General features: G+C 40.4%; 3 protein-coding genes across 3 annotated transcripts; 1 reads left to right on the top strand and 2 right to left on the bottom strand.

The window, feature by feature from the left end:
- Nucleotides 1-2,446: 2,446 nt before the first annotated feature.
- On the bottom strand, nt 2,447-25,234 carry POP1 (POP1 homolog, ribonuclease P/MRP subunit). The gene is made up of 15 exons (XM_071421534.1): nt 24,982-25,234; nt 22,318-22,494; nt 21,307-21,482; nt 18,848-19,096; nt 18,210-18,297; nt 17,733-17,908; nt 16,859-17,109; nt 16,633-16,726; nt 15,748-15,859; nt 14,667-14,786; nt 9,523-9,638; nt 8,019-8,210; nt 6,956-7,110; nt 5,901-6,242; nt 2,447-5,098 (listed from the first exon to the last, which is right to left on the bottom strand). Exons 1-15 carry the CDS (start codon nt 25,100-25,102, stop codon nt 4,441-4,443), a joined length of 3,027 nt encoding a protein of 1,008 aa, XP_071277635.1. The 5' UTR covers nt 25,103-25,234; the 3' UTR covers nt 2,447-4,440.
- Nucleotides 25,235-25,313: 79 nt separating this feature from the next.
- Nucleotides 25,314-34,703, top strand: RIDA (reactive intermediate imine deaminase A homolog). The gene is made up of 6 exons (XM_071421535.1): nt 25,314-25,473; nt 29,645-29,750; nt 30,299-30,353; nt 31,195-31,263; nt 32,805-32,860; nt 33,287-34,703. The coding sequence occupies exons 1-6, from the start codon at nt 25,412-25,414 to the stop codon at nt 33,347-33,349; spliced, it is 411 nt and encodes a 136-aa protein (XP_071277636.1). The 5' UTR covers nt 25,314-25,411; the 3' UTR covers nt 33,350-34,703.
- A 921-nt stretch (nt 34,704-35,624) lies between these two features.
- ERICH5 (glutamate rich 5) lies at nt 35,625-51,679 on the bottom strand. The gene is made up of 5 exons (XM_071421979.1): nt 51,613-51,679; nt 48,723-49,010; nt 44,471-44,890; nt 42,385-42,501; nt 35,625-39,408 (listed from the first exon to the last, which is right to left on the bottom strand). The coding sequence occupies exons 1-5, from the start codon at nt 51,677-51,679 to the stop codon at nt 39,386-39,388; spliced, it is 915 nt and encodes a 304-aa protein (XP_071278080.1). The 3' UTR covers nt 35,625-39,385.
- Between the last annotated feature and the right edge of the window lie 2,929 nt (nt 51,680-54,608).

Here is a 54,608-nt window from a genome sequence, read left to right on the forward strand (position 1 = left end):
TTTTTATTTCATTCTTTTGTTAGAGACAAAAAAAAAAAAAAAAGCCTTTAATATTATCTAATATGAAAAAAGAGAGCAAACCCAGAAGAGAAGTGATATGAGCGAGCTTTGATGGACACGGATTTTGAGGTGCTTGAGCTCTCCCATCCATCACAATCATTTTGGTCTTCTATAAAAAAACACAGTTTCTGGGCTAAGAACAGGATGCTGAGAGAAGGACTGAGCTGAAACAGCTTTCTCATCCTGGCTACTTATTTGATCTTGAGATGAAATGAAATACTGAATTGCACCATCCTTTCTGGAAAGTTGCAGAAAATCCTCACATATTTGGATAATGAAATTTGAGTTACTCTCTTCTTTCAGACTGCTTTTTCATTCTCTGCTTTACTCTTGTTGTGTCCTGAATGTCTTTTTGATTTTATTTCTTAAGAACTGGACTTAGCTAGTCAGAATAGCAGCACTGCTGTAAGCCCATGATGAAAAGACAACTAGAATGGATCAAGCAAGCTGATGCTGGTAGACGTTACACTCATCTTAGAGTGTCTAAAAATGCTTTTAAAAAATCATCCTGTGCAGGCATATTGCTACTGTAGAAAAAACTGAATTTCTTTAAGAGACCCAATGCAATAAATAAAAACTGTGCTTTGTCTTTTGTCATTCCACCTACTTTGCAAACTACCTTGAACTCATTATTTTGACCAATGTCAAACTGGCTCTGACTTTCAAAGCTAGCACAAAATGGTTTCAGGCCATATCCCCTATCCTTTCTAAGTTCTCATTACTCCAGAAAATTTTACTTGCTCTTGAAGGAATTTGATGAGACCAGTGGTGCAAAGAACTGTAGTACAGCTGAGTTGAATTTGCACAAGGTAATTTGTGGGTGCTGTTTACATTGCTGACCTCTGAGAATATCATTTAGAAGCATGGGATTTTGGGTTGGGATTTTCTGTATGTTGATTTCTTGGAAAACTTAACAATGCAATTGCTTTTCTGCTTTTCTCAGTCTTAGTGCTTCAGAAATTGGCCTTTGGTGGTTTACTCCCCCGGGCTCTGTTCCTACTACCTACCTCACATGGACATGAGAATCCATCAGGTTTGACATATCTGGCTCTTCCAGATTTAGAGCACTGAAAGAAAAATGTCATGCTGAATTTGACAGCTCTTTGTCTGTGTATGCCATGATCCCCCCAAGGCTTCTATCTCCATCAAGCAGTCTAATACCCTGTCAATTATTTTCCCAGATTTGTTTCAGCAACCCCAGCTGCCTTTCTGCCAGGTAACTTCTCCCATTACCTACAGGCTGCTAAACAGATTGCCCTGAACATCTTTAACAAACACACAACAATCTGGCCCCAGTCCCACCTCACTTCATCCCACAGAGTAATCACCATCCTCCTCTGCAACCTCATTTTCTGGATTTGAGATGGTAAAGAATGTGTGTCTTGGAGGCCCTCAGCTTGGTAGGTCCATTAGTCACTGCACCTGTCAGCAGAGCAGGCAACTGCCATGGAAGTTGTGGTTCAGCCTGGGAAAAGACCCTTCACCAGGTGAGTCAAATGCAGCATTTCCACAGCTGCTCTGAGGGAGCCACAAAAAGAGCTACAGGAGCCGTGTGTTACCATTCAACCTCCTCACTGTGCTACAAAGAATGCCAAAATTGCCTTCTGTGCTTCATTTCAGCTTCCAAAAGCTCTTGCCAAGCACAGAACAAGAGCTAAGGGTCTGTCCTGGCAACCATTTTGAGAAAGTTATCTGGAGGATAGCATGGGAACCTGAGAGCTTTGAGAGCTGCTTTCACCAGGCCAGAGCTTCCTAGGTTCCCAAAAATGCTCATGCATTACAGCCCACAGGAGCTGATCCAGATGCTCTGGGGTAGTTAACCAACGTGCAGCAACTGCAGGAAGAGCAGATGTGTGCTGTAACCTACACCTGATTCAACATGATGAGCACAGGCATACTATGCAGCTGATGCACAGATAACACAGGTTTAATTACCCACAGTCTGATTATCCGGTGTTGACATGGTTTTTATGACTAAATCACCCTTGAGACACACGGAATCTGGAAATTGCAACCACAGATAAAAATTTCCTTGCAGCTACATAAAGTCACAGTACTTTTCTGACAAATTTTGGCTGAGAGTTTTGAGCATTTTTAACTTATCTGGTTTGCAGTGTATTTTACAAGGAGTGAAGTCTTAAGGCATAAATCACTGACTTACAGGAAAACAACTGTGTAACAATATTACAAGATCTACAGAACAGGATGCACTTGGGTTCCAGTTTCTGTTCACTGGCTCACCAGAGACAAGGATCATAAATCAAAAATAGAGAACGGAAATCAAAGAAAAGTAACAGGAAGTGTCAAAATGAAAACCTGGCAGAAATTACCAATAGAAAGAAAAAAAAAGGAAAGACTCCAGATGTTGTTTTTTTTATTTTAAATAAAAACCTGGGAAAGACTCAGTGAACAAAAGATCTACCAGCAGAAAAGAAAAAATGATAGCTTGGGTAGGGGCTTCTCTTTATTTCTCACATACAAGCCAGGTCTACTGAGGCAAGTAAATATCTATCTATTAAGAAGATGAGGGAGGTGATGAGGGGAAAAAATCATACAAACATCACCTGCCCTCCTTTCTTCCCATGAAGCACAGCTCTGGAAACTGTGATCCTAGAAATATTTCAGTCGGGCTTACAATTCAAAAGGTTCATTAAATCCAGGATTATTACCATGAGAGAACTTGATCAGAGCAGCCAGGCTGTAAAGTTTAAGGGGCTCCTTATTCACACATACCTACAGGCTGCAGCACTCACAGTCGCACGCCAGGAGCGTGTGAATCCCAGCCCTGCCAGAACCAAACTCTTTCCTCTGGGGCCATCTGCTGGCTTTCCTGCAGATGCTTCCCAGGACCTTTCTGGGACCATGATTGCTTTATCAGGTGCATCAAAGGTGAGCAGTGAAGAGCCATTCAGCATGATTTCTCAGGGAGCTGCAATCCAAGCTGTGCTGGAAACTGCATCTTTCTTTCCCACAAGCCACCACAACTCCCATTGCTGGTGCACATTCTACAATCCATCTTCTGAAGACTTCAAAAACAAAATCCAGCCCTACTTCCAATATTTCCCTTGCAATCAGATGTTCCTCCTCCTTCCCCATGTGTGTGCCATATTTAAATGGTCCTATATTTTAATAATTTTGGGGGTAAGGCACACTAAATCTTACCTCCAACAACTCTAGCCAACATTAATAAATTTGCCTAAGACTTTCAAACAAAACTGTGAAAGAGGAAATTAAGTTGAACACTGACATTTAGAAAGAAAAAGTCATTAACTAATCCATACTTAATTTCTCTAAGAATCAAACTTAGTCAATATACTATTAACTCCAGAATACATTACATTTTTATTCGTACATGATCATTTCAGGATAATTTTACCAACTGACATATATTTGTATCATGCTGCTACTAAACTACAGCATATTACTGTAAATTCCTTTTCAAGTTCCTTAACTCAGGAATAGCTAGATGCTTAAGGCTATCATTAAAAAAACCCAAACAAACAACAAAATACCAAACACAAACAACCTACCCACACTACCCCAGGCAAATCAAACACCTTTCTCCCTTTACCCCATAGCATATTTTACAAGTTTTATGATTATTTGAACAACATTCATGAACCGTACTGTAACATGAAGAAACCTTCAATTCTAGCACATTCCATACAAAACTAAATTCATGTTTTGAGGAACAAAAATATCCCCTATTATTAACAGAAAATATGTGCTGACCCACTGTGGCATTCAGTAGCAATTTGCATCTGTAAGGCTTATTACCTTTCAGACAAGAAAGACAGACAGATATGCTTTCCAGTTTAAAAGCTCCAGTTGCTATAATTCAAAATGACATAGCTGGTCTATGTTTTATTTGTATTTCATTTAAGCACTCAGCTTTCTCTACATAGCTCTGTTGCACTGCAGCCACCCCTATTCAGACATGAGGAATCAGGAATTCAGATATGAGGAATCAGGAAAGCCACTTGCTATATACACTGGATCAGACTGCATGCAGTAACATGTGAAAGTGCACTGTAAATTTAAAGTCTATCTGAGCAAAGATTTCTAAAATTAACATGATGATTTCCTGTATATTGTTATAGCATCCACTGCTTTGAGGAGAAAAAATGGAAGAATATGCTTCTTTAGAGATAAAGAAGATCACGATAATGATCTGTTAGAAATCCTTAGCAATGCAGACATCAAAAGTTACTCTCTTTAGGCATTAGTTATTTTCTTGAATAAGGCTGAAAAGCTTTTTAATTATTTCATAGAGCTGTTTGGACTCAGAATAACCTCAAATTTGAGACAAATCAGAAAGGCCACAGAATACAAAACAAAATTCTTTGGTATTTTTGGCATTCTACAGCACTGCAATGATGCTTAAACCTCAATAGTAAGTCTTGCAAACCTGTACTGTAAAGATGCTGGAGTCCTTAACAAAACAAGCCCTTTCTTATCTGCTGGCTGTTTGTGTAACATATAAATTAACCCAGTCAAGCTAACAAAACCCAGTGCTTCTCCACAGCCTACAGCCAATGAAAAATCCCCTCGAGTGACATACCCCAAGACAGTCCTGGAGCAGTGGGAAGTAACATCTGGGAGAGCATCTGACCAAAGACCGAGAACGAGGTCTTCATGGTCCTCAGTTGCTTCTTCATCTGGAATGCCTGCAGGGTCACTCTCTAGGGACTTCACATCCTTTTTCTTCTTCTTCTTCTCCTCTTTTTGCTTCTGTACCTTGTCTTTGAATATGTCACGATGCTTGGGTTCTTGTGGACCACAAAAGAGTTTGTCTTTGCTGAGGTGCAACAAGTCATCTTCTGTTGGGATGCAAATCATGGCATGCAATTCAGGGTTCCCCTTTCTCAAGAGTGACAAACTGACCCAGACAAGAGCTCTTGGGTAACTCATCAAAATTGGCAAAAACACATCTTCAGTCATTTCCTTCTGTCCCAGCCGAGAAATAAGGCGGATCCGCCGATCCTTCCCAGCAGTGGGGTAACACCAGGCTGATAGCTGCATTAATAGCTTCTCACTCCTATTAAAAATTTTTGAAAACAAACATCACAGATAGTTACTAATGAGCAGTTTAACAGAAATCCAGGACCCCACATATCTTCAAGAGCACACTTAAAAAAAGCCCTGGGGCTTTCTGTAACTTTCCAAGCTGGTAATTATATCACTCTTAGCCTAGAAAGAACTTTGGTGAGTGGAACTCATGAGCTGTCTTCAGAAGGAAGGAGACATTACTTGTTAAAACCCCCAAAGCTTGTTAAAACCACAAACACTCTAAAATCTCCAGTGACACTAATGCAGTCCAGAACTTTCAGTGTTTTCTTCCCCTGGTAACCACACAAAAATGAAAGACCTGTGCTCAGGCACTTTCCAATACTGTTGCTGCCCTCATGTGTTGCACTGGAATGTGGGGGATTCTCTATTTTCTGGAGACCTTGTTAAGGAGTGCAAGAATCACCTGTGGTGATGTATTAGGGAAGAGAATGCAAGATGATTTTCACAGCCAACAGTCCTGAAGTCACAAATATGAGCCTCTAAAAGCTCCATTGACCTGGAAGCAGACAGAATATCTAAACTCTAAAACACAGTAAACTCCAAAGTGTTAAACTTAAGATACTTTAAGGAGTTTTCTTTATGTAGCCATCAAGTTTGCTGGAGAAAAGCAGGATTTCCACTCAACAGCAGATTCTGATTTGTGACAAAACTATTTAATCTCACTGTATTTGGATGAAATATTTCTCTCATGTTAATAATCAAGGCTGAGCTCTTCCTTTCCCCAATTCAATACCAATAAAGAAATAAACGTGTGTATAATTTTGTCATACCTGAGAACAATAAAGTCACTTGTCTTAGTTTCGTATCTCTCACCAAAATCTTGGGTGCTTGTAAGATCCTCTGTCTTTAGGGCACCTTCAGAACTTGTTATTTCCATGGTCTCCTCTGCCTCACCATTCTCAGGAGAAGCTTCTCTGACCCCTTCTGCCTTGGAGTCACAAAGGGTCTGCCCTTCAGTTGTGCAGCAGTCAGGGTGTGGGGAAGAAGGACATAAAAATCCTCCTGAAGCTTTCATTCTTCCTTCCCAGTTCTTGGTCAGCTGCCCCCAAGGACAGATGAAAGGAGACAGAGTGCCCAGCTTGACATAATTTGCCCTTTTTGCAGGTGGACGTCTAAATGATAAATCAAATAAGTAGGTAAGAATATTTTCAAAATCAAGTATTTAAATCAGAAAGGGAATGCACTTAACTTTCTAACCTCATTGAACAACAATTTTAAAATTACAGTCTAGAAAATGCTGCTGTACTGTGTCTTTTCGGCCATGCTAGAAACATCTATCTGCTGTGACTGACACCACCACCTTTTCCTCTGAATTTCTCCTATTTTCCCCTCCTATCTGGAAGGGAAACCAACACCAGCTGGTGCAGAGGACACTTCCAGCTACTCCAAACTCATGGTTAAGAGTTCTCTTTGTTGCAGTAAAAATGAATGCAATCTTCAGAATGCCTGATATTTAAAATTAGATACCAAAATGTACCTCTTAATTTACTTTATTCTTTAACACTTGGTACATACTTGGACATACTCCTTTGCATTCTCTTACCTCCTCCCCCATTTGCTGCTTAGGTATCTGAAAATAGTTTTGTTTATTTTATTGCTATGCAGCCTTGTTACAGCTCTATAACTGAGCATGTCTCTGGGAATAGAAGGGTTTAATTTATACGCTCTGTTTAGCAGAGTTAAATATATCTAGGATTCCTAAAACTCTGGTGAAAGATCTCAAAAAGTCCAAGTCTAAATGAATACAACAACAGATAATTAAGGGAATATTTTAAGCAGTATTCATTTTTGTCATTCTTACCACCAATTTTTAAATTAATGTTACCGTTTGAATTTTTCAAGAAGACTTGTTTCCAGTTCTTTGGCAAACTGCATTCCTGCCTGGCAGTCTGGGAAATCATTTGGAGTGTGAGGTGTTCTTTGGTATTCAGAATGCTTCAATGCCTCTTGCAAGCCACCGACTCGTACACCTCGATATATCTGTTATAAAAATCAAACACAAAAACCAAACACAAAAATTAAAAACAAACATCAAAAAAGCAACGTTTGAACTGATTCCAGGTTCCTAGCTGAAACAAAACATTAATGCTCAGAGGGTACTTCCTTAGAAAACTGAAAGTAACACTTAAGCTTTAAAAAATAAACTTAAGCATGGTTTCTACAGTTCTAAATGCTAATTTCAACAAAATAGTTATTCATGCTTTAAATTTAATTCTGCAAAACTATCAACAAAATTGAAGAGAATTTCACAGGTTCTGATGTTGGACATTGCCCTGGAATGTTGAATTACTTCAACAACCACTGCCCAATGTATTTTAACCATACAATAGGTATCACTGTAACTAAATCCCCTTAACATTCAAAAGCATAATTTTAACTGCAGAAAGGTATAAAAACTGCCACCTAAACACTCAAAGCAGGATGCTTCAAACAGCACCAAAGGAGTATTCAAGCTGAACTCAAACTTTGTTTTAAGCTCTCTCCCAAATCAGAAGCTAATTTGGTGACAGAGGTGTAGATAGCCAAGCTGGAAATTGATTAGCAGCAGGCACCAAATGATTTCTCTTTAGAGGCATATGCTTGTAGAAACACAGAGAGGTATAGCTACAGCTGTCTCTCCTGACTCCCCACTGATTTGCTGCTTCTAGACTGCCATGTGGGCATAGTTGTACGTGGGCACAGCTGTCTTCCAAGAGAAGACATGGAAAGCTACAGTTTAAGTTTCAAGGCCAAGCTTCTGTCATGAACCAGATCATACACAATTTTTTGAAGTGAAATTTTGATCCTGTAATTGGGAATTGGTTATACAATGTGAAGTACACTCTCTAAAATCAATTAATTTAAACTAAATTATATAAATTATCAAATTTGCCATCAAAGTTACTTACAAAAGGAATCCAGAAAGCCATGCCCCAGCCCTTTGGGAGATAGACATCCCAGCCACTCCCCCATCCTGGTCGATCTTCTCCAGCCATTTTCCCTGGCTGCTGCACCAACAGTATGGGAATCTTAGACTCACAAGGACCCAAATCAAGGTGTGATCCAGGTACCAGTAACTGAGCTCTCATACGGTTTAAATCCTGAGAAGGAGGAGACATTTCCCATAAGTTAATAACCATTCTTCTTCCCTCTTCCAGATACCCTTCCAAGACACAGAGAAAAGGTGAGCTTACAGCTAGGAAAAATATAGTAGTAATACACTATATATTTTAACAGAATTTCATCAAGGCATGAGAAGTTATTTTAGAAAAGAATATTAAACACCCTTTTTCTCCCCTTCTTACTTCCATAGTCCTTCATAAAGAGTAGGTACAAGGTACAACATAGATGATGGAGGAAAATCAAGTTTTGCAACTTTGTGTTTATACACTTGTACACAACACCAGATTGAACAGGCGCTTTCAGTCTGTCAATACACAGAGTAAATCTGAACTATATCCAAGGAGAGGGGAAGAAGTTTGGTCATCAGTTTCACACAAAGCATGCTGGCACCGAGGTTTTGTCAATCACCAGTTGTTATATCCCATTGTACCACATTAAAAATATATTTATGAAGAAACAAACCATCCAGCTCCCTGTGTTTTATCAGGTAAACATTAGATTTCATGACAGCATAAAAAAACACTTATATATATAAAGATTGTCACATACAAAAAGATTGCTCTGGTAACTGTCATGTGCAGTGTACTATTTTTAAGTACTCTACTTTTTTACACTATGTCAGACAGTTTGAAAGAGCACAAACTAAATTTCAGAAAGAATATTTGAAAATATGTTTTTGCCATTTGCCACATGTTTTCTCTTTCTGATTACAATGGTGGCAAAAGTTTATCAGCTCTTGGGACTAAATCACGTTTTTATCCATGCACTTTATGGGCTGCCCTCCATTGTCAATGAAAATGGCAAGATGGGAGATTTCAAACCCGCAAACTGGAAGTTCTCTACAAATCACAAGTTATTGCCCAGCACACCCACAGCACAGTGTGCTGCAATTCAGAAAAACAGGATTTCTTTCCTTTCAGTTTCCACAGTTCTTTCACTCAAAAGAATCATCCTGCCTACAGCTGAAGGCCAGAGCCTTCCTGTGTCACTCTTTTCTGCTACACAAGTCAAGGTGACGTATGAAAATCCAATTCCAAACTTTTCTGTTATGTAAACCTACAACTACAGTCCCACAGGCAATCTAATAAAGCTTTCTTTTAATTGAACCCATGGTCAATGGCTGTGCAAGAACATCATGCAAAGGCTACAAAAAATCACATCATGTCAGCAGCTGGACAATATGACATTAAGGAAGCTATTGATTAATCTTAGATTTATACAAACTTCAAGAGTCTCCTTTTATGGACTCCATGAACCCTTTCCTCGATGGCAATCCACCTACTGAGTTACCTGCTCTGAGATTTTATTTTCAGTGACGTTCTTACAGATGTCATGGTCCCAGATAAAGCTGTGAGCACAGTCTGCAGGTACACCCTTCAGGTACAGCTGCCTAACTTTATCATTATCTACAAAAGAAAAGAACCTTTAAAAAAAATTCAAACAATTTTTGTGGTTTAAGTACCAAATTACCAAAGCCACCTCCATATCATAATGAGCAGACAACCAAGAAAAGCCTATTAAAAGCTCGACAAGCATCCCTGCTTCTGGCACATCTTACTATTACATGTTTTTCTAAACACAAAATATGAAATCAAGTGTTAGTGTTAGAAAGACTAACCTGGTATCTTCTCACCAGCGTTTCTTCTTAACAAAAGACATGACCGTTGGCAATGTAAACTAGATCTTTACAGACCACCTTTGATATTCTGGAATCTGGCCTTTCTGGCAGAGTGTGAAGCTCAACAGATTCAGTAAAAATCAGAAAGAGCAACATTATAAAGCCTGAAATAAGTCTGCCTAAGTAAACTTGTAAGAGAAGCAAGAGTTACCTTTAAGAAATGTACATACAGGAAACATTTGTATGGCTATGCTTAGCCTACAACAATTATTTAGTACTAGTTTCCTGCTCAGGATCCTTTCAGGCTGTGTGCTTCAACAAAAGGACTATTGCTTATGCCTGCACAAACCAACAGCTGTGTACATTACTGAAGAAAACAACTGCAGCTTCAGAGTGGATGGCTGAAGTATTAAATAACCTATCTCTTCTTCAGTTTTACAATCTAAGGAAAGCAAAGAAAATCTGTACCTACCTTTAGTGATCTAAGGATTAACAGCCTCCAATGTACAGTACACAGTGAATGCTCATCCATTTAAGTAAAGTAATTCTTACCAAGAAACAATACAATGAACCTATTAATAGTTTTGTGATTAAAATCTTAAGAAGGATTGCTCCTCATTTCATCATCCACAAGGTATTACATATTAAAGGAACATAACATGTTCCTTTAATATGTAGGATGTCAGGGTTTGTTTTGTTTTTGAAAATTATTTAAGTCTCTTTAAAAAAGGGTCTGCTAATTTTTCTATGTAATGTAGACAAAGACTCAAAGACAGAAGACTTGGATTATTCAGTGGTACTAAAAGTACCTACCAATAGGTACTGCCAAACATAACTGCAATAATTATTTCTTTAAAATCCATAGTCTTTAAGATGCACTCATTACAAAAAGTTGCAAAATCCTTCACAAGAAATACTAACTACTGCAGCACTTGTGACAGTTTGGTGATGTTACTGATACTTGCCATGCATTCTTGCTTATTTAATAAGCTAGATTTATCTGAGGAAAAGAAATGCAAAATAAATTATCAGATTACAGTGGCATTCCTTCAAATTAAGAACAATAAAACTAAAAAAGGAATCCTTGCCAATTAAGCAGAAGAATTCCTTCTCTGACCAAGAATTAAGAACAGTAAACTGAGCAGGAACCTAAGAGAGCTCAACACTCCTACAGGCAAAGCACATTCTGTCTGGAGAGAAAGCAAGTATGAATGCCTCAAAAGGAGAAAAAGAGCAACAAAACTGTGTGTGGTGCTAGGGAATGACTTCCTGACTCTTACAGATAACCAAGGGGGAAGGGCACATAATTACAAGCATAAGGTAAGGAAAGTACTTTTCCATCTTCTGTACAGAAAGCATTTGTGAACACCATAATCTCTTTATGTTAAATTACTTGAACATGTTCTAGTTCCTTCAACTGCAAATTATTCACTGCAAAGTTATTTGCTTTTTTAGCATTTCTTTCTATTACTACTGTTCAGGCAGCCTATCCTTGTCATCTTCTCAGAGCTCTTTGCAATTCCTATATTCTATAATGGCATGAATATTTGTTGCCCCACAAGAGAAAGACCTTTTAAGTCAGTCTCTTTTCATCACCACCACTCATCCAATACCTTATTACCTTCCTTATTACCATCCTTATTACCCCAAAATATCCTTCTCTAACTTGGTACATTCCTTCTCTTTGACCCTTGCTGAACCTGGAGAATTTATTCTTTCTACTAAGCATACTATAATTCAAATCATAATCCCAAACCCTCACACCAGTTCTTCTTACCTCTCTCCGGTTTTCTTCAGTCCATATTTTAAGATTTCTGGGGAAATAACCTTACTGATGAATAAGTTGCTGGTAATAGTGAAAGTAAAGGGCTTTACTTAGATGTTAGGGCTAGTACAGCAAATAGGAAGTTGCACTACTAAGCACATGAAGCTCATCAACAAGCTACTTCTGCCGGTGTCAATAGTTGGTGCTTAGACAATACAGGCAGATAGAAGAAGGCTTTGCTCCATTTCAAGCTATTGATCTGATTTGCACAGCTGATTATCTGCCTTAGAAGACAGGCCTAAGAGTTCTATTTGAAAACTTTCCTTTCTCCCTTTCACAAAAAAAAGAGAAACACAGCCTGGGAGCAGTCTGAGAGCCCTGTGTCTGTCAGCAGGGAGGTTGGGTATCAGGACAGCTGGGGACAGATACCTACACCTCTGCAAGAGGTGCATTTACAGGCATGGACCCAGGCTCTGTGTCTGCAGAAGGAACTTTAGTTCACATATGTTTCATGGTGTATTCTTCTTCTATGCATCTCACTCATTGATTATGTAGACATTTCACCATACTCCATGTTGAGTGTTTTTTAAGGCAGTAGAATTTGTTTTCTCCATATGAGACAGTAACAACATATCAAAATGTCAGATGTGTACTTCAAACTGGAGAAAGGAACAGAACTAATGTGCAGTCATGTAGGAGTCTTGACTCCTGCCTGAAGAAGTAATGACAGTTGATTTGAATTAAACCAAATCAGCCTGTGTTCACACAGCTTGCACACATGCATATGCACTGAAGAGATAAAGTAACTTGGAAAGACTGAAATTACATTTGATTTGTTAGTGTATTACTGACAGGGAAAAACTACACAGGCGTATCTCAGAACAGCATTTTGGAAAAAAAGTAGTATCAACAGATGTGTATCATTCCACAGACTACATGTATGACAATCCCTACACAGAGGTGATGGCTATAACTTACCTAAACTATTCACTTATTTGACAAACAAACTTTACTAATTTAAAGATGCATTATCTAAGAACATCAGTTGGCTTTTATACAGTACTGAAGAACAAGAGAGGCTAAAATACATATGGAACCTGTATGCTAATGTATACAGTGCTATTTCAATCTTACTAGTATTAATCCTGATAGTACTTGAATGTCCAAGAAGCAAAAAAGAGGGAAAAAGTGTGGAATACACCAATCGTTCCCTTTTATTGCTCAATAAACAAGATGTGATAAGACAAATAAATTACTATTAACATTTTTAATAGAGGTCAGCTCACAATATTACTATATCTGAGTAAGGTCACAACACAATCAAGGCTCAGAAAGTTTATGTAATTCTAAGGATCATAAATTTATTTTTTTTTTCAGGAAGAAACAAAAAGCACTGAAATTGAACTGCAGATCTTAGAGAAGTCTTTTTTTGGGGCAAGTTCTACTGGAAGACAGTGGTATTGTCTGTTTTCTTTCATCCTTCTGCTTACTCAAATTTTTCAGCTGTGTGTAACAGTAAGTTATTTAGCAGAACCTAAATTAGAAAGTATTATGCCATTTACCTTTCCTTGCTAGCTGAACAAGGACCTCCTCTTTCTCCTAAATAAAAGTCAGAGAGCACAGAAGCAGTTTTAAGTTCATTATGAGTTCATTATGAAAAAAAAAAGACTCAGAAGGAAACAAAAAAGCAACACCAGCTTTTCTGAGTATTTGTGGTATGGAAGATATTTTGCAAGTGAAGGCAGAAAGATTTTGAAGATGGACATTTCTACCCAGCCAAAGGAGGTGCTCTTGGTTGCCTATCTTACACCATTACCTCTTTACCATGGCCATCCTTCCTGAGGGAAAACCTGCTCCAGCAGTGGGAGAGAAACTACTACGAGACATTTAAAATACCTAAATTCCTTCTGTTGATCTTGCCTTCCTGAACACATCCTCATAGACATGACAAGCAGAATGAAAGACATCAAATTACTTTCTGTAGCAGCTAACTCTTCTAGCAGCTCAAACCAGTATCTGTAAGCAAGTGCTACATATCTCACCTTACTTCTCAGCAGGAAGGAACCAAAGTAGAGGTCATGTATGCTGCAGCATTTCCAAGAGGAAAACTAATGATGAGAAAGTTAGCTGAGCAGAACTAATTACAGAAAGGCTGCTCTAGATACAGAGGGTAGAATAGGAGGATGTAGTAACATGAAAATAGAAGAATTTTGCAAAGAGCTAAAAGTAACTGAAGTAGATGTTCAACCTGACTTAAGTGATATGTGAGACTAGATTATTCTAGTGTCTTGCAAACAGACCACCAAGGAAATTCAGTATTTTGAAGTCTCTGAAACTTTCAATTTGTCCTATTTGCTATTGCTTGCTAGCTGGCTATCACGTTTCTCCTATTAGATGAGGCAGCCTGTGTCCAGTCAACCTAATTGGGAATGTCCATACTGTACACAAACCCCCCTAGATCCTGTGAATACTTTTGCACATTTTTAGAGGACATTCACATCCATATGAATTTGAATTTTGCACTGAAACATCGTGTAAGTCAGCACTGAAATGAAAATTTCAGAAGTTATGCTTGCATCTTTCATTTTCTATCATAACCAGCATCTTGGCCATCTGAAATACTAATCCTGCAATTTTTGCAGTGGAATTGCAACTTTCAACATCGTGGGCCTATAAACCAGAAACAGCAGATATCTTCTTGGAGAGAGAAACAGGAAGACTAAACACCAAACAGAAACTTACTATGGAGCTTTTAGCACCTGGTTGGCCTTGCCAGGATTCGAACCTGGATCATCTGTATGGTCAGACAGAGGCTTCCACTGAGCACAAGACCAGCTTTGGTGCATGTCCCTCCCTCACAACTGCTGTTCTAGAACCTGTGCAACTTTCAAGCTGTTTCTGTTCTGCCAGGGGCTCTGGAAATGGGAAATATTTTGAACCAAAGCCTAGAGGAAAACAGCAAGAGACAATCTATAGAAGATGACAGTAAATGAAAACAACAGAATAGAGAGAAACTAAATCTCTTCATATAATATAAACAAGGGATTTCACCTTGGTATTTTTCAAAGTCTGGCATGGCTTTTGTCTTCTTTTTTGGCAAATTGACTCGAGGATCTCCAACAGTGAGGCCAAGTATTGTACCTGGTGGCATATCTGATGGTGAGCTCATCCCTTTAAAAACACACAGATGAACATTGCCATGAAACCACCAATTAAGCTTTTTCTTACTTGATCTTTTTCTGCACTAGTATTTTGTGCATTTTTGCCTGTAGTGATGTGACACCACTGTAAGCCAGTGAAGCAATCCAGAATACTCTATTTTACATGTTTTGAAAACTCACCAATGCTTGTTAAATCTCCAGTAACAAAAAAGTCAACAAGAGCAGTGCAAGACTTGGTTTGCAATTACATTTACATTTAGCATAAAGTGAAGTCACTGTCACAGACTCAATTCATTCTTTGCATTTGACAAATTTCAAAGAACAACCAACCTTTGTTTTACATCTGTCATCAAGAGGAAGGAAATTTAGAAGTGCTTTGTGAAAGTTGTATCTCATCTCTGCTTAACTGCCTCACATTGGACAGAGAGCTTGAGATCTACTAAAATGCCTTACCTGCTTCAGTGCTAGAAATTGAGAAGATATTGTTAACTTTATGATACTTTACAATTCAGCCAAATACACAACTGTTAATTTAGAAATGAACATATATAAACAAAGTATAATGCTTTGGATTGGAGGCTACCATTTTATCTGTCGATGTATTGTACAACTTATTGTCTTAATTTGAAGTGTATGGTAAGAGAGAGTGAGAGTATACATCAGACTGTATATCCCATCAGCAATCCCAAATCTAAGTTCATGAAGATAACAAACAAGATTCAGTTTCTCTATTAAGAGTTTGAACTACACAGAGGATTTTAAATTCCCTTAAATACCCGCAATGTAACATTTTCAATTCTTTGCCATGCCCTGACAAGTACCTAAGCACATTCTCTCAAAGGCATCACTATCTTGATCATCCAATAAATAAGCATGTACAAAATAAAGTCAACTTTACTGGCATGCCAATTTTGACCACTAGATTTTAAGTTTCCCCCCCTTCCACCAACAGCACCCACATGCCCAAATACCTTCCAATAGCTCAAAGATAGCACTTTGACATTGATGAAGAGATACTTTTTCAGAGTCCTTGCAGTTTTCTACCCACCAGTTATTCAGTTCTGTTTCTGAATCTGCCATCTCCTGGAAAACAACGTATTTAATTAAACTCAAATGGTTATTCACTATTTTCTATCAGTATGAATTCAGTCTCAGTTTGCCTTAAACACTATAGTCACCTTCCTCCTCTTCAAGTTTTAAACCAAAGTAATTTTTTCTTGATGAAGTATAGTCCTATACTTTACAATAATCTCTAATAAGCTGTAACCTGTATTCCAAAAATAAATAAAACAATCCACAATGCTTCCTAATTCTGTCACTAATTATTTCTTACAGAAAGCCAGAGATGTCATGACCTCATCATGTTTGCTTCAAGAGATGAAAAAAAAAAACAACATTAAAACCACAGTGATGCTGTATACCAGGAAGTAGATGAAACACCTAAATCCTGGAGAAACTCCATATTTGATTGAAAACAAGTAAGTTTTTTGTACTTTACATGTCTTGCCCCCTGGTTTTAGGTGCTCTAGCTCATAGCTTGAGAAACAGGATGTGTGGTTTGTCAAAAGGAGGATGAATTATTCTGGACCTCTCAGCAGAAGCTACACAGCCTGCTCAGCACCACTGTTTGTATTTTCTTCCTACTCCCATTTAAAATCCAGGTGGGAGCTCTTCCTGAGAAGAAGATCAGCATTAGTCAAGAGGCTCAAAACAGAGAAGCCACCAGGGTCATACATAGGTTGGCCTTTATGAAAAGGAAAGCTAGATAATTTATGGGTCTTTCTAGCAAAAAACAAGCTTGCACGTTCTAAGAACATTACCAAAATTACACTAACATGCAAAGTCAATTTCCTTACTGTTTGGACAGAAGCTGCCTTCAGGGTCTCTGTAAGGATGGAGTGTGATAATGGGCCGATCAGCCGGTATCTGAGAATCTCCATGCTTCTGTCACTGAAATGGCAAAGTTTCAGGTGAATGTGCAATCGTACAACACACATTATTTTCCCCAGTACTGTTAAGCCAGAAATGCAGCCAGTGTTATGTGGTTATGGGCCACAGCTTCTGACTCTACTGTGAACAAACCTGATTGCAACGCCAGTAGTCCGTGAGATCCAAGAGTAGGATTGGAATGGATCTCTAGTGCCGTCACCAATTATTTTTTTCACTGGCACAGCCTTTTCTCCTTCTTTATCCTCCTTCTTTCTTTTATTGCCAAGGCTTGTAACAACTTCCACTTGTTTTTCCTCTTGAACTGATGCTGTAACAGGCTCAGAAATACAGATTTCTTCAGGCTCTGAACACTGAAAAATTGCTTTCAACTCCTTCAGTATGTCCTTAAGAAAAATGGAGTTTGGATTAGGATGATATGCAGTACACTGCAAACCTTAAGTATACTTTTGAAAATTATACTCCATTATTTAATTTTCCTATGTGGATTTCAAGTAATAAAATTTAATTCTGCTGAAGTCAAGGGCTTGCTAAGAAAAGCTGAAAGTAGTATTGAAAGTTGCTAAGAATTTGTTCTCTTGAAAATTAACATAAGAAAAATTGCCTGTGCACAAGATTTTACTTTTTTCTTTTTTTTTTTTTTTTTTTAAAGCTAAGAATCAGAATGTAATTATCCATGATGATACTGAACTTAGTCTGCTGGGGGTGCCAGTGGAAAGGATGTAAATCAACCAACATCATATTGCACATAAATCCTAAAGCAAGTGACACTAAAAATGTTTTCAGAAGCTCAAACACTAAACACCTCAGCAGCACGCACCTTCTGTACAAGCTTTATAAGAACAAGATGCAGAACATGAATATTGTTAGAGTGGAAATAGTCTTCCAACTTTTAGTTCCTGAAGCCATGTATTATACCCAGTTCTTCCATACTTTTCAGATGACTTCTTTAGCATTAATAATGCACAATACATAAAGAAATAAGAGTTCAACTATATAGGAAATATACCTGCTTCAGAGCTGGATGCACCCAGATCCACAACTGTCTGTTTTCAGACCCATCCCTGGGCCTCCAAATAAATGTAACAGGACCAAGCATATCCTCAGGATAGCGATCTGCTCGGTAAAGATTCAGGGACCCCTCAAATCTCCCAGACAGACAAGAAGCCTCTTGAAATGTCAATCCTAAAAAAGAAGATACTTATTGAAGAACAAAATAACATGCTGTTTAATAAACAAAGTAAAATTGAAATTCAGTCTGGCTGCTGAGCGGCTGATGTTGTAACATAATTAGTTTATTAATAAGCCACTGAAATAAAAATGTCTAGTCCTACTACGACATCTTAATCACATTTTTCACTCAAAATCAGTATCAACTCTGTTACTACTATTGAGTAACTACTACTGATATATTACTAAAAAAGGAAAAGGATGTGTCATCCTTTAGTCTATTCAGAATCTTTATTTTGAACTATGTAAATTTTACCTGTGTCAATGCTACATATTCGAGCAAGTTGCTTCAGAAGCTCATTCTCTTTACCCTTCAACTCCAGGCAACAATAATATGATAAGTCCTGAAACAATATGATAGGGTCAAAGTGAGGATAACTCTTTAAAGTGAGCTTGTTAAGAAAGGATCAGACAGGGCTTCACAATTTACACTTAAGTAGAAATTTTTCATTTTCTAAAGTTTGCCAAAGTGAAATGAGTTTCTTTTTAACTTAAAATTAATAGCTGTAGGAAAGTGGTGAGGCATTTCTCATTTGAGGGCCAACCTGCCTCTCAAACCAACAGATCAAAAAGGACATAGAATAAATTTTCTCTCTTCAATAGCTGCTCAGGTAGATGATAAAAGGATTCAGTTAATGTCTTCACTCTTGAGAAAACTGAAAATGCAGTATTTCAGTATTTCATAGTTACTGTAAGACTCCTTTAAAGCCTCATCTTATTCTCTCTGAAACTTGCCACCCAGAATTACACTTATAAAATGATTCATTTCATACCTGGCAATCTTATTAAAAGCTGACCCAACAGTACTTCACAGAGACAGAAATATTCATTATAACTAAGCAGTTGATTACTTCACCCTGGCAAAATATCAAACAAAACATGTAGAGGTGGTACCTGAAGAAGGCATTGCTTTGTCATGGCTCGGTAACAAGCCCTGTAGCTCTTCTCTGTAGGGCTGTTTCCTAAACAGTATCCCCATTTCTTTACCATATGAAATCTCTTTGCATGCCAAATATGGGTTTCCAGCCAAATATTCTTTCTTTGCCTGTGATTAAACTCTGCTACCAAATTTATGTGGCGTCTTCTAGCTTTGCGGCATTTAGTCTTTGACTGTTCTTTTTTCTGATGTACAGCTTTCTCTGCCTGTTTTTAGAAGAGAGGATATTGAAGTAAATCTCAAGACAAAAAAAAATCTGAAAAGAAAAAGGCTGAAATATAAGAATACAGGAAGCACTAACATTAAGTTATACTATCTTGGATCACTCTTGAGGGCAACTAACTTTGAAATTTTCTATGCAAATCACATCCACAGAAGTGCATCAAGGTTTGACTGAAACCCATATATAAAACAAAATTCCCACACATTCAGAAACTTAACAGTGAACAGTAAGTGCTGCTACTTCCTGTGTGAAGTTTTTGCCACACATCAATATATTCACAGGAATAAATCAATGTAACATGGAAAATGCCTGGAGGTAGGAGCTCATTCAGAAGCAGTACAGACTATTAGACTGACAGAAAGGACCCTGTCAGTTCTACAACTCATAGAAGCTGACAATTGAGTGTGGCAATATCCTGACAAATTATTGATAACCAGACCTAATCAAGGTCTGAAGTATTACATATGGATGCACAACCAGAGAGGAAGGCATGACTCAATCAGTGCTTGATTTTTCTTTTTGTGAAGAAAAGTGGTACAAAGAAATAGGACTTCACCAAGAAATACTTGACAACAGACCACTGGTTATAAGAATAGCAACAGACCCATCATTCATCACAGAGAAGGAAATACAAGCCACTGGATCAGTGGTAGGTGACTGGTTCAGAAAGGCAATTAGAGAAAAAAGAATGTGGCATTGTAGGTAAAAAATATACATCTCTAAGCTTATTGAAGAGATAAGAGATGGTCCAGATAAATGTTTCAATTAATATGGTCAAGATAAAGGATCTAAGACAAATGAAGAAAATGCAGCAGAATTGTAACAGATAATCTTGAAGATGTAGATTAAGCACTGAAAAGTAATAGGCAGAACCTGTACAAAAACAAGTAACAGAGATATGACGAGCTGCAAAAAAACGTGAGCCTGTGCAAACACATAAGCCACACAAAAAGACCTGAAGACAGAAAATGTAGCAGAAGAAATACAGCTGCACCAGGGCCAATTAAATAATCTCAAAAATCCAATGGGAGAGGAAATGTGAGCATGTATACAGAAGTCAGAAAGGCTGTCACATGAAAGGAGTTAAAAAAGCAGGACACAAAAGAACCAAACAGAAACATTAGAGAAATCTAGATTTAACAAGGATAACACATAACTATGCAAAACAGTCCATGCCTTCTTCCTTCAGTTTCCAGAAAACAGGCCCAAACTGCATCTCTTGTCAGGTCTGACAAAGCAAAAAGAATGTGAACCAAAACAGTAAAATGGGATACAGGTTGTGAAGATCCAATAAAACACCCTAAGAAACATGTAATTGGTGTGTGGCAGAGAAGTATCCAAAATGATTTCTGAACCATGAACAATCGTCTTCAGGAACTCAATGTGGAGGGGGCAAGGTCCCAACTTAAAGACAATGCAAAAGAAAAAAAGAATGCAAAGAATAAATTTGTCAGTCAACCCTAATACAGACAAAATTTACCAAGTAAACTCAATTGATTACTTTAAGAATTCTGAGACATTATAAAGTGATCAATGCCAAACGCTGGAAAGATCATTTACCAGTAACATCCTGCTGAAATAATTTTTAGTTTTCCTTTTTAAACACACAGGAAGGCCACAGTGAGTAAGGAGCAAGTAATCCCCATAGGCATATTCTGACTAAATGCTGAGGTACTGCCACAGAATGAATTCCATGAGCTAACAGCTGACTGTTAGGACTGTCAGTCTAACTTAAGTCTTAAACTTCATGCAGTCTGCCAACAACCCCAGTGTATCCCCCACATTTTGAGCTGTAACATTTGAACCATGGCGTCAGCTGTGCTAGCTTGAGGCTGGCGCAGTCACATCCTAAAGCTGTGCTGGGGTGCAAGGCAGACAGGTCTTACTGAGGACTCTTGGACCACTTAGGACCAGTGCACCACCTGAACAACCTCTCCTGCAGAGGAATCTTTTATCACTACTCTAAGAACTTTTCAAGATGTCCAGTAATCACAAAGCCAAGTGGTTAGTGAGACCTACTTGAGTTACCACCTGAAATTGAGGTGTTCCTGCATTCAACCCAAACCTCAATCAAAGTTTAGGGTACTCAGGGAAGTCTGGCAGAAGTTCAAGTCTGAACATTAACAACTGCAGAGCTGAACACTGTGCTTTGGCTGTGCCCACTACATGAAATGCTGTGAAACACACTTATACCTCTTTCTTGGCCATCTCTTGGAGCCGCCTGGGTAAGCGTTTAACATTGTGACTCATTGCTCGCCTTCGCATGTGCCTAGGGAGGGTCTGGAACACCAGAGAGTTGGAAGACTTCTGTGAAACTGCTTTCAACATGGCACTGATCTCAGCAGCACGAGCTTGAGCAAAGGCAGACACTGGAATGAAAGAACTGCATCAGAGCATGACAAACAGCAAAAAAATCAGAGGACGATACTACACGTAAATTATGGAATTAATCCTACTACAGCAGTCCAATATCTTCTTGACATAAAAGTAAGTACTGTACACTGTCACTGAAGAAATTTCAATTCTTTATATATCCTGAAGTTTACAGATATGGTCAAGCAAATATTTATACATGAATGAATCTCAAAGATGTTTAACCAACAATTTGCATTTGCATTAAATACTTCTTTGTTAAATTAGAATAGCAATCTTTTCAGGTGGTATTCAGGGAGATGAAAAAAATCTTTAGCATGGAAAAAAAACAGAAGCAGTCACATATTACAGACTGTTTTGAAACAATGAAATAAAAATCCAGAGCTTGATGTCATTTCATGTTTATGGAAGTGTATATACTATCACAGCACTGCCGTATTTTGCATAGCTGATTTGCTCTCCTAAATAAACCTTCTGTTAGACAAAAAGCTATATTTAACTTACACCATGAGCAAAATCAGTTTCACTGGCTACATTAAAAGCAGATGACTGTCAGTACTCATTTTGCTGGCAAACAGAAGCCAAAATGCATATTCCCTCACTACAAGCAGGTGTAACTTTTCCACTCCAAAGTCTGAAAGGACCCATTGAACAACAGCTAGTCATTCATTCCAGTTCACAACTACTTCTGTGTTTTGGAGAAAATCAGGAAAAACAGAGAACACAGCATCAGTTCTAATTTTTGCTCTTGCACAAAAACAAAGACAGCAAACTTAATCACCAGCAAATTGCCCTGGACAGATTAATTATGACCTTTTCACATATACAAACCTGTTATGTATTTTGGCATCTCCTCAGATACACTCTGGTGTCCTCCTTGCCATCCTCCTCTTCCTCTGCCTCTCTCTCCTCTACTTTGCCCCTTTGAAAAATATTGGTCTTTCCTGTAAGAAGGCCCAGATGACTGATTTGAAAATTTCTGCTGCTGCTGCTGCTCAGAACGAACATCTGGAAGGTTTAGAGATGAAAAGAGGTTAGAGAAACACAAATTAGTCTGAGTAACCAATACCTCTATTAGTCTTTCCTCATAAAACTGCATTGCAGACTCCTATTGTATTTATTCCATGTAACTGAAAAAGCCGCCAGAAATCAGAAGAATTACATTCTTTCTTACAGGAATAAATAAGAATTTTACACTGCCCTGAAGCAAACTCGTGGTAGAATAAGTAACTTTTCATGCTCTGAAAATGGTACACAATCCAGACTTTACCTCCAAGAGTCAGAGCAAAATCAGTACATGCAACATCATAGTGATTTTTAATACTGTCTTGTCAGAGTTTTAGTAACAAAACAGCAGTTATTTTTTCCACTTGCTCCTTGATTTTTTTTTTCTATAAGCAAATGTTTTCTTGCCTGATATATATTTCTTTTAGAGCAATAATTAAGGTAAGCATGATACATGTATGTTGGTGCAGTAAGTTACTTGTCTGGTACAAGCACTTAAACCAATACTGAAATTAAATAACTAAAGCCTACAGTAAAGCTTTCTAAAGTACAGACATACCTTTTAACAGTGCTAAGCTAACCTAGCAAGTACCTAAAGTTTCAAAAGGCCTTGAAGTCCTTATTCCAACAGCAGTGTACATTCAGCCTAACAAATACTATATATTAGGTTATATAACTTTATGTTCAGTTAAGCCTTAATTAGGATTTCTAGTACAACTTGAGATATGGTTCTCAGGCAGTTCATGCTGGACAATCCAACTAAAAAAGCTCCAGACAGCCATTCCTATCACCCCATCCACTACATCAAGACAAGTGCTAGAGAGAACAAGGGACATTAGCATTCAGGGAGCTTCTCTAGTTAAAATGAAAATCATTTCTGTGTGTCCACAGAAATGGAGTGAGAGATTAAAAAAAACAGTTTTCAGGTTGATCAGCTTCTTAAACAAGCCTGTCCCTTTGTCCCAAAAATGCTACCATTGGTGTGAAGACCAGCCAGGAGCAGATTCACATTCAGCAGCATCTCAATTTATGAGACTTTAAAAGGCAAAGAACCTCTTTTTTCCATTTCAAATAAGCAAGAAACTGAAGTTTTATGTTTAGCAGCAGTACTGTTGTAGCCTGCTGCAACCACACATCATGCAGAACTGCAGTAATACTGCAGAAAAAATAATTTGGTGTAGAAACAGAAATTAGCTTTTATGTCCTGACATGGTTTTACACTTGCCTGAGAGGAGCATTTTCCAGACACTGAGGTGAAGGTGAGAAGGAAATAGCTGGGAAAGAGGGATGGAAGCTGTCTCAGTCAGCAAATCTGTGTAGGCCTATACAGCCCAAAATTAACTCATATCACAAACACAACCTCTTAATGAAGGACATAAGAATCATAATCAGAAGACTGTTTGGCAAAACTATCACTGACTTAATAACTAAAAAAACCTTAAATTATTTTAGCTGCTGTACAGATTCATAATTTTGTAACTCCTATTTAGGATTTTGCTTTTCTGTTTCTACAAAACAGCTCCTTAAAACTGTGATACTGACACTAGAGAAGGATGCTACATGGATAAAAATCCATGCCTTTTAACTGAATGGAAAAACATAACCATGTAATCTTGGAAGTTCCCTGCTACAAATGAAGTTAGAAAAATGTATTTAATTTAGCAGTACTCCTGTTATGACATTCAAAAATCCCCAGACATGGCTGAACATAATTTGCCATGTCATTCTGTCTGCTAAGGAACTCTTCAGTTACCTAAATACACAGTGACGCTTAAGGCTTTTTCATTCAATCACAAAGATGCAATTTGTCAACTTCTGAAGGCCTCAGAGTAACAAGTCTTTTTTTAAGTGGTGTTGTTCCCAGAAATAACGTAGGTAACAAAATATCTAAATGTGAAGGTGCTGGTGGAAATTGAGGTCCGACTGAAGCATAGAGGATGCAAGTCAAACCTCAAAGACAAAATGAGCATCTAGCATACAAATGACAGGATCCTTCCGTCTTTAGCTGCAAAGGTTACCTGCGTACAAAATGCTCCTGCAATAACCCAGGACACTGACATTTTAGAGACATGCCTTGCTGCCTCCTGCCAACACCCTTCAGATACAGGAGCCATAAGCCCCAGGAGGCAAACTGGCTGGGCATGCAGATCTGAGGGAAAACTGGTGCATGAGGGAAAACGCAGCACCAGCAGACTACACCAGCCCCTCCTGCAGCTCCCAGGTCTGGCGGAAAAGCAAGGGAGAAACTGGATCGGGTATAACATCCAAATTCACTTTACGACTAGGAGCTGTAAGGATTCGTTATGTAACCGAAGGGATGATAGAGAGAAGGGCATATTCACAGGGTACAGAATAGTTTGGGTTGGAAAGAGCCTCTGGAGACCACCCAGTCCAACCCCCCGCCAAGGCAGGGTCACATAGAGCAGGTTACACAGAACGGGTCCGGGTGGGTTTGGAATGACCTCGCTCTGGGGGCTCCCACAGCCGTACCTGGGGTGGGGCACGCTCTGCTCCCGCCGCCGCCGAAAGGCCCCGGCTCTGCAGGCAGTGTCACGCTGGCAGGCTGGTTCCTCATCTTCTTGGCTCGCTTCTTCTCCCGCGCCCCAGACATCTCCAGCGGGGGTGGGGAGCCTCTCCGCAGCGGGCAGAGGAGGGGAGAGCTGGGCGGGCGGTGCAGCCGCAGCCCCCGGCACCAACCCCGACGCGGCGCACACTCGCGGCGCGGCCTCCACCGCCACACGTGGACACCCACGCCCCAGTACCGCGCATGAGCACTCCCCTGCTAGACCCTGAAGGACTACATTTCCCAGAGGCCCCCGCAGGCGGTGGTGGGCGGGGCGTGCTCCGGCGAACGCTAAGAGGAGGGAGTGCAGGAGGGGAGGCCCCAGCAGTCTCTGCAGCTTCGGGACCCGCTCCTGCCATGGCCTCGCTCGTGAAGAAAATAATCAGCACTACTAAAGCCCCTGCACTGGGTCCCTACAGGTAATGCCTTAGCTCAGAAAGATCTGAGAGTCTTGGTGGATAACAAGTTGATTATGAGCCGGCAGAGCCCTTGTAGCCAATGCTTTCCTGGATGCATTGGGAAGAGTGGCCAGCAGGTCGAGGGAGGTGATCCTGCCCCTCTGCTCAGCCCGAGTGAGGCCACATCTGGAGAACTGTGTCTAATTCTGGGCTCCTCAGTGCAAGAAAGACAAGGAGCTACTGGAGAGGGTCAGTAGAGGGGCACAAAGATGGTGAGGGGTCTGGAGCACCTGAGGAGAGACTGGGGGAGCTGTTTAGTCTGGAGAAGACTGAGAGGGGATCATCATTAATACCTCATAGACAGGTGCCAGGAGGATGGTGCCCATTGACAGGACAAGGGGCAATGGCCGTAAACTAGAACACAAGAAGTTTCAGCTCAACATGAGGAAGAATTTCTTTATATTGAGAGTGGCAGAGCAGTGGAGCAGGCTGCCCAGGGAGGCTGTAGCATGTCCCTCTCTGGAGACCTTCCAAACCCAGCTGGATGCGTTCCTGTGTAACCTGCTCCAGGTGCCCCTGCCTTGGCAGAGGGTTGGACTGAATGATCTGCAGAGGACCCTTCCAACCCTAACAATTCTGTGATTTTGGGAGCGGGAAGTCTCTCAGGAGGTGCAGGAGCAGGTTTTGCTGGTGGGGTTTTGGCAGGTCCCTGGGGGTCTGTCAACCAAGCCTGGGCTGAGGTGAGGGCAGGACCCTGAGCAGGGGCCAGTCCTGGTCCCCTCTCCCCAGTAACCCCCAGGGGCACCTGGAGTCCCAAAGCACGAGTGGGACTGTGGGGCCACTGCAAACTGCAGCCCCATAGGGGGAGGGGGGATAGTTCAAAAAGTTAGTTTGGGGAAATAATTCTGAAATTATTGGTAAGGAGTGAATTAAAAAAAAAAGAAGAATGATTGTTCTCCAGAAAGAGGTGCTTGGCTAGAGACAAGCATGTTGTGCAGGGAAGCTAGAGATGCTGACTATGCAGGTGATACAGAGTGAAGGCTGAGCCCAATCCAGGGTGAGCTTGGTTAGATGGAGAAATCAATGCCTTGGAATTGAAAATTTCTTTCTTTTTTTGAATAGTTATAAATGTTTTTCAGTCTAAAAACTTAACTGCTGTAAAAATATGTAAGATGTTCAACATTTTTGCAAGTATGTTGCTGTAGCAGTTTTGCATATAATTAAAATAAAAATCCCAGCTTTAACTGGAGAAAGGTTTCTCTTTACAATTTGGGTATGAAAAAATGTTCAGTCAGTATAGTAGATTGTCATAGCTAAAGTACTAAAGGGCTTTTACCAGGATGTTTTTTAAGATTTTTTAATTCTATATTCAGGCTTTGTGTTCACAAATAGCATCTTTGTGCCTTCCAGGTGCATTTTTGTCTCTATTACTTTGTGTCCTGAGCTTTCTAAGCTTCAAACTTCTTATAGGCATTATAAAGATGGAAAAATAAAAAGCATAGAAGCAGAGAGACATGACATGAAGGTTAGCTTCTGTAAACAATAGACTGTTGGGAGATTGCAGCCAGGGGCCTGGCATTGCTTGGCATCAGGAGAACATCTAAGACATGGGAAGGCAACAATTCTTTGTCCACATGCCCACACCACTGTCCCAGCCTTCAACATTGCTTTCCACTCCAAAATGTTGTGCTTATTGGTAGTTTTTGATGAAATACTGCTTATTGTGCAGCCTGTTAAATGTATGACAGGTCTAACATCAATAAGTTTATCACTAACTTAGTTTATCAGATTTTAGTAAACTTGTCAAAGTCCAGAGAGCAGAAGTTGCACAAGAAATAACTGCCACATCTCTGCTGTGAGGTCTGAGCTTGGTTACACGGCAATGAAGGATTGGGATGAATGAGCTGCATTTCTGGTTCTGCTACAGCCCTTCAATATGCTTTTTGGTGACCTATTTTTACTGTATTTTTCTCTTTCCTTTACTGAATCTATTTGCCAGTACCTTGAGATGGGTAGGTAGGTAGACAGATATATAAAAAGACACCTATCTGTGTGTGGGTCTATAGATCTCATTAATGTTATTAACTTTTTAAAGGATACTGTTCTTGTATTAATCCACAATCATTTATGTGAAGAAGATCTGATTAACAGAACATGGTTCCTAACACCATCTCTCTGACAGACAGTGTTGTTCCAGGGTCACAGTGTCTGCCCAGTTATGCATTTAGGCACACTGAAACATGACTGACTTTAGACACACATCACATCCCTGCTGATTAATGAGTAGCTATGACTGGCCCTAGTTACAAGGTGCATCTGCAGTTAAAAATTGATGGGGGTTTGTGGAGTTGAAATTTTCCCTTAGCTGCACTCGTGCATTTGAGTGCGGTTCAAGTGTACTCCCTGGCTGGTAAATTGTTCCTAGCCTCAGTGAATGGAGGATTCCCCTGATGAGCACACCAAGAGGAGGAAGCTGAGCAGATGCAATAAGGCTGCTGCAGATGTTGATCTGGCAGTGGTATCAGAAGGCTTCAGCTTGTTCTTTCCCAAGTTATTCATGATTTAGGACTCTCAGAAGGTCTCTGAGATAAACATTTCACTGTCATTTGCTTTGTGCTAAACAGTACAAGACAATCTCTTTTAGTGGAGAGCACATACCTTCTTGTTGCACAGTTCCCTGTGTTGCTTCAAACAGAAACAGAAGGTTGTGCTCTGAGGGCCTCCCTCCACAGCAGGAGTAGTAGGAAAGAAAACTAAAGAAACCTATGTCTACATGCACACATTTCTGTCAACAAGACTGTGTCAGCTAGAAAACCATTCACTGGTTTCTCTTCTTTGTATGGTGTAGTTTTGTGATTTACTCCAGTTTTGTTAGTTGATGACAGAAAAAATAATTCCCATGTAAGACAGTTTACCATAACTGACAAAGTCATGGGCTGTTTTTTCCCCTCATAAAATTACAGGAGAATGTAGGACAGGTGTAACAGAAGAGATGAGAAGTTCAAACTGCCTAACCCTGATCATTTGACTGAGTCAAACCTAGATGAGGTTAGTACCTTGTGAGGTGAATGGATTAAGACAATCCAACTGAGTGAATCTCAGCTGAGAGATGTACTGAAAATATTCTCTGAATATGTCCCTCTTTTTCCATCAACATTAAAGGGAAGCAAACCTCCTATTTCAGATACTTCAGGGAGGTGCCTAACTCTAGTTTGTGTAGCTTGAGAGAGTTGCTGAATGGTCAAAACAATGCATTTTCTTGTGGAATGAGAAGAGATATGAAAAACGGTGTTGACACGCCACAAGCACTTGCAAAAGAATCTTTCTATAATTTCTTTGCAAAATATTTTTAATTATTGGTTGAAGAGGATTAAGTTGTGTCACTTGTATAATGTTTGCTAGGTAGTTTAAATCTTTGCTTTCAACTTTTAACCTCTTTGTAGCAGAGACATTAATAATTCCTGACTCAACTTCAGCAACAGCACACTTGACATTTTTATATAAATATTTTGCAAATAGCTTGAATTTTGCATTCTTCTGAATTAACACAGCAAAGAAGTCACTCAGGTTATTTGGTGAGAGGAGAGTGATTGTTCTGGGAATTGAGTGATCAAGGTGTTTTGCTGACTGGCCAAATTCATTACTCTGGAGGATTACTGCCAGAGAATCAGGGTGCAGGGTCACCTCACAGCTGTAACTCATTATCATAGTGCCTGTTTAAGAAGAAAAATGTTAAATATCTTTTGACTTTTCCTTTTTTTTTTTTTTCCTTCCTTGCTCTGCAGCTGAATTGTGTTTGAAAGGTATTGTCTGCTTCTCAAACAGGGATGCAATATTTATCTGGGCAGGTGCAAAAAATGTTTTTATTTATTCTGCCTTCCCTCTGTGCTATTTGCTGTGGGGAACCTGTAGCTCAGTTTAGTGTTGTGTTACTGCATTTACACCTTGTGCCTGTGCAAGAAACCGGGTTTATCTCCTCGAGGGCAGAGCTTAGATGGTGTAATCCCAGCTCTTCAAAAGCATAAGCAGATTGATGTGTGACTGCATGTACAGACTTGCATGTGCAAAACTTCAGTCTTCTTCCTGATGCATTATAAAGTACTGTAGAAAATTTGAAATGTGCTTTTGGATTTGAAATTTGAAGTGTTTTTGTGGGGGAACATCAGACCTAAAATGGCACTTGTGCTTTCAGCCAAGCCGTGCTGGTGGATCGGACAATGTACATTGCAGGGCAGATCGGGCTGGAGCCTTCCACTGGGCAGCTTGTCTCTGGAGGGGCAAAGGAGGAAGCCAAGCAGGTAAGAAGCCTTCCAGCAATGAACTTGTAATGGAGTTGCCATGTGTCTAATTAAAGATGGAATTGTGAAAAATTGAGGAGGATTGAGAGCACATCACATCGTCCAGATGGGGGAAAAGCAGGAGGAAGTCATTCCATCTTAACTAACGCTGTTGTTTTTCCAACAACTTGGAAAACATGAAGGTCAGGGTAGAAATCTGTTTAATGTAGGAAGGTATGAAAGAACCAGCGTTTGAAGCAAAGGTTCACACCCCAATAAAAACCCTGGCTTGAGTCAGGGAAAGTTTTACTCCCCCAGCAGCAAAGAGGTGGAGTGAGATAATAGGATGCGATGGAGGTGCATCATGCATTTACATCTAATGAATGGATGGTTTAATACTATTAGATGCTCCCTCCTATTAATTTTTATTTAAGTCAGTCTTTTTTTGACAGTTGAGGTTTTGCTGGTTGAACAGTAAAACTTCAGCCAAGTCACAAGTTATATTTACATACTTACATAAATATAACCCAGCTGATAGCTAAAAGATTTTTGTTTCACGTTTTCTTTAGGCTCTAAAAAACATGGGAGAAATCCTGAAAGCTGCAGGCTGTGACTATGGCAATGGTAAGTGCTGCTGTGACTCTGGCAAACAGGTGGTTGTTTTTACCTGAATTAAAATATTAAAAAATCAAGTGACCTTTAAAAAAAACAGAAAAAAACTATTTGCTGAACATTCAATTGTTACCAATAGCTGGAAGAAACAAAAGAAATTGTGAATTTAGGTTAAAAAATAAAAGAAATGAATCTACATGGAAGTGTTTGCAATGGGTATCAATGGTACACTGTCTTTCACCAAAAACTTCTGGCAATGCTACTAATGTTTTAATTCCAACTGGGGAAGCTTGGGCACAGACAATGTTGTGGTGACTACAGGCACTTTAAGCATCCTAGGCTTTGCTCCAGGTGAAAGCAGGTTTGTATCTGTGCTGTTAGTATTCTAGACACTATTTTTGGGTGGAGGATTCTACTGGTGAAGCCACACCAGGATTAATGCTGGGTTAGGCAGTCCTGGGAAAAAATTCTAGCACAGAGTATATTTTCAGACCTTCCATGAACTCTTTTTTCTGGCAGCAGATATTATATATAAGTTATTGCCAGCAGCTGGCTTACAACAGCTGTTTTAATTGATCTGCTTATCAGTTCAGTGCCTCTTGGGAGAATTTGGCTTTTTCAGAGCTAGTCAGGAATGGTTTAATTCCCTAAAGTTTTATTACATACTAGGTGCTCAGATTTTTTTAGGTGGTTCCTTAGGTTGTAGCTCTAATGGTCAATATCTGCAAAACTTTTCAAAATGTTTAGAATACTTGAGAGAAATGTAGAAAATAAAAGCAAGAAATGTACTAAAGTTTTTCAATTTTTTATGCAATTCAGAGGTCTAAAATAACTGCACTTACATAATTTCTAGTTGTGAAGACTACAGTTTTGATGGCAGACATGAAGGACTACAATGATATCAATGATGTTTACAAACAATGTAAGTAGATATTTTACTTGTGTTTTACCATTATGGCTTTTGGAAGAAATTATGTTCATGGTAGTCAAAGTGTTTTAATGACTCAGATGATGTAGTTCCATATTCTTTGAAATTCCTGTAGAAATTTTTTAAAAATTTCAAGTATCAGATCAAGCAGTGCCTAATTTCATGTGGATTTGTGTTCTACCATCCCACTAACTAACTCACTGTCCTGTGAAGGTGAGCTCCTGCTATCCCTACAGGTTGATATTCTTTGCCTCTTACCTTGCTTGATGTTCTGCTGTCCTGGATGTAATTCTACTGTAGGCAGCCTCCAATGCTGAATTTCAGATTTTATATCTCCATTTCTTTAAAGTCTGTATCTTTGAACAATTTGAGGGCCATTGTTATGGGATAGGACTTGTTCTTTATACAAGGATGAGCCATGCTGCTCCCCTTGAAACAAAAAGAACAATGCTTGGTCAACAAAAGTGAATGTAGACTGAAATAGGTGATTCCAACGAGCCATGTTGTGCAGAATAATTTGGGACAATTTGCATGAGCTCCTTATTTATATAGCTTTGGCTTTTAATTAGATAGCAGCATCTGGTCTTGAATGAAGTCTCATTGAGAAGCAAGTAAGCAAGTCTCCTACTTGTCAAAATGTACTGGGGGTGTGAGTGCTTGAGCAGGGTAAAACCAGACCAGCTGCATGCTTAGTTACTTGTTACCTCCAGCTGGAGTTTGAGCAAACAGTTGCTGCTGTTCTCTCGTTGAGTTTTTTAATCTTAATGCACGACCCCAACACTTCCATTATTAACAGTTTTGTGATTACTGTCACTAGTAAAACTTTGACTTCATTGTGCAAATTTCTTGGAAGTGTTCAGTCAGGTTGGATGGGACTTTGAGCAATCTGATACAGTGAAAGATATTCTTGGCTGTGGCATGGTGGTGAACTGGACTATGTAATCTCTGAAGGTTCCTTTCAGTCTGGACTATTCTAATATTCTACAAATTCATCTCTTATATCTTTACCAGTACCCTTCCCCATGCCTTACCCCTGTTCTAGTATCTGTGATTGTCAGGTCTAAATGGGCCTATTTTTCCTCTGTTTTCCTTTGATATGAGTAAGGTTGAACTCCTGATGACTTCATGTGAATCTGGGATCTTTGCTCATGACTCTTTTGGCAGAGGCCTGTTTCTCTCTCCTGCTCTTTCTGTGAAAGAGCCACTCCCTGGTGTTTGAAACTGGATGATCACCATTCTGATTTAATCATCCTTTTGCAGCCAAGTTGGTGTGAAGGCCCTGCAGTGTCAGCAGAATACAGGTTATCACTGGCTGGCAGGTCACAACTGCAGCTGACTGCTTGGGGATGAGTGGTGGCTTGCTGAGATTGAGAGCAGCCAGTCACTAAAACAAAAAAAAACCAAGGCTGGCATAGAAGTCTTGTAGCCTTGAACCTGAAACTGTTCCAATGATTTCGTTTTATACAGATTACTTTGAACTGTGTTTTATCAAGCCAAGGTTAGTGATTGCTGGATGTTTTCTGTTTAAATTACAGTTTTCAAGGCAAACTTCCCAGCCAGAGCAGCTTATCAAGTTGCTGCTTTGCCCAGAGTAAGTGTCACTTTTCTATCTACAAAAAACCCCAACATTTTCTGGAATACTACTGAAGCATTCTGACAGCTTTTCAAATTCCAAAATAGCTTTGACTGCAATTATTTCAATAAAGACTCTTAATTAGTTTCTTTTCTAAGTCTACCATTGTTATTCCCACACATTGTCAGAGATCTGCATGTGAGACACATATTTCTTTATGGTGGAAGATAGATAAAACATTAGAAATAAGGGGTTATGATACTTAAGTAAGCATAAATTGAGTTTACAACATACTGAACATTGCTAAATCAGTAATACAACTGTCAGAAATATAATCTCTCTCAAATGTCACTCTGTTTTTTGGGAAGTTGTGTTGTTCATCCTATTGCTTCATAAAATAGATAGATTAAATTCCTAATATGTTTCTTCATTGTTTTGTCACAGGGGGCCAGAGTTGAGATTGAAGCTATTGCCATTCAGGGACCTCTCCAAGATGCTTCAGCATGACTATAAGTAGAGACTGGATATCTTACAATGGCAGTTTTAGATTGAGTTAATACTTCTCCCTTATATCCTATTCCTACAGCTGACTAACAGCAGTTACACACAGCTGAAATCAGTAAACTTACTGAGGAAAGGTGCTTTCTTCAGGACTTAGAGTGAGTTCTCTACTGGCAAACTCTGAAAAGTGCCTGAGTCCTGCTAAAATCAGCTGAGCCAGATTGCAGGACAGGACCTGCCCTTTGTGGAGGTGACTGGATATTCAGGTATTAAGGTACATACCTGGGTGAATGTATTAGAGTTACACTATGGGTGATCTGGACATGGAAAACTATACTGATTTGTAATTGTAGGTCTTTAGTAAAAAATTTTAAATTAAAAAAATGACAGAATTGAGAAAACAGAACACATGGCTTGCTTAGCGTACCTCTTCAGAGGAATTTTACTGTATTCGCTTCTGAATTTTCTTAACCTCTTTCATTACATAATAGATTACTGTTGGGACTCAGATTTTTTTCATATATAAGCAACTGCTTAACAAAGACAATAATAATTTCAGAAAGAAGAAAATTACGATTTTCTGAAGTCAAGTGGTACCTTTATAAATCAGATGGATATTAATATCTACATGTAACCTTTCTTGTGATCATTTTAATAGCAATTCAACTTTGACAGTTTTGATTTTAAAAAATCAATAAAATTTAAAAAATGTGTAATGAGAATAAAAATTGCAACTGCAAAATGTGCTTGTCTATTATGGGAACAAACTTTTCTTTTCCTGATTGTGGTTTGATGCTCCATTACAAAAACAGTCTCCAGCTTGCTTATTCAATAACAAATTTGAACCAAGAGAATAGGCTTATTATCTACATCCTAATAGCTAAGGATTAAATTCTCCAGGACAGGAAGCTTTCAGCTACCATCATTACAGTTCTTGTAATTTTTTCCTCTGCCATTAAGGTCAGAAGCATTGGTTTGATGGGGTGAATAAGCAATATTGAGAAATCCAACTGGTGATGGTAATAACTTATCCCATCCCTCTGTATTGATCTTCTGTCAAGTAGAAATACTGTGAGAACAGTCAGCCCTACTTACCAGTCCTAGATTTGATGTGAAACAGCCATTCCTTCTTTTCATTGAGCTTATAAGTTGTACCATTATAGCAAAAAGATTCATAATGAGATTGTCACAGCAAATCTGTGCAGATATAAGGATTTTTTATAGTATTACCTTGCTTTCTCTGGGAGATAATTATTTTTATTAGAAGCAAGATAATGCCTTTGTTATTTCAAACAGCAAACTTCCAAACAGCCTTTGAAAAATGCCTGACTTTTCTCTAAATAAACTTCCTATGCATAAACTCTTTGTTGCTGTTCTTGTTCTGTCTCCTTGGCTGTACTAAGGCATCTTATGCTCTGTAGCCCTGACTCCATAAGCAATCCTACCTACGAAAAAGCATGGTCAGATGTGTTAGGAAGGAGCTAATACTAGCTAATATGGCTATGACTTTCTAGGAAACACAAAGCTGATGTTCCTTCATTTTGTTAATTAATAATATTTAAAAATAATGTAATTTAATGGAGTTACATTTAAACTTTTAAATGGAGTTTAATTCCTAATTTATACTAGGTTTCTCTGTTACAGTTTTGTTTAGGTATAATTACTTGGTTGGCATCTATTTCACTGATTTGTAGGAGATTTAGTTCAAGTTCACTGTACATGAGCTGATTTCGATTGTTTTGAACATGAGCTGGTTCAGCTTTTATAACCCCAGTGGTTTATCCCTCCTTACTGCTGACTGCCTTCCTGCTGTGCCCGCCTGGAACCCAGCGCTAGGTGGCAGCTGCGGTGTTCTTGTGGCGTGCTGAGTTGAGCATTGGCCGGTAAAGTCCATCATAGCCCTCCTTGTGATTTCGGTGGCAGGAGAGTGAATACACCACTGCTCTCCACAGTGAGGGACAGTCTGAGACTGAGATGTAAATCAAACACCTGGCAAAAGTTCCATGCTGGATGCAGCTAACAAGGCAGAACGTACTGCTTCCATTAAGTGTTTGTATCAGTAAGGTGCCATTCTGCAAAAACTCAGGAACAGAAATTCCCTTTTAGCTTTATGATTCTTCAGGTGAAGACAGTTGTAGTTTTTAGACTATATATTTAAATCAAAGCCCTTCAAGACATTTTCTTGATATGTATTCTTCTGATACAGGAAGTTTAGAGTAACTGTAATAAACACTCTTATTTACAGCTCTAACATAGTAGTTTTCAAAATAAAAAATCAGCCTTCCACAGAGAAGTGTAAAACATTTATTTTATTTAAGCAGAGTTATATTATTTGATTCTATTCTTTAAAACAAAAAGGCCAACTCCCATGATTCTCCAATATGAAAAGCCTGTCTCCGAGGTTAATTTGCAAACTACTAAGTACATAGACATTTAACAAATCCTGTTTTAAATAGAGATATGTTAAAAACAGGGTTTTGTTTTTCCTTTGCTAGACTGAGCTGCATGCAAAATATAAAGTTGCAATTCATCTTGTGCCATCCTGATTTTGGCATTTAAAATCTGTTTCTATCACATGTAACTAAAAAAACACAGCAAAACACCTCTTTCTGTGAAAGCTAAGCAATGTATAAAGTACTGAAATGTGTATGTTCTACCAAGTGTTTCTTTTAGTAAGACTCTTTCTTCTTTAAGTGATAATATTCTCTACAGGTTAAATAATGCAAAAAATAAATTTCAGTACCTAGTTTTAATGAAACTGTGTTCTCTTAAACCACATAAACTGTCCCAATCTTCTTCTGCCAGCACTTGCTCTTGTTGCAGTGTTTACCTAAAAGCAGTTCCTCATTGAGTGAAACAGCCAGCCCCAGCCAGCCAGATGTGCTGGGATCTTCTGAGACCCTACAGTGTGTGTATGTGTCTGCACAGAGCTGACAGGGTGAAAATTTAACCTCTTCTAGGGCTGTGTTTATTGGTAACTAGAAAAAAAATTTCTACCAGAACTTTCTTGTTAGCTTGGAAATTAAGCTTGTTGTTTCAAGTGCACTGCCCAGCACTCCCTTATGTGAGGAATGGTTACTTCTACCTTGGATGAAGTTGAGGACTGAAGATCATTTAGCTTTTGATAAAATACAAAACAATCCTCAAAAATGCTTCACTGCATTTAAAAAAAAACCAACATGTTGCTTGAGATCTGGAGGTGTATCCTGTAAACACAAATATTGCAGCAAATCCTCCTTTTCCCAGCCTTTAACATGAGAAAGCTCTTGGACAGACGAATTTCTGCTCCTTGCAACCTCTGAGTAGTCCCAGGTATGCAGGGGCAATTGACTGCAGGCAGTGGCTGTTTATCCATAGTACAAGCTTTGGTAGCTCCCAGACCATGAATACTAGATCACAATAAAATTTGCATGGTAGGGATGTCTTATTTCTCAGGACAGGAGTGTTCAGCATATTTCTAGCAAGCACATTTTGATAATTTAGGTGATTTAACTTTTCATGTTTAACATAGTATCAAGCATACTTCCTCTTTAGGAGAGGAAAAAGAGAATTCACCTGTTGTATTATAGACTTTGGAAGGATGAAGATGATTGAGAAAGACTGCTACTGTTTAGTCACTGCCTGGTTTATATTCCTCTTGTTTTCATCTGCATTGCTTAATGGCCTGAAGAAGCTGAACTGTGAGGAAGAACATACACAGTCACCTGTCTTCCTTGTTACAACAGTGGTAGAAAGAGTGACTCTGAGGTGAGCAGGTCATTTTGAGTCCCTTGTATCTTTAAATTTTATTTCCAAGTTCAGTCTTCTCTGTTGCTATGAATACTACTGATCTCTGTCACAGAGCTCTCGTTGGTTTATGCTTAAAAATAGTTTAATGCTTGCCAGACTGCAGTTCATGATCTTGCCAGTAGGCAGCCTGTCTCTGCCGATTTAATCTCCTGTGTTTTGGAGTGGGGCTGTGCTAGTACATGTGCTGGTGGCTGAACTGAATTCCCAGCTCACAGGAGGAAATCAGCTGAGGATGGAAGTGCCTGGGGCATCCTGGAGCATGGCTGTACACCCAGCCCAGTCCCATGTCACTTTGGGGTGTTCTCATTCTGCTCAGTACCTGTTCCCCAACCCTTGAAAGTGCATGGTGTTGTTTTTCATGGCTTCTTTTCATGGGATGGTTTGAGTATGTGGATAAAAACACTGACTACTTCTGTTTGTATTTTTGATGCTCACTTTAATGTCAATGGATTTTTAAATAGACCTAGCAGCTTCTTTTAGCTTCTCTGTTACAGAAGGCTAGAAAAACTAAAAAATAAATTAAAAGTGACATCCACCTAGCAAAAATTCCCTAAAAAAAATGTATGCATTTGGGTTTTAAAAGTTTGTAGTGTTGCCTACAGGAAGTTGACATTAAATGAAACTGACAAGTTCATAAGAATGCTGCTAAGGAGAAAACCTTAGATTTAGTGATACAGCCAAGAACTATCAGCTTATACAAAAGGTTAATAGGCCAAGGATATCAATTAGATTATTTAATACAAATCAGAGTCAGCTGGAGTCAGACGTGCATGCAGTATGAAATTATCTTTAGGAGGGGATTTGTATAATTTGCTGGTGACAATTAGGATTTTTGTTAAGTCCTATTATACAATAAAGCTAATAAAAGAGCAACATTGTGCTTGCCATTTTTAGGTAACTGACCATTTCTCCATGTCCTACATCCTTATGCTAGAGATCCTGTAAACACAGTCCCCAGCAATGTATGATATGGAGTTCCTTTGCACGGGACACAGCCTCAAGCTGTGCCAGCAGAGGTTCAGGTTGAACATCAAGAGGAATTTCTTCACAAAAAGGGTTGTTAAATATTGGAATGGGCTGCCCAGGGTGGTGGTGGAGTCACCGTCCCTGGATGAGAAATAACTGGATGTGGCACTTACTGCCATGGCCTAGTATACAACGTGGTCTTCAGCCAACATTTGGACTCAAGTAACTTAGAGTTGTTTTCCAACCTAATTGATTTTGTGATCCTGCAACATTCAGCACCAGAACAAATTTCTACTCTTTATCTGACCCAAAACACAAATCCTATCCAGGGCCTGTTTTCACAGGAAATTTGTTTGAAAGTATTGCCATTCAGCTTCATCTCCAAAATTATTATTTAGCATTTTGGAAAACAACCCAGACAGTCCCTGATAGCATAGAGAAAGATAATAGATAACCTTTTCTTTGGGAACAGGCTTATATTTGTCTCTTAGACAGTTTTGTATTTTCTCTCTTAGAAGTCCATTTTAGAAGCCACAAATGCATATGAGGAGAGCTACACAGCTTAAGACAGGTTATTATTGGCCATGAATGTTAACAGCTGTGAAGTTATCTTCTAGGATTTATACAACTAAAACATCCCACTCAATTAAAAATGCCCCCTGTATTGTACTACAATCCCTTCAAAAAATTTGAATTTAAAAATGGGGAGTAAGCAGCACACAGCTGGGTCCTGGACACTGCACTCTGTTATCTTCTATTTTCTGGAAAACTCACCTCTGCATTTAGTTAGAGCTTGGTAAATTTCCTCTCCCAGTCCTCTACATGCTGCACATGTGAGCAGCTGCCTACATTGGTAGTCCAGGCACTCAGAGGACCTGCCTACATACAGTAATTGAAGAGAAAAAAGCTACACTCTATTCTTCATGCTATGTAATGTTGGTTGAAGGTCTCAACAATTTGAAGCCAGTTAATCTGAACCTGGGAAAAGCTCCTAATTGAAAAAGGAATGATCAAACTGCTATTGAAAAGTTATGCTGGTGTGTATAGAAGGCACTCTGTGGCAGGGAGATGAAAGTTTGAGTATTTCAAAAACTTAAAGTCCTGGCAGCTTGACTTCAAAAAATCTGTATTATATAAAACTTTTTCTGATGCCTCCTATTCATGTGTCTGTAGCTTGTGGTTCAATCCATAAAAGCCTTTATATTTTCCCAACCAAATAAAATTTAAAAATATTCATGTGAACAGAAGAGCAGGCCCAAGAAGAGGACGTTCATTGAGACATAACTTCTATTCCTTGTTATTAGCTGTCTCTGAAACACATGGAGAAAATTAATTTAGCAATTAATTGAAGGTATAACTTGATATTCACTAAATCTGACAGGAACTCAAAGTGAAAGTTCCCTGGAAGTATCACAGGATGAAGGGGATATCTGCTCTTCTCCCAAATCTGTAAGAATGTTCTGTATGGACCTAAAAGCAACCACTGGTTCTGCTTCCTCTTCCACCATCCCATCATACACAGTTACAGTTCCTGTCACAGACATTAACATCACCTCTGTGAGTCACTGCTACAGTCTCTTCTCCTCCTCACCCTGCTGCCTTTTCTCTTAACAACTTTTGAAATCACTACATCCTTCCAGTCAGATTTGACACAGAGGCAGGCATTTCATGGACAGTAAATCCTAAGTGAGGACAAGAGACAAAAAGGGTACAAACTGAAGTGCCCTTTTAAAGACAAGATTATTTTTTTTCCTTTACTGTAAGGACATTTAAGTTATGGAAATAGGCTGCACACAATTGATGGAGTCTCCACCCCTGGGGATTCAAAACCCAGCAGAACAACCTGTTCCTGCTTGAGCAGGACCAGACAAGCTCCAGAGGTATTTTTCTACCTCAGCTATTCCATGACAAAGTATGGCTGAGGAACTGTGTCCAGCCCCTGAAGCTACTGTTGGCCATCAGCAGCTGAGAAGCTCTGGGGCTCACTCAATAGCTAAAAGACAGTGCCCAAGGGGGTGGCTGGCTGAAATCACAGGGTCTGGCCATCCCAGCTCAAAGTACTCCTTTCCCAGCTAGGAGACTCAGCAAGGGTAGGGAACATGAGAATGTGGGACTTCCTCACACTGAGTTGTGGTGTTCCATGAGGGTGGGTAAGGAACACAGGAAAGGTGGGAAATTTTGCATGGGAATGAAGGTGACCAATAAAAGACATCCAACTGCAGTGATTCTCTGTGACTAAGAAGATTGTTAATATAACATGAAAAAAGCCAAGTCCCTTTAATGGTTTCAAATTCAACACTTAGTATGTTACTGAGCATTCCCTTGTTCTTAGGTGGATATCAGCTACCTTTAGAGCCCTATTTTAAACTTTTTTTGAAGTAGGATCAGCTTGTATCCTCTTAGTCATACCCTCCTAGAGACAAAGCTGTGAATGTTTTTGATGTCTCTCAAAGTAAGAATTTTTCCATTCCCTTAAGCAGTCTTGCTCTCCTGCCCAGAATCTTGCTTTATTTCTCCAATATCCTTTCAAGATGGAAGAATTGCTCCCTTACACAGAATCCCAGGTTTAAATGATCAGTATTCCCTTCTTAGCATTGTTTGCTCCTCTTGCCTGCAGCTGTTCTCTGAGCTGGGTCAGTGCACTCCTATCATCTGAAATGCATTACAGACACAGAAGTAGGGCTGCTCTTTCTGCTCCCTTACAAAACTCTTGGGGAGAATACTGTCAAAGCATGCAAATGCAGGAAGAATTTCAATAAAGCTGTAATCATCACTGGGTGAAATTTCTAATAATGTTCAAGACAAAGTTGGAAGGAGCTCTGACCAACCTGATCTAATGGGTGGCATCCCTGCCCACAGCAGGAGTGTTGAAACTAGGTGATCTTTAAGGTCCATTCCAACCCAAGCCTTTCTATGATTCTCTTACTCCTCAGGAGCAGGAAGATGTTCTTTGAGGTTTCCTAGAACCAAGTTAAGTGCTTTGCTGAATTCATAGCACAGAGAGATGATTCTTTGCAAAAGCATAGGAGCTTTTAACAAAGAACACCATTTCCCTTAGCCCTCTGGCAGGAGCATTAGCAGCAGTGCAACAGCTGGCTTGCCCTAAGGCTGCCACACATCCTAGCATTGGGAAGGAACCAAAGACTGCTCACCCCAGGTGCAAGGGGCTCCTTTGGAAGTCATGGAAGACACTGATGTAAGGTATCTGCCACCCTGTCTGCTGAAGCTGTTCTCTTCTGAAATACAGAAATACCTGCTAGCCCAGAGAGATTCTGAGCATGACCAAGTACAACAGTGATTAGGGGGGAGGAGAGAGGGAGAAGGTGATTCCAGCTATTGCAATAAGATTTGCTGGGGGAAAGGGGCAGCTGCATTGCCTGCTCATCCTTTTCCACATTCCAGCAATACCACGGGGTAACCTGTGGTGCTGGAATTACCATCCCTGGAGGTGTTCAAAAAACATGTGGATCCAGCACTTAGGAACAAAATTTAGTGATGGACCTGGCAGGGCTGAGTTAACAGATGGACTCAATGGTCTTTTCCAACCTAAATTATTCTGTGATTCTAATTCTGCCTTCTGGGGCATGTGAGCACCTTACATGATAGACTCACATGTGAGGTTCTTAGTGAATGTGGAGGAAGAAGAAGAAATAACTTTTGTAGCAAGACAGTGGTGACAGAATTTTGACCATAATCTCAAAGTCTGCCAGAGGGATAATCTTATCCCCTTTAATTTTTCTCTTCACTGATGTGACAGTTTTCCAGAGGAATTTTATTTGGCCTGTGACTTTTCCTTCCCACCATGTGACTGAATATGCTGTGTAATGTGCTTTCATCACAGCACCACACTGCTGATTTCAGCTGATAAGGAGAACAAGGGGATCTAAAATGACTGGCACAGAATGGAAATCACAAAGCAGCATTAAGGTTTAGCTTACAAAGACAAGCCTGCAAATAATAATAAGCAGAGTCATGACTTTAACAAAGGTTTTTTATTTTCCAAGACTGCATGTTACAGTCTATCATTCTTCCCAAAGTGGGAAAAGTTATCACTGATAAGGCTCGTGTATTATATAAAGATGACCTATGTAAAAAACATGACTTCCAATTGGTTGCTTCCAAAAATGTCTTTTACTGTAAAGTATTTTTGATTCTCTTGTGTAAAAATGCAGAAAGCAGCTGTATGCCTACAGGGGAATAACAAGATATGCTCAATAGGGACAGGACAGTCTTTGCTGTCTCTTAAACAATAACCCATGTGGTCCTTCCCTCCTCTGTCAACATACCTATCTCTGTCGCTGCTGCGCTATCCACAGCTTCTCCTGTTTCTTCTTCTTTTGTTTCAGGCCCTTCACTTACTGTCTCACTGAGCAGCTCAGTTTCCACCTGTTCTCCCGTCTCACCTGGGAATGGTAACCATGGAGATCAAATTAGGATCCACTAAAAAAAGCACCAAGTGTCCCAGCTTCTTTCTGTAAACTTGATTCTGTTTTGTAAACTCTCCAATGCACATTATCAAGGTATCCCCTGAATGAACCCAGAGAGAACAAACAGGAAAACAAACACTTTTCATCATCCAGCTGAAATATGGTTGCCTCATGCTCATGAAGTTCTCGTAATGCTTTCACAAAATCCCCTTGATGCTGTATCCAAAGGAAATAATGAGTATATTTCTGCTCAAATTATTTTTTCCTGTATTTTATTTCAAAGATGTGCAGTTTTATTTGCAATTAGAAAAGAAACAGAAATAGAAAACATGGTGACATCCAAGTCTGGCTGAAACCCTGCTTTCCCAGGGAAGCTGCTGCCTAACTCATTTCCTCCCATAGCTATGAAAGCATAAAGGGAAAGCAAAACAAATGCTAAGTATCATATGTACCATAGCATCAAAATAGAAAATCCCTTCTTCCTCAGAAGAGAGGAAGAGAGCGCACACAAGTTAAGGCATTCCTTCTACCATGGAAATAATAGGAGCAAAACTCTTTTCCCCAAAAGCTTCATTCACTCTCCCTGCACACATCACTCGGTGCTAGAAGCCACACAACTCATCTTCAGAGAGACAGACAACTGTAAACATGTTTCTACTGATGAGATGTGACAGCACAAGGTCCAGGGTGTGCTGCTCTGCCTCTGGCACGCCCCTCAGGCTTACAAATGGTGAATAATGAAATTGGAGTTTGCAGCTGGGCAGGATGTGTGTTTAACAGGTGAGCAACCCGTCATTTACTGCTTACATAAAACAAGGCTTTATCCCAAAGGATAGATGATTATGTAGAGGACAAAATTCTTCCATGAAGAGACACAGGAGAGAACAAAGCACTCCAACAACCATGCTCAGCTACAAAGGATGAGCAAAGACTGGGATTCATAGAGCCAGTTCAGAGACAAGCAGCACAAAGCCACAGGAGTAGTGGCAGTGTGTGTAACTGGCTCTGGAATTCACATGGATCAGTCCTTCTGCACCTCGCACTTCTGCAAGGCCCAAGTGGAGTGAGGATGTCTCCCTGCAGAGAAATACTCCGCATGTGCTTCACCTGCTTGTTCCCTGAAGAAGAGCTACCCCAGGAATGCATCTGATTCCTTACTGAGCTACTTTGTACCTTTTAGGAGAAATTTTATTCCTCCTGTGAAATGTTCATCTTTGGCTAGTGCATGTCCTCTGGGCACTAGCCCAAGGAGGAGCATAGCCTGCAATTTCCAGGAAGGAGCACACCTCCTGCTAGAGGTCCTCCACAGCACATGGAAATCCCCATCACCTCAGACACCACTGCTTCCTCACACAGTCTCTCTCCCCACCCAGTCATCTCCAAGCATTGGTGCAAAAACAGCCCTATATCTCTCCACTACTGCTTCTATTATGCTTGTCTTGTAGCCAAGCTTCAAGGACACACTGGAGATGCCAAGTGTCCAAGTGTGCATCAAAGAGATGCGTTTTCTTCTACATCCAGCTTTATGTGTGCAGGGACAGTTGACACACAATTAATAATTAGTAATTCATAATTTAATATATAGTACATGTGACTAAATAATTGAGCCTTGGGCTGCGCAAATATTAAGGAATGTCTCTGAGCTACCCAGAGATACAATGTTTTAAATGAGGGGTATGGTGGGACATTTTACCTGCTAAGAATAAAAAGGACATGAAATTAAATAGAAGAGGTGGAAATGCTGAACAAATTTATTACAGCTTGGACTTGTAAATCCGAGGCTTCCCCAGCCACATTCTTCTATGCCTCACATTGTACAGACTCCCTGGACCAAATTCTGACTCCAGAAGCTCATTTGAGGCTCTTAGTAAAGCCAAGAGGACCCACACAGAAGTCCCTGGAGGTAAATTTTGGTCTCCTGAATTTATGAAAGCACAAATATTACCCTCAGCGAGGTGCTCCTCTTCAGTAATATGTACTTTCTCGACGACTTCCACTAGAGAGCTGTCACTGCCCTCTACCAGCCCACTGTCCTCTGCTGGTTCTGGAGATGGTGCCCCAGCATCTTCTCCTGGTGCCGGTGGTGAGGGGCCCCTGCTCTCCTCTCGCCACACAGAGGGCAGCTCGGAGCTCTCCTCCTCTCCTGCAGGCAGCGGCTCGGTGCCCTCTGGCTCCTCCCTTTTACTGACAGACTCTGTCTGTCCCTCCACGTCCCGGAGCGTGGCTGAAGCCTCCTCTCCCGGCAGCTGCTCGCCTGGGCTGCTCTCCTCCGAGGCAAGGCTCACACGCTCTGCTGGCTCCAGCTGGGCTTGGGCAGCTGCAGTTCCATGGTCATCTGCAGTCAGGGTGTTTGCACCTGAGGATGCTTTTAGTTACAGCAGGGCAAGGAAGGAAAAAGAGAATTACAGATAATTGGTGAATGGGCACATAAGCTGGATGACAACTAAACCCACAGTGAACCACACAAGCAGTACCTGACAAAGAGCTCCCTCCTGGCTAGGGAAAACACTCCCTCACAGGTCTGCTGCACATATCCACACATATCCAGTGGAGGATGGTGTGGCTCTTACAGTAAAAATAAGTTTCCATTTGATGCATGCAATACATTTTCATATTAAGAGAGCAGACTTGTTTGCAAGTCAATGTTCTATTACATTTCCCCTTTTGAATCTGCAGTGTGCAGGTGGTTTGCTGGTGATGGGACACTGCAAGGAAGCACCTTTTCCTGCCCCAAACCAAGCACTGCATCAATGTGGGGAGTGTGAGGGAGCTGCTGTCCTGGGCTGTGTGTGAGAAGTTCTGGTGGTACCTTCAGGTGGACTAAATAAAACCCCTGAAAGCCCAGAGGATGAGCAGTGCTCACCTCTTAAAACAAAAACCACTTTGTCTGTCTTTTTCAATACTAAACTACTATTCATACCATGATTTGTCTAACAAAAAAAAAATCAGTAACAGGAAGCCTAAAGAAATTAAAACTTCCACTTCTTTCATCTTTCATCAACTTATTGGCTAGCAAAGCAATGGGGTTTGGCAGAAAAAAAAAATTATGAGTAAAGAATTGACAAAATTACTTTGACAGGTATTTAAGGATAAAAGCTGAAGACTCAAAATGAGCTATACCTACCTATCAGACTGACTTACTAACATTCTAATGAAATTCAGTTTGACAGGATCTTGTACTTAACCTTTTCCTAAAGAATGTCAGGATGAAACCCCTGGTAATTCAAGCATGAAATCTGTTTATATAATAATTACAAAACTGGAAAAACTGTATTTTCTGAAAAAAATATGATTGCAGTGTCAAAGCCAGTAAGCAGAACCATATGATACTGTTCACCGATGAACACATCTACACATGTTCAAATAGACATAGATGAACAGGAAAAAAAGTAGTACACCCTGCCCTTAAAACATCTGCTTGAATACTGCTGCCATTAAAGTAAGTTTAGAGTTCTTTTGAGACATTCAAACAAAACAGCTCCCCAACAAGAGTCACCTTGTCAGCATGTGCCTACAGACCCAGGGAAGGATGGCTAACACAGAAGAAGAGCAAGAACTGAGAATCTGGACTGTCGAGACAGACAGAAGGCAATTTTGACTATGAGACAGATAAAATCTCATTTGTCCCAGGAACTGTCAAATCATCCAAGTTCCAAACAACCCCTCCAAATCCACAGTGGTATGGCAATTTAGAATGCAACAACAGGATGCAAACTCAGCAATGGGTCTCTGACAACAGACCCCCCCAGGGCAAGACCCTGCCTCTGACAGCTGCCAGGGGCAGGGGGCCCCAGCCCACGGGGCTGAGTGTCAATCTGTCAGTGGAATTCCTCTGTCAACCTGTTCAAGCCCCTTTGGAACCTGTTTACACTCAGTCTCCACTATACCCAATGGGAATGAGGGCTGCAGCCCACTCACACCCCCTGTAAAACACATCTTGGCTGGTTTTAAGCCTGCTGCTGGTCATTTCATCAAGTGGCAGTTCTTGCATTATGAGAAACGGCAAATATATTTCCCTGGTTGCTTTCTCTAGATCTCTATTACACCTTGTCTCCCAAGCACTCCTTTTCCTAAAATGAAGTTCAAAGTGAAACAGATACCAAATCAGAATAATAGTGAGTAAATGTTTAACTTAAGCTACTCTAAGCAGTGATTAAAAAAGTAACGTATGCTCAGAGACCAGAAATTTGATGTTTTCACATTTTTATTTTTCATCCCTTTAGACACTTTTCACACCTTCACCTTGCTCATTGCCAGATGGAGAGAGATCATTTAAAGCCTACAGACAGAAACAAATGAGCCATGAAAATCAGCATGTTATACAGAGTTTTAATTCACGTTAGCAGTAAAAGAAACAATTCAAATCTATTATTACTAAGAATTTCCTGCAGCAGCTATAAGCACCAGCCCTATAACTTCCAGCTAGCTCTCTCTACCTCAAAATGTTTTATATAAATTGGATTATAAAACACTGCCATGCAACAAGATCTGCACTGCTGGAAACCCTGGAAGCATTCCTGTGCTCTCATCTGAAATGCAAAGAATTCCCTAATATGGAAAAAATAAATCTTCTCAGTAATCTGTTCAATATCTTTATCCCCAAGAAAAATGAACATCATGTGGCAGTCAGCATTCCTAGGATTCTTTGTTTTGTTGTTTTTAAATTTAAAATTTTTATTTTTCCTGCTGTAGACTCTTTTAGCTGGAGAAAAAAGAAAAACACAGTGAATGTATGTGGACCATGGCTACAGTATTTTCTCTTTGCCTTCTTTCCTTTTGGAAAAGCCTCAAAATTTTATGAGTTACACATCAATGGAAGAAAATGAAATACTTTTTCCCATTTTCCTCTATTAACTTATTTAGAGAAAAATAAGAAAATTATCTTTTCTTATTAAAGTAAATAGCAAATTGTTAACACATCTGATTAGTGATTGCCAAATTAATGCAGATCTTTCAGCTGTAATTACAAACTGCATTTCATCCTTGCCATGAAATTAGTGTATGTATTTAGAACATTTCATGACCTATCCTGCCAGGAACATGCTTTTATACAGAATAATTAAAATACTCAGAATAAATGACTTCTGCTGTTTCTTTGAGCCCTTTAGTGCTCTTGTGCAGGTATCATTTAGTGGAGGTTGGAAAGGCAGAGCAATTGGTACATTGACCAGGTGACTGAGACAGCAGGTACAGCATAAAGAGGTTTCTCCTGATTCTTTCAGCAGATCTGTGCTGGCTCTGTGGGGGCACAGACAATGCTCAGCCCACAACCTGCTCTCCTCTCTGCAGTCACAAGCCACAGCACCACAAGACAACACACAGAATATAAACCCATGCAAAAACCACGGATGCTGCAGGCAGAGTAACAGCAACAGATCATAACTCAAGAATATCAGAACTCAAGAAATGCAGTAAAATGAAATGCAAACAACTTTTTTGGGTCTGCCTTCGAGACGTATCTTTCTGGAGAGGACAATTCCTGTAACTGCAGCATTCAGGTTCTTATAGAAGTGTTTCCAAACCTTCCTTGGTTTGAAAATATGATGAATATGGAAACAAAGTTCTGTTTAGTTCTACTGAATAGCAAGGATATTCTTATGGAACATCCCGCAAATACACCTTGCTCACAAAATTAGTCTGCTGTGACTTGAGCCAATTAAAGCCACAGGAACATTGTTGATGCTGCACACTATGTCGGGGTGGATTTTGTAAGAAAAAGGAAGGATAGCGGGGTCAGATATTGCCAGTTCATTATTCTTTTAAAGAAGGAAAGAAAGGCAAGGTACTAGACTGGCAAGGTACTACACAAAAAGACCAACAGCAGGATTTACCTGGAAATTAAACAAACAAACAAAAAAAAGCCTGCGGAGCCGAGTGGAAGTGACTTGGGCACTCATTCACAAGAAACACCAGTTTCGAAGCCATCACTCGCGGGGCGCAGCTCCCTCCACGGCGCGGGCAGAATTAAAAGCCGAGGGAAGCCCGACGGGCTCCTGGCCCCGCTTCTGGGGTTTCTGTGGGACGCGCACCCGCGGCGCCTTCCCCGCGACGGGACTGAATGGAATGGGACGGGACGGGACGGGACAGGAGGGAATGGAATGGGACGGGACGGGACGGGAGCACCTGAGCGCAGCGCGGCCCCGCATCCCCGAAGAGCTCTGCGGGCTCCCCCCGCCCGGCTCCCCCGCCCCGCTCACCCGGCAGCTGCGGCGGCTCCTGGGGGCGGCTGCGGGCGCTGCTGGAGCAGCCCATGGCGGGGCCGGCGGGCTCTGCAGCCACTCCCGACGGCCGGCTCGGCTCGGCTCGGCTCGGCTCGGCTCGGAGCGCGGCTGGCGCGGCCCCAGGCAGCACCGAGCTGCGGAGCCGGGGGGCGGCCCCGGCGCTGGAGCCTCCCCCGGCGCTCAGGCCTGGCCAGCTGCCCCGGGGCGGATTCCTGCGCCGTGTCAGGGTGCCACAAGGTGTGAGTGGCAGCCGCAGGGAAGGGACTGCAGGTCCGTGTGCCCCGGAGTTTAACCCTGGGGGTGTGCTCGTAAACCTCCCTAGCAAGCTTCGAGCCACGATAGCAGCGGGTAGAGGAAGGAGACCCGCAGCCCGGCTGAGAGGGTGCAGGTCTGGGCAGCTGTCTTAGACGGACTCGGAGGCCACGCCGATGTTCGGCGGTCCGTGAATGTGGCTGAGCTTGTGAACCTGAGACTGAGGGTGTGGGGTGTCTGCAGGGAACCCCAGACCGGACCCGGGGAGAGGAGCAGCAGGGCTGGGTTATCTGCACTACCTGTATGTGGTTTGGGCATCCCGGGGGTGGCTCGTAAACACACAGGAGCCGCAGCCCCGCTGCCAGCCCTCTCTGCACACAGGAACAGCTGCGGGATGCACCCGTGGGATTGAAAGGGACAGACAGACAGATCCCTGGGGTCTCAGCAACTCGGAGGCAAAAAGAGTCCTCTGGGTTCAGCGGCCACCTGCAACATCCTTACCATCAGCTTGAAAGGTAAAATAAAGATAATATTTTTATATTTATAGGCAAATCAACAGATGTCCAGGAATGCTGAGGTGACCTAAAAACTTCCCAGAGTGTAAGAATGAAGAATCTTTGCCACACATTTGCTTGCATGAGCAGATAATGTATGTATTGCACCCAAGACATAATTTGATTATGTTCTAAATGAACGTTTTTTATCCACCCATAAATTTATTCAGACAAATCATATTGTTTTTCAACATTTTTCCAGGGTTTGTGATGTTCCACAGCCAAGGTACAGCAGTAGCAATAACTCCAATAATTTCTGCAATAGTTTCTGCTTCCTCAGTTTGAATTAATTTTCAGGATGCTTTTAGAAAACAACAGAAAAAATATCCATTGCTCTATAGATTTCTATGTAGCTATATATAAGATTACTATGAGACGCTAGACACTGAAATGCTGGTAACTTTACAATTAGCAAAATGTGTTGCTCTGTGACAACAAAAGCAAAAGTGCAAAAAGGGGCTTAGCAACTTGAAAATTAATTTCAGAAATATTTAACATTCATGCTGCTGGTGTGAAATCCTTACTGCTGTGGTGGGAGCGAGCTCAGTTCCCTACACAGCACGTGGAGATTTCCTGTACAGCACAGATGGAGACACCCAGGCATCCCACTGCTCTGCTGCCACAGGTAGGAAATAGAAGTGCCTGGGACTCCGAAGCTGAGGAAGCCTGACATGCCAGGAAACATACCTGATATCCCACCTTTCTTCTGTGACCTTTCAGAGAAGTAAGTATGGAGCATGGGCTGCCAGGACAGGCTCATCAAACACTGGGCACTGAGGGAAATAAGAAAGGGAAGTTTACATTCAGTTCATTCTCTTGCCTGCAGTGCTTTATACCTGCTTCCCTCCTGTCCCAACTAAAGGGTGAGCTGTGCAGAGTGCATCTCCCATCCAGCTGACTGATGCAGCAGAGAAAGGAACTCAGGGTTTACAAGGCCAGAGAGAGGAGCACGGGTCAGTGTGTACTGGCAGCAAGGCTCACCGGGGGTGCTCTGCACTTCATGTTCTTTAAACAGGCCTTGGAGAGGATACAGAAATAGAAATGAGAGCCCAACGGCATTTTGGCAGGTGACTCCCACAAACACTAATTAACAATGTCATGGTCTTCCCTCTTCCTGTGTGAAGGAGAAGTTGCATCTTTTGGGCAGGAAGACTGGGCATAACAGAGCCAGTGCTGGAGCTGGGCACGGGCAGGGCCACGCTGGGACAGGGCTGCACCTCAGAGTTTCAGCCGGAACGCCACGGCCAGGCCAGGCTTGGCCAACGTGTGCCCTCTGCAGAGCACTCAGCACAGACACATCCCCCAGGATAGCTACACACTGCCTCTCTGCCACCCTCCCACCTTCTGGGAGCACGGGATTGCACAGACCTTGTACAGAGTCCCAAAGAAATTCATACAAGTGACACTGTGGCTGCAGCATGATGTTGGCAGATGAAAATCCTTGGTAGGTTTTCCATCCCATCCCTTCCCCTCGGCAGGGCACCTCTCCACAGACTCTCTGCCTCTAATCCAAACCACCCAGGTACTGCCCCAGCTGAAGGCAGTACCAAGGTAGTGTGAAATACAAAGCTGTGTTTCGTGTCAGGTACAAACAGGTGACGTGTGTGTTTGTGAATGTGAAATGTGTGGACCCCGACAATGGGAGAGCTGTGAATTCTAATAATAACTGAGGAAAATAAAGCATGGAAAAAGGCCTTTGAACCTATCTTTTGTTTGCAATTAACCCTGATTGATTTAGAAGCATTGGAATTAAGGTGTTAAGGATGTTGCTTTTTGCTTGCATTTAATCCAGAAAGAGCTCTGCAATAATAACCTTTTGAAGTATAGTATTTTAGATTTGAAGTATAGTAATTTTAGAATATTACTTGTATCCTTGAAACTATAGCTTTGGAATATAAATAAAGGAAATATGCTTGTCTCACGCCTTATTTGAAGCAGAGAAAAACAGCTTGAGAAAGGAACATGAACATCACCTCAAGGATTTATGGTTTCAACCAAAGGGAAGCTGGACATTACTGTTGTTGGATTTGTAAGTCTCTGCAATTAAAAGGTGGACCCACATCTGGGGAGCTGGATTCCACCAGATGGGATTCGTCTTTCTTCTTTCGGAAACTGGACCGCCACCATCTGGGATACTCCTTTTCAGATACATCCTGAGAAACTAAGATCACAATAGTGTATAGAATTGTGATGTAATAATTTGGAATAAAAATTGCTGATGAGAAAACAATTGGAAATAGAAACTGCTGAAAAAGCTGATGAGTACCCCTATAAATACCTGTAACCCTCAATTATCAGTGTGCAGTTGGAGGGAAAACTTCCCCCACTGTACCCAGTGCTGTATTGCTCATACTTTACCATATTAAATAATAAATTGATTGCTGCTTGAATATTGGCCTAGTCAAGCTTCTTATACATAACAGTAGCTAAAAAAACCCCAAACCTTTAAGAGCAAATAAATGAAACAATTATATTAAGCTAGTTATTTTATTCAGGAATACAAATTGGGAAATTAAAATTAAATATAAACTATGAACATTTAGGGATAGCTGTATATCCAGAGGCAAAGTAACAAATACCTATGACCCATTATATACAATCAGCAATACACTTCCAAAAGCAAACTTCATGAAGATTTCTCTAAGGCCCTGATAATTTTTAAGTTCTCCAGGCCAGTACTATATGACCAAACTTGTTGCACTTATTTGAGAGCTCACTAGCTGTTAAGATTTTTGAGTATTTTAGATATTATTCCTACTGCAGCAATTAAATTTATATCTATTTTCTGATAGATATAAGAAAACCTTATATCTATCAGAATCTTGTTACTTTCCAAATCACAGTGATTTTTCAAGACATTATGTTAATCAAAAGTTTTCTTTTTGATGACTTCTTTTCTCGACTCTTTGGGTACAGGACGACCAGTACCTAAACAAGTAATAAAATATTTTAAATTGTTTATTGTGTCAAGTAATTCAGGCCAAATGTTTCATTGTTTCAAATATTTGTAGGTCCATTGAAGGCTGTTCTGTGATGCTGATTTATGAACTGCAGAGAGCTGCCTTCTGAAACAGCTATTTCTGTTTTGCCTGGGATAGCAATGACCTTGAAACTTAGCTCCTAGTACATGCCTTGTAATTTTCTGGAAAGGAGGCAATCTGAAGATTTTCTCATCAAACTAATTACTGTCTTTAGAAATCTGCACCTGTGGATTTCTGCACAATTTGACCCTTAGAAAATGCAGTTTCTCATTGTATTGGCACTGGATTTAAGCTGGCTACACACAGAGGTATAAAAATGTATGTATTTATACATGTATATTTTTATGTATGTGCACACACACATCCTTAGCATGCGTTTATTGGCAGAAAATCTATCCAGGTCTGCAGATATCCCAGTATTTGCAACAGACAGTATTTAACCTCAAGGTTTTCCCTGTTCCCTAATGAGATAGCCTTTCTCCACCTGACCCATTTTCCTCCACAGCTCCTTTCCTTTTCCTTTCCTTTCCTTTCCTTTCCTTTCCTTTCCTTTCCTTTCCTTTCCTTTCCTTTCCTTTCCTTTCCTTTCCTTTCCTTTCCTTTCCTTTCCTTTCCTTTCCTTTCCTTTCCTTTCCTTTCCTTTCCTTTCCTTTCCTTTCCTTTCCTTTCCTTTCCTTTCCTTTCCTTTCCTTTCCTTTCCTTTCCTTTTTCCTTTCCTTTCTCATAGTAAAGCTGCTTCAAGGGTGGCTGAAGAAAGGCTTTAATTCAGATCTTACTGTGCCTTACTGTGATTCTAAATTCCCAGTAATCTGAAACAGAGAGCTGCATCTGTCTGCCTGACAATACAGGGGATAGTTCAGTGCATGGCCCTGTGAAAATCAGATGAACATGTTTGCATTTGCTGTAAATGCAATGATTATCATAGAACACAATCTGTCACTTTTAATAGCTCTGATGTGCAAAACTAGAAAATAATGGCTGCAGGTGTTCACACAGCATTGGTGTGTAATTGTGCAGAGACTTGACCAGACTATAAATCAAAGCAGGACTGTATTTTTTGCATATTTTCATCCTATTGAAAAAAATATGTTCTGTTCATATTTGTAGAATGAAGATATAGGCTTAGCTTGTCAGAAGATCAGTTTTCTTTTTTGAATTGAATCTCCTCATTCAGGGTTAGCATGTGACCTGTGGCACCTGAAGGATGGCTATGGACATGCTGTCTCTTTTGCAGTGGCTTTAGCAGAGGTTACAATCTGAAATCCCCCCAGTCACACCACACATTTACTGGAGCTTTCCTGGTAACAGATCAGTATTATTATTAAACCTTGAAGTTAAATACTGTCTATTGTGAATACCTGGATATCTGCAGACCTGGATAGATTTTCAGCCAGAAAAAGCATGCCAAGTATGTGTGTTTGCACATAACAGTAACATAACAGTACCTGTTACCATCCCAGACACCTGGCAGCTCTGACAAGGAGCAAGTGCTGAGTTCTACACATTGCCTACTGACACTCAGGGGAAGGGGCTAAGCAGGGGCACAGCTTCAGATGTTCCTCTGCATCACTGGCTGCCAGAGTGATCCCCACTTTCTCCGAGGATCAGCAGTGCTGCCAGTTCAGCTTTATAAAGACCTCAGAAGTTCAGAGAATTCAACAGAATGATCCATCCCAGACTGTACCAGAGGGTGCCCATGTACTGCTCATCTTTCAGACTTCAGAATGAATTTTTCTCATTCTTCTCTTTCTCTTCTTTCTAACCTTTTCTCTCAGTTAACTATACACTGTCTACAACAGCACACATAATTAGCACACAAACCTGTTTTCTTAGTACCTCATTTTACTGTTCATTGAATTTTCCAATGAGTAGTGAGAAAAGCTGATGATATTATTACCACTGCATTTGTGGGGGCAGTGCTTGGGGTTCTATAACACAGAGAAGAAGTAGCTTTGGGATTTCTCTGCAGAAAGGCATGCTGCTTGGATGAACCCACATATGCACTATGTCCAGTGCTGATTCCTTGCAACCAAATTGCTGCAAAAGACTCCATGGGTGATGCTGACCAGCTCCAT

The sequence above is a fragment of the Agelaius tricolor genome, unplaced genomic scaffold (genome assembly GCF_023055355.1).
Source record: "Agelaius tricolor isolate 1412-34295 unplaced genomic scaffold, bAgeTri1.0.p SCAF_2, whole genome shotgun sequence".
Taxonomy (NCBI): domain Eukaryota; kingdom Metazoa; phylum Chordata; class Aves; order Passeriformes; family Icteridae; genus Agelaius; species Agelaius tricolor.

What these genes read in the sequence shown, in the direction of transcription:
- POP1 (XM_071421534.1), bottom strand. Translation starts at nt 25,102, where the DNA reads ATGTCTGGGGCGCGGGAGAAGAAGCGAGCCAAGAAGATGAGGAACCAG. An exon ending in ACTACTGGCGTTGCAATCAG is followed by an intron (nt 16,727 to 16,858) that starts GTTTGTTCACAG and finishes TTGCCATTTCAG; the next exon opens with TGACAGAAGCATGGAGATTC. An exon ending in CTTCTTGAAAAATTCAAACG is followed by an intron (nt 6,243 to 6,955) that starts GTAACATTAATT and finishes TTTATCATTTAG; the next exon opens with ACGTCCACCTGCAAAAAGGG.
- RIDA (XM_071421535.1), top strand. Translation starts at nt 25,412, where the DNA reads ATGGCCTCGCTCGTGAAGAAAATAATCAGCACTACTAAAGCCCCTGCA. An exon ending in AGGCTGTGACTATGGCAATG is followed by an intron (nt 30,354 to 31,194) that starts GTAAGTGCTGCT and finishes CATAATTTCTAG; the next exon opens with TTGTGAAGACTACAGTTTTG. An exon ending in AAGTTGCTGCTTTGCCCAGA is followed by an intron (nt 32,861 to 33,286) that starts GTAAGTGTCACT and finishes GTTTTGTCACAG; the next exon opens with GGGGCCAGAGTTGAGATTGA.
- ERICH5 (XM_071421979.1), bottom strand. Translation starts at nt 51,679, where the DNA reads ATGGTGGCGGTCCAGTTTCCGAAAGAAGAAAGACGAATCCCATCTGGT. An exon ending in AGAGGAGCACCTCGCTGAGG is followed by an intron (nt 42,502 to 44,470) that starts GTAATATTTGTG and finishes TACCATTCCCAG; the next exon opens with GTGAGACGGGAGAACAGGTG. An exon ending in CGCAGCAGCGACAGAGATAG is followed by an intron (nt 39,409 to 42,384) that starts GTATGTTGACAG and finishes CATGTGTTTCAG; the next exon opens with AGACAGCTAATAACAAGGAA.